Source organism: Lynx rufus, unplaced genomic scaffold, assembly GCF_022079265.1.
Source record: "Lynx rufus isolate CCGP_SWC_20201006 ecotype Redwood Valley unplaced genomic scaffold, mLynRuf1.p SCAF_5, whole genome shotgun sequence".
Lineage (NCBI taxonomy): Eukaryota > Metazoa > Chordata > Mammalia > Carnivora > Felidae > Lynx > Lynx rufus.
The window spans coordinates 102274948-102347036 of NW_025814867.1; positions in this window are offsets into that span (position 1 = coordinate 102274948).

Genomic DNA, 72089 nt, shown 5'->3' on the forward strand with positions numbered 1-72089 from the left:
TTGCCTATAACAGCAGTTACAACCTTCGCTAACTAAAAAGTATACTCAGATAGACCCTAGTGGAATTTAAAACTAAAATTCCAATCAATCTGTTTTCTCTATCTCTGTCCCCTTTCTCCTTCTAACCACCTCATTTCATAGGTACTGAATTTTCTTTTTACAAAGCATGGCAACTGATATTTTGCTGAAGGCTTTTGCATGATATTAAGAATTTAGAAGGTAAAATATCAGGATGTAATTATTTTTGTCCTTCTTGAAACACAGCATTGGGAAACGTGATCAAAAAGACGTAACCATCAATTGACCTGTGAGCTGGACCCCAGCACTTGGAGGCTCCTCACCCTGCATCCTGTCTTTGGAATGTTGATTCTGCTTGCCTTTCCCCCTCCCAGAGGCTGTTCCAAGGACACAACCGTGAGATGGTGAAGTGATGTTGAAAACACGTGCACAGTATACATGACTGCATCCATTTAGGGCCTCTTTATGAGCTTTTAAGATCTGAAGGGCTCGTGCAGGGATCCATTTGTCTTGTTGCCACCCAAGACAAACCTCATATATAAGCTCCTCTTGCTAGTATTAAAACTGCCACTAATATTTTGGGGCACCTGGGTGCCTCAGTCAGCTAAGCATCCAACGTCGGCTCAGGTCATGATCTCACGGCTTGTGAGTTTGAGCCCTATGTTCTCTGTGCTGATAGCTCAGAGCCTAGAGCCTGCTTTGGATTCTGTGTCTTCTTCTCTCTCTGCCCTTCCCCACCATGCTCTCTCTCTCTCTCAAAAATAAATAAACATTTAAAAAAATGAAAAAAAAAAACCATAAAACTGACATCTACCAGCCTGGCATGGCCTGCCTCTTACTTCCTGCTCTCCCTACACTCTGCGTACAGGGATGATTTGGATTTTGAATTACACAAGAGAGCTCCTGAAAGGGTTGTGAACCTATACATAGTAGGCATGACCAACCAATTATTTTTGTATTATATTAGGAATATATTATATATTATATTATATTATATTATATTATATTATATTATATTATATTTATTATAGACTTCACTCTTAATGAACAGAGCTTTTCATATTTTGTGAATAAATGAAAATGTTGAACATAACATTACTGTGTAAAATCTAAATAAAACTATATAGGGGTGCCTGGGTGGTTCAGTCGGTTAAGCATCTGACTTTTGATTTTGGCTCAGGTCATGATCTCATGGTTCATGAGAACAAGCCTCATGTTGGGCTCTGTGCTATAAGCATGAAGCTTGATTAGGATTCTCTCTATCCCTCTCTCTCTGCCCCACCTCAGCTCCCTCGCTCTCTCTATCTCTGTCAAAATAAATAAATAAACACTTAAAAAAAAAAAACTATGTGAAGTTACCATTTAAAATGGTGTCTTGCAAAAGACTTAAAGATACCTCTTGACTTGTCCCTTAAAAGAATTTAGTAAGTCAGAAAGATGACCAGAATTTGAAATAGCACTGAAAATTAAGCAGAAAAGTCACCACTGCCAACATTCACTGGAAATCCCCTTACTACAAAGTTTTACATACACTAAAATGAATCATTCATCTACTAGTGCTCTGCTCAGCACTAGGGAAGTAGGAACACCTTTACCATTTATCTCCTCCCTCTCAGCACACACAACAGCAATACCTGTACAAACCTGAACATTAGAAAAAGTGAACCATCTGTGACATTGTGTGAGTGCTGTTCTGACAGTCCTCTGGGGCCAGTCTGATACACCCAAACATACCAATAAATGCTTCAATTCTAGCCAGAAAGAGACAGTGGATCCCCTTAAAACTATCTGCCAGGAAGTAGTGGGGGTCTGGCAGTGCTGTACATGATCCCAGAGAAAAGTGGGAAAGGGAGAAAAGAAGAAGGGAAAGAAAAGAAGAAAACCCAGGGAAAATGTTGGAAATAGGGGTCTTAAGTGACTCTTCTATAAGGAGTTCAAACACTTCATAGTGTCTGAAGCTCCCACCACAGCCCAGCAGCATGGGCTCAGCAGGCAAGGGTGTGAAGAACTGCACAAACAAGCCTAATTGCATAGACTTTAGGAGAGATTTCAAACAGCATCCAAATGGAATGCAGCTAAACTAAACACAGAAGAACCAACACACGGGCCTCAGAATTTTCTGGAGATAAAAAGAAAGAGTACAATTAGTATCACACTAACGAGGCAAAGTTAGAGATCACCTGTGAAGCCAAGACCCAAAGGCATTTTTTAAATGCTTTGGAAATCTGCATAGGATGTATGGCAACACAACTTCCATGAAAATGGAACATCATACCTTGAAAAGAGGGCATGATGAGAAGGAAAGGAAGATTGTTGACACCACTACACTCTGAGGTATTAGCACTAAAACTCAGAAATGACACTACAGAAAATAATTTTTGGGCATTAACCCACAGGACAAATAACACAAAAGAAGAGATAATATAAAGATTTTAATAAATATTTAGAGGATGGAAAGCAGAAGAAGAAATAAGTGATTTCCTTGGGTAACATAACAATCCAGTTGCCAGCAGGTAAACTATGAAAACATGAGGCAATTTGCCCCAAAGCCTTTGATAATCTTAACGATTAGAAGCATTAGGTACCAAGAAAGTGAAGTAGATGAGGACTAGATAGATTGGTTGGAACACTGTATACAGGGCAGCTGGTACATCTCAGGTCTGCTTCTCCATGCCTTTGGTCAGAAGATTATTCCCTATCCTCTTGCACTGATGGGACAACAGCTGTCTATTCTCTGAAAGGCTCTAGAATATGTGAGAGGAGTACCATGCAGAGCAAGAGAGCATGCAGGAGTGAAAATGGGATGCACGGGAGACTAAAACTGCACACTTTTGGGATCCTTCTCCTTATTCTTGCCTAGAATTTGGATGTAGGGAATCTTCCTCTGCATCCTGGACAAGGTGCTAGAAAAGGGATTGTCTTGGGTGTAACTCTATAGCCCAAGAAAATAAGTCTTCATTGGGACATTTTGTGGCCCCTCATTTAAAAGACTGGCTCCCTTCCTGCTCAGTATAGATGTAACTAATTTGCCAACTAACAAGACCACTCTCCCACAAGGCACTCACCTTCAATGAGCTTTTTGGTGCCTCTGGAATATGAATGGACAGATCAAGATCAATTGTTATTTAAAGAATGTTTTCATTATAAAAAGGAGAAACCAAAGAAATTCAAAACAAAACTCTAACAAAAATGTTAAAAAAGAAGAAAAAAGTAAGTGCAGAGAAGAGATGAAAAAAATATATATATATTATATACATATATTATATATATAAATATATATATATTTATATAATATATATTGAGAATCAAGAGAAGACTCAGTGTCTAAAAGAGTAATAAGCAATAAATATTAAAAGACATAAACAAGCCTAACGGCCTATAGGAAAGAAAAATAATAAAAATTGGGCTTTTAAATTAAAATATAATTGAAATTAAAAATCAGAAGTTCTATTAGATAAAACCAAGTAAATCCCTTAGAAAAGAATGTGTTAAAGATAAGATAAACTATGATAGTCTTTGAGAATCAATCTTAAAGTTTCAAAATCCAACAATTACAAAATTTCACCCCTACACCACCTCCAAAATAATGAACTGAAAAATTAGAGACATAAATTATGCATATGAAAATTTCCAAGAATGACTAGGATAATGACTTTAAAATTACAGAACAAAAGACATAAAAGGGACTCTAAGGGCTTCCAGAAAATAATGCAAAAACATAACAAAACACAATCAAAGGAACGGAATCATAATAGCATTTGCAATTTTTATCAGCCAGATTGGACACTAAAAGAGCAAAGAATGGTGCCTTCAATCTTTCCAGGGAAAATTATTTTTGCCCTTGTAGTCTATTCTCACCCAAACTACTAGTTAAGTGAAGAATAAAATAAAGATATTTTCAGGCAGCTAATAATTCAAAAGTTTACTGCTCATTTCCTTTCCCCCTTCTTGGGAGGTTACTGGAGGCCATATTTGAGCAGAATAAATGAAAGAGAGAGGCAGACAGGGTATATATATATAGAAAACTGGGGGTTCAACATAGAAGATTTACCACGAAGTTCCAGGGCAGCAGCTGTGCAGCAGGTCTGGAGAGCAAGAGTCCATAAGAGAGCATGAGGTTAGAGAGTTGGGAGGGAACAGTTCCCAGAAAGAATAACAAATCAAACTACAGACTATATGATATCTTTGAATGTTTGGGAAAGATTATTACTAGGCATTTCCCAGCTGTGCTGGACCATTTAGTAAATGTTTATAGGCACATAGAAAACTGAGCAAAACAAAAAGCAATTAACAGCTCCAGGACAAACTAAAGGTAGTATGCTATTGATATAATAGTATATTATTTGGATTAGTAATGACTAATATTTATATAATTATAATAATGTAAACATTGCTGACTTAACCAAAACTTTTTGGAAGACAGAGAATGGGAAAAGATGGTGTAACAGCCAGAGAATTGCTCAAAACATATATAAACAATATATATGAATAAGAATTTAGAATAACAGTCATAAAACAAATAGTTGGGCTTGAAAAAAACATAGAAGACAAAAGAGAGTCTATTGCTGCAGAGATCAAAGACCTAAGAAGTAGTCACAATGAATTAAGAAAGGCTATAAAGGAGGTGCAAAATAAACTAGATACAGTGACAGCAAGGATGGAAGAAGCAGAGGAGAGAATAGGTGAAATAGAAGATAAAAAGAATAGAAGAAAAATGTTGAAGCTGACAAAAAAAAGGAAAGAAAATTACTAGACCATGAGGGGAGAATTAGAGAACTAAGTGATGCCATGAAATGAAATAATATCTGTATCATAAGAGTTCCAGAAGAAGAAGAGTGAGAGAAAGGGGCAGAAGGTTTATTTGAACAAATTATAGCTAAGAACTTCCCTAATCTGGGGAATGAAACAGGCATCCAAGTCCAAGAGGCACAGAGAACCCCCTTCAAAATCAACAAAAACAGGTCAACACAATGACACATCATAGTGAAACTGGCAAAATACAAAGATAAAGAAGGACGTCTGAAAGCATCCAGGGACAAAAGGGACTTAACCTATAAGGGTAGTAGCAGACCTGCCCACTGAAATGTGGCCAGAAGAGAGTGGCAGGAAATATTCAATGTGCTGAATAGGAAAAATATAAAGCCAAGAATCCTTTATCCAGCAAGGCTGTCATTCAGAATAGAAGGAGAGATAAAGGCTTTCCCAGACAAACAGAAACTAAAGGAGTTCATAACCACTAAACCAGCCCTGCAGGAGATCCAAAGGGGCACTCTGTGAGTGGAAAGCAGCAAAGACTACAAAGGACCAGAGACATCACCACAAGCACAAAGCTACAGATAACACAACGACACTAAATCCATATCTTTCAATAATCACTCTGAATGTAAATGGACTAAATGCCCCAATCAAAAGACGTAGTGTATCCGAATAGACCAAAAAAAAAAACCCTAATATCCATCTATATACTGCCTACAAGAGCCTCATTTTAGACCTGAGGACACCTGCAGATTGAAAGTGAGGGGATGCAGAACCATCTATCATGCTACTGGATGTCAAAAAAAAAAAAACTGGAGTAGCCATATTTATATCAGACAGACTAGATTTAAAAAAAAAAATAAAGACTGTAAAAAGAGATAAAGAAGGTCATTATATCATAATTAAGGGGTGTATCCATCAAGAAAAGCTAACAATTGTGAATGTTTATGTCCCCAACATGGAACACCCAAATATATAAATCGATTAATCACAAACATAAATAAATGTATAGACAATAATACCGTGATTGTAAGGGATTTTAATACTCCACTTATAGAAATGGACAGATCATCTAGGCAGAAAATCAATAATGAAACAGTGTCTCTGAATGAAATATTGGACCAGATGGACTTAACAGATATATTGAGAACTTTTCATCCAAAAGCAGCAGAATACACATTCTTTTCGAGTCCACACAGAACATTCTCCAAAATAGATCACATTCTGGGTCACGAAACAGCCCTCAACAAATATAAAAGAATTGAGATCATACCATGAATATTTTCAGATCACAATGCTATGAAACTTGAAATCAACCACAAGAAAAAACTTGGAAAGCCCCCAAATACATCGAGGTTAAAGAACACCCTAATAAAGAATGAATGGGTCAACCAGGAAACTAAGAAGAAATTAAAAAACATATGGAAGTATATGAAAATGAAAAGATGACAGTCCAAACCTTTAGGATGCAGCAAAGGTAGTCCTAAGAAGAAAATACATTACAATTCAGGCCTATCGAAGAAGCAAGAAAGGTCTCAAATACATAATCTAACCTCACACCTAAAGGAACTAGAAAGGCAGCAGTAAAGAAAGCCCAAAGTCAGCAGAAGAGAAATAATGAAGATTAGGGCAGAAATAAACAATATGGAATCCAAAAAAAAAAAAAGGAGAATATATCAATGAATCTAAGGGCTGGTTTTTTGAAAGAATAAACAAAACTGATAAACCGCTAGCCAGACTTCTCAAAAAGAAAAGAGAGAGGAACCTAATAGATAAAATCACAAATGAAAGAGGAGAGATCACAACCACAGCATAAAAACATAAACAATTATTAGAGAATACTATAAAGAATTATATGCCAACAAACTGGACAATCTGGAAGAAATGGACAAATTTCTATACAGTCACATGCTACCAAAACTCAAATGGGAAAAAATAGAAACTTTGAACAGACCCATAACCAGAGAAGAAATTGAATCGGTTATCAAAAATCTCCCAACAAATAAGAGTCCTGGCTAGATGGCTTCCCAGAGGAATGCTACCAGGCATTTAAAGCAGAGTTAATACTTATTCTTATGAAGCTGTTCCAAAAATATAGAAACCGAAGGAAAGCTTCCAGACTCATTCTATGAAGCCAGCATTACCTTGATTCCCAAACCAGACAAAGACTCCATTAAAAAGGAGAATTATAGGCCAATAACCTTGATGAAAATGGATGCAAAAATTCTCAACAAAACACTAGCAAATCAAATTCAACAGTATATTAAAAGAATTATTCACCATGACCAAGTGGGATTCATTCCTGGGCTGCAGGGCTGGCTCAATATTTGCAAATCAATCAGTGTGATACATCATATTAAAAGAAGAAAGGATAAGAACTATATGATTGTATCAATAGCTGCAGAAAAAGAATTTGACAAAATATAGCATCCTTTCTTATTAAAAACCCTCAAGAAAGTCGGGATAGAAGAAACATACCTTAACATCATAAAAGCCATATATGAAAGGGCCACAGCTAATATCCTCAATGGGGAAAAACTGAAAGCTTTCTCCATGAGATCAGGAACACAACAGAAATGTCCACTCTCACCACTGTTGTTTAACATAATGTTGGAAGTCCTAGCCTCAGCAATCAGACAACAAAACAAAATAAAAGGCATCCAAATTGGCAAAAAAGAAGTCAAACTTTCACTCTTTGCAGATGACATGATACTCCACATGGAAAACCTGAAAGACTCCACCAAAAAACAGCTAGAACTAATTCATGAATTCAGCAAAATGGTATGATACAAAATCAATGTACAGAAATTGTTTGCATTTCTATACACCAATAATGAAGCAACAGAAAGAGATATCAAGATATTGATCCCATTTACAATTGCACCAAAAACCATAAAATACTTAGGAATAAACCTAACCAAAGAGGGAAATGATCTGTATGCTGAAAACTATAGAAAGCTTATGAAAAAAATTGAAGACACAAAGAAATGGAAAACATTCCATGCTCACAGATTGGAAGAACAAATATTGTTAAAATGTTGATACTACCCAAAGCAATCTACATATTCAATGCAACCCCAATCAAAACAGCAGCAGCATTCTTCACAGAGCTAGAACAAACAATCCTAAAATTTGTATGGAACCACAAAAGACCCTGAATAGCCAAAGTAATGTTGAAAAAGAAAACCAAAACTGGAGGCATCACAATTCCAGACTTTAGCCTGTATTACAAAGCTGTAATCATCAAGACAGTATGGTACTGGCAACACACACACACACACACACACACACACACAAAGGCACACAGACCAATGGAATAGAACAGAGAGCCCAGAAATGGACCCACAAATAGATAGCCAACTAATTTTCAACAGAGCAGGAACGAGTATCCAATAGGAAAAAGACAGTCTCTTTAGCAAATGGTTCTGGGAGAACTGGACAACAACTTACAGAAGAATGAACCTGGACCACTTTCTTACATCATACACAAAAATAGAGTCAAAATGGATGAAAGACCTAACTGTGAAACAGGAAACCATCAAAATCCTATAGGCAAAAAGAGGCAGCAACTCTTTGACCTTGGCCACGGTAATTTCTTACTTGACATGTCTGTGAAGGCAAGGGAAATAAAAGCAAAAATGAACTACTGGACTTCATCAAGATAAAAAGCTTCTGCACAGCATAAGACACAATCAACAAAACTAGAAGACAACTGACGGAATGGGAAATGGTATTTGCAAATGACATATCAGATAAAGGGTTAGTATCAAAAATCTATAAAAAACTTATCAAATCCAACACATGAAAAACAAATAATCCCATGAAGAAATGGACAGAAGACATGTACAGACACTTTTCCAAAGAAGACATCCAGATGGCAAACAGACACATGAAAAGATGTTCAATATCGCTTATCAAGGAAATATAAATCAAAACCACAATGGGATACCTCCAAATAGCTGTCAGAATGGCTAAAATTAACAACTCAGGCAACAACAGATGTTGGCGAGGATGTGGAAAAAGGGAACCTCTGGCACTGTTGATGAGAATGCATACTGGTTTAACCACTCTGGAAAACAGTGTGGAGGTTCCTCAAAAAATTAAAAATTGGCTTACCCTACAGCCCAGCAATGGCACTAAGTATTTATGCAAAAAATACAGGAGTGTAATTCGAAGGGGCACATCCAATGTTTACAGCAGCACTATCAACAATAGCCAAATTATGGAAGAGCCCAAATGTCCATCAACTGATGAATGGATAAAGAAGATATGGTATATATACACAATGGAATGCTACTCAAAGATGAAAAAGAATGAAATCTTGCCATTTGCAACAATGTGGATAGAACTGGAGGGTATTATGCTAAGTGAAATAAGTCAGTCAGAGAAAGATATCATATGATTTCACTCATGTGGAATTTGAGAAACTTGACAGAAGACCATCGGGAAGGGAAGGGAAAATAAGATACAAAGAGGGACCATAGTTTACTAAGAGACCATAGTCTCTTAGTAAACCATAAGAGACTCTTAAATACACAGAACATACTGAGGGTTGCTTGGGGTAGGGGGTTGGGGGATAGTGAAAATGAGCGAAGGGCACTGAGGAGGACACTTTTTGGAATCAGCACTTGGTGTTGTACTTAAGTGATGAATCACGGAAATCTACTCCTAAAGCCAAGACTACGCTGTATGTTAGCTAATTGACAAAAAAAAAAAAAAAAAAAAGGATGGTGCTAAGAGCCTCAAACTCAACTCCTCAACAGGTCATATTTAAAACAGATACATCAATAAATATCAGTATAAAAATATTACTTTAACACATGAAGCTAAGTAATATAATTTATAGCAAAAAGTTAAATGAGAGTGGGACTGTGTATAGAAAGGGACAGAGAGTGGGGCGCCTGGGTGGCGCAGTCGGTTAAGCGTCCGACTTCAGCTCAGGTCACGATCTCACGGTCCGTGAGTTCGAGACCCGAGTCAGGCTCTGGGCTGATGGCTCAGAGCCTGGAGCCTGTTTCCGATTCTGTGTCTCCCTCTCTCTCTGCCCCTCCCTCGTTCATGCTCTGTCTCTCTCTGTCCCAAAAATAAATAAACGTTACAAAAAAAAAAAAAAAAAAGAAAAAAGAAAGGGACAGAGAGGGGTGAAGGGCAAGGAACTGCTTATTTTTAATGCCCTTTGGTTCTATTTGAGTATTTAATTGTCTACTTGTACCAATTTAATTTTTTAAGAATAAACATTACAAAAAGATACTTAGATGTTCTAAGAAAGAACTGAAAATAATAGAAGCAGATCAAAGAATACAATCAACATAATTTTTAAAAAGTTGTATGATTAAAAAAAGTTATAGAGAGCAAGGCAAAATTAAAGTAAGTTTATCCTTAAATACATCATGGAAATTTTTATAATTACCAAGTTTTTAAAAAATCCCAAGCCCCCAGGCATGCATATGCATGTGTGTGTGTGTATATATATATATATATATATATATATACACATAAGCGCCATTATGGAGCTTCAGTGTTAAAAGGCTATTATCCAATAATTTAGTACTAAGACAAATTCTTGCTCCATTTATAAAAACAACTGATGCATATTTTTACTCAAACTTTATGAAGTGTTCAGAGCTGAAATATTAGCTACTTATGTAGCCTTCTTAAAAGAAATAGCTTGAAGTTCTCAGATAATCCAAAGATGACTCAGAATTAACCTGAACAGAATAGAGGTGTTATAATATGTATTAATAAAAAATAGTCTTGCTTCATTGTGGGAAAATCAATAGAAAATAAAAGATTAATTTTAAGATTCCTTAGGGAAGTGGCTCCCTAAACAAATCTTACCAAAATGATAACAGAACAAAAAATATGGAGGGGTTTCTGACAATTTTCCCAGGGACATGTGGCTGAAATTTATAAGCAAATAATGTTATTATTAAGCTTTATCTCTTGTAATGGGGAGAGCCCTGTGGTTAGATCAAGAAATAACCAGGGAAACATATACACTTTCTGAAGTCTAACTAAAATTGATTTTCAATTCTTTAAAAAAGCAAAATAACAAACTATGAAATGGTTAATATTTTTTCTTTTGTCTTGTCTCTATTTTTTTTAAATCTTCCTTAGCAATGAGAATTTATTTTATTTAGAAAAGAAATAAAATGTAGAATATGAAGAAAAATTCCAGAAATAGAAATAAGAATAAACTGAAAAAAGTGGAATTTTATACCACTGCAAAAGTATTATTACACAATTAATAGCATTTATTTACATATTTATAGATAAGTACGACGTACCAAGCACTGGGGATATGGCATATGTGTTCTTTGCTTTCCTGAAACTTTCAGCTTAGCAGGCTGGGAATTATTTATGTTTAATACATAATTATGAAAACTGTTAATCAAAGTTTAAAATCCAATTAATACTTGTCATTAATGTCTGTGTGTTCAGTGATAAAGAACTATTTGTTAAGGTGGCAATCTTAATTCTATTTTTATTTAATTCATTTACCTTTGATGTATGAACTGTGGAAAAAATGGGCACAATGTTTACCCTACAACGTGACTGAGCAATGGATTTAAAATGCTGGAAAACATGAAGATTCCAAAGTTCACTTGCTCTGATAAGTAAGAGGTTATTTGGCTGTCCTGGTGATTATTTTTTACTTAACATAAAAATATGGAGAAACCATATCACCACTGAACTTCACATTCTTCTTCTATAAAATAGGGATAACATTTTTCTCCTACTGCTTATGTAAGGACCAAATAAAATAAAATACCCATATCTGGTAGCAAATACTATGCTAGAAACTTTAGGTAGGTTGTATAATTTATTCCTTAAAATAATTTATGAAACTGTTATTATCCCATTATTCAGATGAGGAAAATGAGGCTCACAATGATTTAAAAAAATATATTACAGGCTGTACACAGGGTCAGAGATAAACTTGGGACATGAAACTAAGCCCTCCTGATCCCAGATCCTATTCTCTTTCCACAAAACCTTTCCTTATCTCCTGTCTATTGAGGTTTCAAAACAATATCTTTACAGATAATACATAATCCAAGGGATGAGGCTCTATTGGTGGAATGGTTGATGTTATGACATGCAAGTGAAGGTCTACCAGGAGGGGGTGAAACTGCTTGGGAAGAGGGGAACTGACCAGATATTTATTTTAAGCCTTTCTCAGGCCTAAGAATCTATATGTCTGTGTGGTTATATATTGCAAAGTTCCTCTTAGAAAGCCAAAAGCAGTACCAGTTGCCAAAAAATATCTTGCATTTGTTTCTAATGCAGGTGGTTGAAACTTGAGTTGTGCTGAAATACAATACCAATTTATGTGTTGGAAAGCTCCCATGTCTGTCAAAACATGTTAGACACTGCATCAACAGCAGGCTGCTTAAACTGTCACAAAGAATTTCTTAGCTATTTGCAAACTGTTTGGAAGTATGAAAGGGAAAAGTGTAAACAATTCATAAAATTTACAAAACTGTTTCAGCATCTTGGAAATACAGCTATTTTTAAACTTATATGTCTTTTAAAATTAAAGCACAATAAAAATGCTTAATTTAAAATACCTACTCTGAGTCATCAGAAGACTAAAGCTGGGCTTATAGTCAGGGGTGACTATTTTCTGTTGTCTTCCTATTGCAACGAATTTGGGAAGAAAGCAAAGATCCTGGCTATCATTCTGCCATTTAGAAACGTTGCTTCCTCAGGACAATTTATTTTTGGTTCAACCCACAAAACAAAACAAAAAAGTAGTACGTACCAGGTTATATTCAAAATCATTTCCTCTTATTCCCAAACTTTCTTTCCTTTTTTAAAAATATTTATTTATTTAGGCTCCACACCCAATGTAGGGCTTGAACTCAAGACCTTGAGATCAAAAGTCAAATGCTCTACAGACTGAGCCAGCCAGGCACCCCTCTTAAACTTTCTTACAAAAGGAGCTCTGCCAAACAAAGAAGGAGAGGCACTTCCCCCCTTCCTTCCTTGCTCAGTACAATCACTCTGCTCTTATGATTTCTTGACTGTGTTAAAATCTGGCTGGAAAGCAAGTTAGCTGATAAAGAACAAAGAACAGTAGAAAAATTTCTTTTGGACAATCTACTTCTACCTCCAATGTAAAATCTGGTTCTAAAATTAGGAACTCTAATCCTGGTTTTCTGCCTTTTTAAAGTCATTACACAGTTCAATGTCTCAGTTTCTCTAAGATAAAGATGGTAATATTTGTTTAATCTATAATTTACATAGAAACAGAAAAGAACATATCTATATAATGCATTTTCTAAGTCTCTTTAGGAAAAAAGGATGATTTATGCAAATCATCATTATCAACAGTATTATTAGACAAAGAAATTAAACAGGTCAATTCATTTTCATCTTGATATTCACAGTTTATCTAATTTTAAACAAAAAAAGACCTTCTAAAACTGTTAATTATAAATGTCAGATGCCCATCAACTCATTTAGATATCTTTTGTGCATGTATGTCTGGTTGCAGGCAGAAGCAGTGTGTGTGTGTGTGTGTGTGTGTGTGTGTGTGTGTGTGTCTGCGTGCATGCGCGCATGCGTGCACACACATTTGTTTTAACCTTAAGTGGCACAAAGAAATAAAGTCACCTGGCAGGATCCACACGAGAGCCTCTTCACTATAGTTCTTTGGAATCCAGGTGTTGTTCAGGACCCTATCTATCTACCTTATGCTGTAACATGACCCTGTATCACCTGACTTACTGTATTTAGTATCTGAACTTAGTTATACCTCCAGGTGTATTTTGTGTGGCTAGTTTCTCATCTAGATTACTAAACAAACAAATCATTCTATGAGACACAATTGAGTTTTCAAGGTGATGAAAACAAGGGCGGAGGCCAGGTTTTATATTCATCTCCTATCTTTCTTCAACACCTAATACAATGCCTGGCATTCAATAAGTGTTTGTTGAAAGGAAATTAAATACTAAACAGAGATTGAGATTGTGAGTATAGAGAGGAGACACGATGGTTGTTGCAACTGAGGATGAGGCCTAGAATCCCAACTAGGAAAATTGCTTTTGTGTTCATTCAATTTCTATTTGTGAGACTGCAGATCAATTGACAGAGAACTTAGTAGCAGAGTGCAAAGATCTTTTCTGCTTATTCCATTAGGCAGAAATTAAAAACCGCTGATACTTCCCTGACAGATCCTGATCATGGAGATTCCCGAACAAAGGATGTGGGATGCAGTGTCTTCCTGTGAGTCCCAAATCCCTGATATTTATCAAAGCTTCACCTTCAAAATTCCCTCCACTCCCACCACCATTACCTCCTGTTACTGCTAATCACACTATCATCAGTTAAAAAAAGAAAAAAAGAAAAGAAAAGAAAACGAGAGAAAGAGTCCGGGGTTGCTAATCTATATAAAGGTCCTAAACAAACCAAATACAGTTAATACCATGTCTTATTAAATTGAACCCTCCCTTACTGGAATGATAAAAAATGATAGGATCTATAAGACTGACTCCATTTTACACACCACTATTCAAACTAATCCTCCCTGTGGTTCAGGGAACAAAGAGTTCTGCAATAGGGAAAACAGGGGTCCTGCTTTTTATTTCCTAACTCTCCTGTTCTTGCTGGTCAAAGCAAAAGTTGTTAATCTAATACTCTGCACTGTATTCAGAGCTACAGTATCATAAAGCAATTGGTGGTCTGGCCAAATAGCTATTAAAAAACAACACTCTTCCTAGCTTTAGAATCTTCTGGCTTAGACAGAGTAACCACAGAGAAAGCATCAGCAAAAGGTAATAACTGGGCTGAGAGGGCTTCTATTTTGGACTTCTGGCTTAGTCTTGAATTTAACTTAAGTTCTCTGAGGAGTTTTAATACTTTAAAATGTGAATTTTCTCTCCCCTGTCAAGCTGTCCCAAGTAGTTCTATTTTATTTTTTTTTTATTTTATTTTTTTTTAAATTTTTTTTTTTCAACGTTTATTTATTTTTGGGACAGAGAGAGACAGAGCATGAACGGGGGAGGGGCAGAGAAAGAGGGAGACACAGAATCAGAAACAGGCTCCAGGCTCCGAGCCATCAGCCCAGAGCCTGACGCGGGGCTCGAACTCACGGACCGCGAGATCGTGACCTGGCTGAAGTCGGACTCTTAACCGACTGCGCCACCCAGGCGCCCCAGCCAAGTAGTTCTATTTTAACTTGTTGGGCATTAAACCGTTTCTGAAAGATTTGCAATAAATCCTTCTACTAAAGCAAGGTCAAAACTTTTCCCCTGATATTCAATGTTAATTGATATGTACAAAAGAGTACAATGGGAATAGTTATGTTTTTTTATACAGAAAAATACCAGGGCTATTCTGAATAAATTTTTCAGACACTATTATCTAAGGCTTTCTAAAAGCGTTTTTCAAATTCTTTAATAGCAGTCCTCTAATATTCACCACTCAGCTACCTGACTCTATAGGCTAAATGTAATAAACACAAATTAACCTGTGGTAAATGAGCAAGTACTGTGATGTGCTAAGATACAGAAGCGGAGGCAGAAGACATGAATGAATGTGATGCATCAGAGATGCAACGGTACTGACCCCAAGAGAGAACCACCAACGTGGCACCTTCTTTTCCATCAATTAATTAATGATTATTTATCATCAAGTTGCTTTTACAGAAGCTATGTAGAAGTTGGAGTTGTTGACAGGTGAAGCACAAATAAAAGAGAAGGGGGAGGGGAGAGAAAAATGAATTATATAATATTCATTATTTAGTGAAAGAAAGTTTAGAAAACCCAGTTTTAGACAGCTTAGTGAAAGACCATCCTAAGGGGAAAAAAAGAGTTTAATTATTGGATAAATTTTTTTTTTAAATTTAAGAAAATCAGATTGGAGCCAGATCAGATAGGAAGGATATCTAGTGGTGTACTACCATTTAGGAACAAGGCTATAAGGATTTAAAATGGAATGAGGGCAGATAAATTTTAAAGGAAGGAATAATTTCAGAACAATAAATACTACAAGAAAAGAATATATCAGATTGTTAACTGATTAGACTGCAGGAAAGGACAGATGATAATATGGACATATTACTCAGAGTAATATGTCAAGACAGAAGAATGATAATGCCATTCCAGGGAAGATAAAAGTCCGAATTCCAAGTGGGACATGTCCAGTACCCAAGTAGATGTTAGAGAAAGATTACAGCCATATCTGCAACTGGAGACCACCTGCCTACAAGTGAGAAGTGAGAATCCACATTCATTAAGGTGGTAAATGTAAAGAGTATAGCAGAGTAAGGGGTGGAGTCCATAATTGACTAGTTTTGTTCCTTTCTTGATCACTTCCACTTACCCCCTTTGTTGTTCATTGTTCAAACAGTGATCAGTTAAATTCAGTTAGAAAATCACTGGTGAAATGGGAGTGGTCTTAGTCTTCAAGGAATTTGCAGTAGAGTGAGGAAGACCCATATAAGCAGGTCATCGCTATGGAACCCCTGAGGCATGACACGAAGTCTAGCAGAAAAGGTTCCCGGGAAGAGCTTTCTGGAGGAAGTGAATGCAAATTGTGCCTTAAGGGAGGAATAAGAATCTCGAGGAAGAAGAATAAGGTTCTGAAACGGACCGGAGCAGGGCTGCCCAGGAAAAGGAAACAATACAATGAAGCACCAAAGCAGAAAATATCGAGTTTATGTAGGGGGGGATGAGTACGTAGAGCAGGGAGACTTACAAGCAGTGTAATATTACTGAACTTTGAGTCAAGAAGTGGAAGCATATAATCATGGAGAGTTTCATATGCTTGGTTAAGAAACTTAAGCTGTGGGGCGCCTGGGTGGCGCAGTCGGTTAAGCGTCCGACTTCGGCCGGGTCACGATCTCGCGGTCCGTGAGTTCGAGCCCCGCGTCGGGCTCTGGGCTGATGGCTCGGAGCCTGGAGCCTGTTTCCGATTCTGTGTCTCCCTCTCTCTCTGCCCCTCCCCCGTTCATGCTTTGTCTCTCTCTGTCCCAAGAAAAATAAATAAAAAACGTTGAAAAAAAAATTTAAAAAAAAAGTACTTCAAAGGCTGTAGGCTCCTGATAGTAATAAACACAAAATTTGAATATTAGAGAAGAAAAATAGCATGCCAATAACCGTAAGCGCCAGGAAAATTTCCCCCCAACTCCGCAAGTTTACAAGTTTACAGAACCGTGGGAAACGGGGCACAGCTTTAAAAAAAAAGAAACTTAAGCTGTATCCTCTGGGATAAATATATCACTCTGGCCAAGGTACAGGACGAATTAGAGAGGGCAAAACAAGAGCAAGGAAATTAGCTAAAAGATGAGAACCAAACTAAAGTGGTAGTAATGGCAAAGAAGATTGAGAACAAGAATGTATCCAGAAAATATTTGACAGGTAAAATCCATGAATCTTATTAAAAGTAGGACATGGGAAGTTGAAGAAGTTAAGGATTGCTACAGGTTTCCAAGTTAAATGTCCACGTAATTAAGATAAAAAATCCAGGAGAAGAAGCAGGCTATATTAGTATTTTGTTAGCATGATGTGGGCAAACCATGCCAGGTTTAGTCTTGAATATCTTGCCTCTCATGTAACCTGTCAAAAAACTGGTTCCACATTTTAATGCATGGATAAATTCTGCTAGAGTCAGTACTGAGTATATAAATCACAGTAAACAAATGATGGATAAACACAGAATTCAAGGGATTGGATTTCAGAAAGAATTTAATTTTCTACTTTACATGTGGCATCTGCATTATTTCTTTTTATTCATTATCCTGGTTGCTTTTGGCCTTGGGAGAGAAAAATATCATATTTATTTTCATTTTGGGGGAATAGCAGAAGCATAAACGAAATTCTACCAAGTATGTCATATGAGAAGTGTTAAAACAAAAACATAGAACACCAAAATTTATGGGGCATCTAGAAAAAGAACAGACTAGAAAGAGCCAAAAGAGCAACTGTTTGAGAACAGGAAGTGGTTTTTAACTTTATTTTTATATTCACAGGATGATCAATGATACTCTTCTTGCCTTGCTTATTCTTCACCCTCCACATTGGTACATTTTTAAATTCAAGTCCATATGCTATGTGCTGTAATGCTTAGATATAAGGAACCCTAAGAAACTCAGGTGGAATGATAGTAGAAGTTTATCTGTGCTAAGCTGATTCCCATGGCATTTCTCCATGATGAATCCAGTAGCAATTCTCTAATAGCACAGATTCTTTGATTTTTGCTGCTTTCTCTCCAATGAACTCATCATCTTTCTCAGGCATTACAGTCATCATGCAAAATGTGTAGATGGCTTTTTCACTGCTAAGTGTAAGTTATTAAATATTTACTAAGTGCTGATCCAGTCTAACCATGGCACAGTCTGCTTCTACAGAAAATTAGTAAAAGGAAGATACATATGCCATCTCCTAGGTGAGCTCTGGAAACTTATTACAAGGTCACAGAGCTTTTTTTACTGGCAACAATTTGCAGACAAAACATTCATATTTTCATAAATATTTTCATCAATATTTATTTGGACATTTTGAACATAAATGTTAGGAGGCAAGGGAATTCGTTTGTTAAAATTTATGATGACTTCCAGTATGTGGACTCCTAACTTTGCTCAGTTAGAAAATCTTTTCCTAAATTCCAAGTTCATATCTCATTCATCTTTGTCTCCCCCACTTAGTGTCTGACACAGTGTTTTGTAAATGATAGACACTCAACCAAATGTACTATGCAGAAGTTACTGTATTATTTTCAGGCACAGTATTTCTATTTTATGGCTTAGAAGATCCAGGTTGCAAATTTTACAATTTTTTCACTGTTTTTACAGTATTTCTGTCCTTCAAATCAGGTGTTATACTAATTCAAATATAGATTACCCCTGGTTTACTTAAGTACGGCTTCATAACCTGGGGAAACACTTACTGAAAAAGACTTGACTGAGGATCTCTTGCTGTACTCCAGGATTTTGTCACTTATGCTGTTGAGCAGCTGTCTTCCCTGGTCTCAGAAATATTTAATCTACCAATAATCTGAACAGATTTTATTAGGAAAAGGGAAATATTCCTTTTATTTTCTCCCAATCTCTGTGAAAACTTTTTCTTCTTTCTGTATTGTTTTCCTTGTTCATCAATATCCTTCCTCATCCAAAGGTCAGTCTTTGTACCCTATCAAATTTTCTAATCCTGACTTTTTGACATCGTATTCTTTATAAAGACTTCATAAATATTTTTAAGTGACAGTAATTCTTAAGATAATTTGCATTCAGGGGACATTTTAGGGTGAGGGTAATGCAGTACTATTGCTTTTCTGTTCTGGTATTTCCTGATAGAATGAAAAAGAGTACAAAGGACAGTAAAGAGAGAGTGTTAACTCATGTGAGCGGAGTGGAGATGTGAGAATGGAGAGTGACAGGTGAGATTTTCAGAGGGGACTAAGAAGAGAACCCAAATGCTACTGAAAATGAGCCCACATGCCATCTTTCCTATATGTGCCTTAGGTGTGCTTGCTACTTTATCTTTAAACAATGTTTTGTAACTTTCAAGGCTTCTCAATGTACACTTCCTCTTTCTGGCTTATAAAACTCCTATGTTGCATAAACTAAAACAATGCAGACCTGGGGTGTCTGTGTGGCTCAGTTGGCTAGGTGACTGATTCTTAATTTCATCTCAGGTCATGATCTAAAAGACATGAGATGGAGCTCCATGTCGGGCTCTGTGCTGAGTGTGCAGCCTGCCTGGGATTCTCTCTCTCTCTCTCTCTCTCTCTCTCTCTGGCCCTCAGTTGTGCTCTCTCTTTCTCTCAAAATAAACTTAAAAAAAAAAAAAGAATAATGTAGTCATGATCTAATTAACTGCTAATATATTATTTTTTCCCTAATGAAGTTTCTTTAAATATAAAAATCATTTTGCTTGGTTTGAGGAATTAAAAGTCTTTTCTGGGCTTATATTCCAGCTCTAAAATAGAAAGATGTACCTAGATCCAACCTGGTACACAACTGGCAGTCATTGACTATGTTGTAAATAAATGACTTTTTTGTTAAAGACATAAAACCAGTATAAATTTTGAGACATTTTCAGAATGGCACTTAGGGAAATGTTAACATTCCTTTTCTTTTAGTGTACAGATAGATCTTTGTTTGCATCAGAAACCGAACAGTGGAAACAGTGAGAGCACAAAGCAAAAACCTTATTTGGAATCACTTCTGCATTGCAATCAAAGTCTTATTTTTCAAATTGACATAGACTTATTTTAAGCTAAGAAACCTCTATTGATGTTTATTGAAACAGAACAGCTAAAACTAATATGTTTCTTATGAGATAATGCAACAAACACTTGGGAGTAAGTGGAGGAAGTTTTCTGAATTGGGAAAGGAGTGTTAGCTGTTATGAACTGAAACAAATCTAAAACCGTAAATTGATTCCTGTTTCAGAATCTTCCACTGTAGGTCATATCACAAACCTGGTACAATGTTTCTTTTTAAAAGCTGGCCAAAAATAAATGTAAAAATTTAACTGAAACATATAGTCCTTTATAGATGTTATTTTTCCAAGTAATGTTTAGGAGTACCTGAGTTAATTACGGCCAAGAACTAAAACACAACTTGGAAAAAATTTGCATTTTTATGTTTTATAAGTAGTAAACCCAAAAATGATGAGTTAAATTACAGTGACAGCCACATAACCAGTCATTCCTACAACCAGAAAACTTTCATTCTTTTTTCCTCTAGGGGAGTTTAGTAGAAATACACTTCTTCACAAGAAAAAGACACTGTTAAAAGAAATACCCTTAGAATTATGGTCATGTCTTTTCCAAATAGAGATATCTCTGAAAAGCATGTTTGGTGTGGAGGAGTAAGAGGGTGACAGCTCGTGGACAATTTTTTATGCTACTTTGGAATCTAAATGGCATAGTGACAAACTCCTCCAGACAAGTTGCTGTTGGTTATAGGTATGCATCACAGCAATAGTATTAATAATGCCTACATGAACAATGATACCCACTGTGCTTCCTTCTTTTTTTTTTTAATTTTAGTTTGTTTTTTTTTTGAGAGAGAGAGAAAGAGAGCAAGCAGGGGAAGGGCAGAGAGAGAAGGAGACACAGAATATGAAGCAGGCTCCAGGCTCTGAGCTGTCACCACAGACCCTGACGTCGGACTCGAACTCATGAACCGCGAGATCATGACTGGAGCCGAAGTTAGACACTTAACCGACTGAGTCACCCAGGCACCCCTGTGCTTCCTTCTTATATGAAAATAATGATATGGGGGGCGCCTGGGTGGCGCAGTCGGTTAAGCGTCCGACTTCAGCCAGGTCACGATCTCGCGGTCCGTGAGTTCGAGCCCCGCGTCGGGCTCTGGGCTGATGGCTCAGAGCCTGGAGCCTGTTTCCGACTCTGTGTCTCCCTCTCTCTCTGCCCCTCCCCCGTTCATGCTCTGTCTCTCTCTGTCCCAAAAATAAATAAACGTTGAAAAAAAAATTAAAAAAAAAAAAAAGAAAATAATGATATGGAACACACTGTAAAAATGCAAATATGTTAATTGTCCACTTACTGGCTATTTCCTACAGATTGTTTCAGGTTGTGTTTTCTAAATGAATGGCTATTCCAAAAGAAAAGAGGAGAGAGAGAGAGAGAGAGAGAGAGAGAGAGAGAGGGGAAGAGAGAGAGGGAGATGGAGGAAGGGAGGGAGGGAGGGAGGGAATAAGGGCAAGCCAACCTTGTAAAATTCCATCAATACTTTGAACTGGTATCATAAAAAAATAGGCAGAACTGGCTTATTGTGAAGAAATCAGATAGCATTTAGATAGCATTTCTCTTTATAGCTAGTATGGGCAAAACAAACATTCAGACATACAGACAGTTGGGCTGTGATGTAAACTGTTGTAAATTGTTGGTGACATGTAAATTGGTAACATGTAAATTGTTACCAGTTCATAGAGCCCCAGAAATGAAAAATAAATAAATAAAAACAGGCCTGGGGTAGAGAGGAAGCACTGTAATCCCTGAAAGAGGAAAATGAGCCCTATGAGAACTGCCAAGATATAAAATTGTCATCGCAGGGAGTGAAGCAGTCATTCATCCTTTTAATAAATATGTATTAAACACTTCCTGCATGCCAAAGACTATCCTAATGTTAGGAATACAGAAGTGAACTATACAACATCATTGTTCTCAGAAACTTAATCTAATGGGGTAAGCCCAAAATAAACCGGATCAATAAATAAATATACAATATATTGTTAGTCATTTTAAGAGTTATGAAGAAAAATAGATCAAGGAGTTGGAGAGTAAGGCATATTCTAAGTGAAATGATTAAAAAGGTATTTTTAAGGAAATGATATTGGAGGGGCACCTGGGTGGCTCAGCTGGTTAAGCATCTGATTCTTGATCTTGGCACAGGTCATGATTTCACAGTTTGTAAGATGGAGCTCTGTGTCAGGCTCCATGCTAATCTTGGAGCCTGCTTAGGATTCCCTCTCTGCCTCTCTAGGTAGATAGATAGATAGATAGATAGATAGATAGATAGATAGACACAAAAAAAGGAAATGATACTGGAGACAGACCTGAATGAAATGAAGAAGGCATCTACATAAAGGTGCAAGGGAAGAGCCTTTCAAAAAGAGGGAAAAGCAAATCTATATTCCTAAGATGACAAGGAGTGTGTAGGAGACAATGTCAAAGATGTAGACAGGGTTAGATAATGGAGACATCTGTCATTTATTCTAAGTGTATTGAAAATCCACTGGAGAGTTCTGAGCAGAGGGAGACACAATTTTATCATGAGACTGATGTGTTTTTCGACTGAGAATGCATTTTTAGAATGGCAGCAGTGGAGAAGAGAAACCAGTTAGATAGCTACTGCAGAAATCAGACAGAGAAATAATGGATGGACCTGGAAGGGTGTTTGTGGAGCTGTGGCGAGACATGATGGGATTCTGAATGTATCTTGCAGGTCAAGTTCATTTTTGAATATGTTAAATTAGAATGAAATTAATAATGATGATTACAACATGTGAGATATCACTATACAATCATTTTCCTTCTTTTCCTTCCTGGGCAAACAGCTAGACTACATTTCCAAAGGGAATTGCAGTTGGGTGAGATCATGTGACTGGATAATGGCCAATGGAATAAGGGTAGAACTGATATGCAGCACTCTTGCCTAAGCTCCTAAAGCAGCCCCGATGTAGTCTTCCATGTGTTGGCACACTTTCCTCATCCACCTGAGGTTGCAGAGGACTCCCAAGAGAAGGAAATGGACCCTCTCTAATTATGGTAGTAATGATAATATAGTAAATATTTTATAAAAGCTTCCAGGCATTGTTTTATGTTCACATACATTAAGTCATTTGATACTTCTGCGGGCCCTATGAGGAAAGTGCTTCATTATCCCCATTTCTATAGACACAGTTATCTCCAAGTGAAAATATCTGGTAGCTGAAGTGTTAGACATGGAGTTTAAGCAGTGGAGCACAGTGGCTAGGAGTGTGAACCACAGAATCACACAGACATGAGTTCCAATCCTGGCTCTGCAGAATACCAGTAGTATGATCTTCTGCAAGCTATTTAACTTTTCTGGTTCTTGGCTTTCTTTCAATGATATCTATTTGGGTAACTGTGAGAACAAAATAATTATAAGCATATTGCACAATACTTGCCAAATTTCCTTTATATATAATAACTGGTATTATTGTTACTGTTTTATATGATGAAGATGCCTCTAAGAACAAAGTAGAAGCTCAGTGATAAGATTTGAGACAAAATGGTAGGGCTAGGAGGCTTGCCCTTCTTTCCTTCCTTCCTTCCTTCCTCCCTCCCTCCCTCTCTTCCTTCCTTCCTCCCTCACTCTCTTCCTTCCTTCCTTCCTACCTTCCTTCCTTGTTTCTTTGGGAACAGCCATTCATTCAGAGAACACAACCTGAAATAATCTGTAAGAAATAGCCAGTAAGTGGATAATTAACATATTTGAATTTTTACAGGCCATACAGACTGTATCACCTTAATTTTGTAATGTTTTTTTAATTTTTTAAATTTATTTTTTAGGGAGTGCAAGTAGGGAAGGGGCAGAGAGAGAGGGAGATACAAAATCTGAAGTAGGCTCCAGGCTCTGAGCTGTCAGCACAGAGCCCGACAATGGGCTCAAACCCAAGAAGCGTGAGATCATGACCTGAGCCAAAGTAGGACATCCAAGATTGTATCACCTTAAAATAACCCTGACCCACAAATAAGAATCAGCTCAAAACATAACATGGGACAACATGTAGGAATCAGGGAACCCATGGAATATATGTGCTCCCTGCTGTCAACTTAACCCTTTCCTATTTTTGCTACTTAAAAAAGAAAAAAAAAGAGAATCTTAATTTGGTTTCCCCTAAAAGAAGACCCTAAAATGAGGACTCAACTTATCTGGGGGATAATCTCAGGCAGCAGAAGTGAAAGCAGAAAGGAATGGGAAGAAGCCCAATAAAGTGTAGGTTATTGAACTAGTTACCAGTGTGGGCAAAAAAAAAAACTCACCCCACTGAGGACCCTCTTAGGAAACGTGTAGACTGCACCTTAGAATAGTCCAACTGAAGAAAGAATCTAGGGCATTCATCTGTCCCCTTACTGACAAGGAGTTGACACTCAGATTAATGGCCCTCCCAGACGCTCTACCTCAGCACAGGATGACTTTACAGAGAGGTGCCTGGGTGGCTCAGTCTATTAGGCATCCAATTCTTCGTTTCAGTTCAGATCATGATCTCATGGTTCCTGAGTTTGAGCCCTGCATCAGGCTCTGCGCTGACAGTGCAGAGCCTGCTTGGGATTCTCTCTCTCTCCCACTCTCTCTCTCTCTGCTTCTCCCCCACTCCTCTCTCTCTCTCCTCTCTCTTTCAAAAATAAAGAAACTTAAAAAAAAACAAAAAGACTTTACAGAAAGTCTTAAAGTAGAGAAACGTAGAAAGCAGGTAGGAACTTGGAATGTGAAGTTGTCAGTGTGCAAAAGTGTCCACCAGAGCCACAGCTAATGTCAGAGCTGGGTCAAGGGACAAAGTATCAGGGTATCAAAATAAATAGATGCAGAAAATCAGGTTCTCCTTAGGATCATCTGTCTGTAAGTACTTAACCTTCTATACTTTATCTATAACAGGTGAAAGGTTACGAGACTCAATGAGTTAGATCCAGAAGGAAACTAGTGATTCATTTGAACCCTATTTTCTGAATGCTTTTGAACAAGAAGATGGTAGCTGTACCACATCAGAAGTGTTCCTTCATCAAATACATTTTGGAAATCTTGACTTAAAAAGAGTTGAACAGATATTATTAATCTGAAATCTTTCATAGGAATATCTACAGTGAATATTCAAAGGGATTCAGCTTTTGGTATTTTCTAAATTTATTTAAATACTTGTTACCTTTTCATTATAAACCAGAAAAGTGTTTTGGAGAATCCACTTAAGGGAATATTTGATAGGACCATATTGTCTGATAGAATAACAAAATAGATCAACTTCCTTGTGATGTAAATGAGAATCTGAGAGATTCCCAGTCAAATTATCAAGCTTGTTAAAAATACTTTCTGGAAATATGGGCTTGAGATATATGGGTCCCTTAAGACATGATGCTTTCCAGCTTTCATGTTTAGGTTTCGCTTATGTGTGTTGAAGGGGTACATAGATGCTACTGCTTTATTCTTAACCTTTTTTTTTCTCTCTGACTTAGACTTTAACCCAGCATCCTAGCTGATGGCCCCCAAACGTTGACCTTGCCAAAAATCTCGAAGTGTGTGGGAATCAGAATGGCCTTTACTCCAAGAATTCAATTCTCTTTACATCAGTTCTGAAATAAATATAATAAGCCTTGAAATGATACAAAATGGAAAAGTGAGACAAAATTGTAAAAGACAGGAAGCTTCTAAGAAAGTCTAAAGAGGACTTTAAAATGTGATTCAGCTTGGAAAATTGAAAATTAATACAATGAAGAGAAATTGAGCAAGATGTGAAGTTTCAAATGTCAGGAGAACCTTAGAGATTAGTAAAATTAAAGAGAAATGTGCATACAGCAAAGGAATAGCAGAAACAATTTACAGCATGGTATGAAAATTCTATGTCAAGGTTATTTTGACCATTGTACGAGGAATAATAGAATGAGGAACACTGGTATAACTGTGTACTTCATTTTAATGATCAAGCTAAAGCAAAAGTTGAGATGTAGGACTATGGGGAATAGTCAGATAGCATAAGCCTATGTGTCCATAGACTATATTTGCCAATAACATCAGTTCCGGAAGAGAGAATCACTTACAATTTGATGCAACCGAAATAAGCAACAAAAGTCATTAACAACCTAGAGCCTAATAACAAGGAGAAAAAAACATAACAAAGCATGTTATCTGAAATCTGATCAAGGAACAGGTCGAGAGGAAACATTGGAAGTCTAAAAATAAAAGATAACTTCTGGAAAACCTTTCAATAAGGAACAAGCTTTTTTATAATGTTCTGCCTAAAGGAAAACCTATTTAGGAGGACAACTGAAGGCAAATCTCATCATCATTACTTCCACTGCCTGGAATACTGTTTCTTCTTAGGCACCCAGTGGGCCAGGATCTCTGGGCTTAGGTGCTGCCTTCTCAACAGAGGTGAGCTTGGCTCCTCATAGCTCTCTGAGAAGTTTCTTCCCCTTTGCCACAGCACTTATTTTGTCATTAAACTGTTAACTACCTGAAAGCAAAGTCTTTCACTTTTCACATTTTGCATACCAGACAACCAACACAGAGTAAAAGTTCTTAGTTGGTACTTAATAAATGAGTAGTAACAGAATGAAAAAAATAATGAATGATCAAAACAATTATACCAGAATCAAAGTTAGACTGTGGGAAACATGCAAGCTGTGCTAGCTTTTAAAATAGAATACAATCTGGCGCACGTGGGTGGCTTAGCCGGTTAAACGTCCAAAGTGGGCTCAGGTCAGAAACTCACGATTTGTGAGTTCGAGCTCTGTTGGGCTCTGTGCTGACAGCTCAAAGCCTAGAGCCTACTTCAGAGTGTATCTCCCTCTCTCTCTGCCCTTCCCCTACTCACGCTCTCTCTCTCAAAAATAAATAAACATTAATAAAAATAAAATAGAATGCAATCAAACCAAAGTCCAAAACTCTAATTTTTACCTAGGCAGCTAGAATGATTTTTTCTTTTCCTTATTTCACTTGAAATACCACAAAAGATATAACGACTAAGTGCAATTTGAAATAATGTGTCATTTCCATATCTTCTCAACATTCACTTTATTTAACTATGTTACAGCTTAAGTTAAAAAAAAACTTTCTATATTTCAATTAGTTTTATAAAATCAGCTGTTTCTTTTAATGCCTTTAGGTACAGTAATAAAAAATTAATCTCTGATAAAGGATCTCACAGGGGAGGGAGTAATGCATACTGGTTAAGTATATGTCCTCTAAAGATACTTAGTTTAGACCTAGATCTACCAACGAATGATTGATTTTTGAATAATTATTTAGCCTATTTATGCCCATTTTTTTCATGTGGAAAAATAATAATGAATGATACCTGACACAATTTATGTGAGGATTAAATGAGATAATACATGGAAAACAATAAATATTAGTACCACTTGGCTACTGATATAATTAGGGAATGCAGATGTTATATTTATTACCTGGAAAACCCAAAAACTAAAATATAAAATATGAAAATTCTTGCTGAGCTGACCTCCTTCCTCAGGGTTCATACAGCTGTTCCTGTTCTCACCTTCAACCATCATCTATATCTATTTCTTGGCCATGCTCTGTAAATTACAATACGAAAGTCTGAAGAAATACCTTCCTCTAATCTGAGTTAATGACTGTTGTTAGGGCACAAAACAGTGGTTTCCTATTTGCACATGTTTGCTGTGCCTCCAGTGATACTGCTTTTTTATTCAACATATTCTTTCATATATATTTGCCCCTCTTGACCTTCTATCATCTCTGAGAGGAGGTAATAAATACATAAAGAAAACTTTGGCCAAAGCATAATTGAGAATGGTGACCCTGCCATCAAATATTAGTTTTCCTCTCATTCCCAAATTGGGTTCCCCACACCTAACTTATTTTCTTGAACTCTTCTTCAATCCTGCCTGAGAAAAATGGGATGCCACTGTCTTGAAGTATTAGATGGTCTCAGCCCAAAGTCCATCTTACAGCCAGAGGCCGTCTTATCAGGGTCTATCCTATTCAGCAACTGGAACCCTCTGGTAAATGACACGGGAGTCAACATTGCCCAGACAATCCCAGATATGCACAAATTCTGAATGGGTATACATTTTAGATTCTAAATTCTCTCTATATAGAAGCATTTTTGTCTTCTACCCTAGTTGAATTAGAAGCATAATATGATAGAAAATACTCATCTCTGTAAGTTAGATTAAAAAAAATCATCTTCCTCACAAATTAGAAATAATTTGGGAAAAACAGGATAAATCTGTTTTTCTATTATAATCTTCACTTCCTTATCTCCAAATTAAGAATATACATTTCATTGGGATGAATTGTACAGAGTTCTCATGATAATCAAATGAAGCAACAAAAAATAATAAGGCTTGGAAACTTACAATGCTGGCATAGTTAAGTGGAAGGACCATCAGACTTCAAGTCCAAAAGACTAAGGTTTACAGTGACACACTGCTGCACTTTAGGGGGATGGAACTGAAACTGGGACAAGCTTCCAAGGCATGTGAGCCTCATCTATTAGAAGAATGGCTTAGGGTTTTATGATGATTAAATGAGAAGTACTGGAAGCATCAGGTAAGGTTCCTGGAACACAAAATGCATCCACTAGCAGCTGACTCTTTATCTCTTCCTCCAAAACAAGTTAAACTATTATACAATGTTAAATATATTTTTATTATGTAAGTTTAACAAGTATAAATGCATGATCTTTAGTGCATATAATGTGTTTTATTCTGATATATCATTTGAAATTATCCTTTCAGATCATTCCTGTCATTTAAGTCCATGATTTACTTTGTCATATTCTCTGGGCAAAGTAGAAAACCTCATTTCTTTTTTAGATTTTGTTTTTCTATAACACGTTATAAAAAATTCCTCCTATTATTTCTTTTCAGTTTCTACACTGCCTTCAATTTTAGTGTTTTTCTTTGAACAAAGTCTACCTATGTGATTCTTTAGAGACCGTATCTACAAATTCCCTAGAATCTCCTGTCACAGCAATTCCTAAAATTCCTCTCAGGTGCAAAGCACATAGTGTTGTTGTTTTTTTTTTCTTTTTCTTTTCACTCCCTTCATGAGATCCTAATTTTTCTTATTTTATCTATGGATTCTTGATGTGCTAACAGTTAAAAGGAAAGCAAATTTTAGTGTTTTATTGAACAAGACTTCCTAAACTTGAAATGTAAAATTATTTTTAAGAAATGCATTGTTTTTTCTTATAAAGATATTCAAGGTAAGGGTTGTGTTCTACCCCTCTATGCAATATGCAACTGGAAAATTTTTCTTTTTTTTTTTAAGGTTTCAAAAATAATAGCATAGACACATGCTGAGTTCTGTTAAAAAGAGTCATGGTATCCATTTAATTTATTGTGTGGGTTTTGAAAATACATTTAAAAACGTTTATCACAATGTATGTGATTGTGTATTCAACATATACAATATGCTTTTCAAAACCATCTTCTTTGTTTCACAGCCAACCTTGTTGCTAGCCGTGCTTATCACACCAGGAAAACTCTTTTCTTATCACCTTCAGTAGTTATTCACATCAAGGAGGTAAAACACCTTGAAAATAAGGTAATCAGCAGAAGGCTGTATGCTTTGCAATTCTGCTCTCTGAGTCTCTTTGAAAAGTTTCATTTAAATGTCTATATTAATGATATTTATGTGTGGGTGTCTTTTTCAATTTCAGGGCAGCTGAATGAACTTCCTTAAAGGCACTAAAATTCAAGTTCAACTGAGTTAAGGACACTAGTAAGTACAGTGTGAATAGAATTTATGAAAAGGTTTTCAGTTAGCTACAGCTTGAAAACTATAGTTTTGATGCAAGATGTTTTGTCATGAATATGTCCCTATTAATACAAGGAGAGCCAAAGGTCTCTAAATTCCTATGCTGAAATGAACCAATTTCATGTTGTAATGTTATACATATATATTATACACACATATATACATGTTTCATAAACACTTGGCTCAAAATGCATGCAGGGGCCATTTCTAACTATTATTACTACATAAGAAATGCTTTTATATTTGTTGGTTGGACCTTCCAATTATGTTTATAGTCATTAGTATTGAGCAGAAACTTTAAGAATCCAAGACTAGGCCTGAGTAGAATCTTGACTGGACTTGTACAGATAACCTTCAGACACAAGCCATAGTTGTGTGCCATACCTTCATGGAAGTTTGCAGTAATCATGCAAAAAGGACCCATGTTTCCGAAGTTCTTGTGGAGTTAATGATCTATTGAATTTCATATGTGAAGTTAAACCTAAAATCATGATATGCATTGAATATGCCAGTGCAGTAACAAAGTGGTGGATTTCAAAGACAGGGGAAGCAATTTACATAAGACAAATAAAACATAATTCCAGAGTCATTAATAATTATTGTACTTTTACACAAAATTAGCTTCAGAGGCTTCACCTGACATCAGAAGGAAGCTTTAGGTAGGTCTACACATAGATTTTTAGGCCAAGAAAAAGGCCAGGGATCCACAGTCTCTCTGTGTTTGTGTATTGCACACATAATAAACTATTGTTAGTGCATGAGATATATTCCCAATATACAGGACCACTCAGAATAACAGGTTTACTGAATTTTTAGAAAATGACTCAAAACTCTTATGATTGGCAACAAAAAGATCAGCTTTACATAGAATCATAAAATAATAACAATTTGTGAATGTTATCCTCGGGGTCATTTCAGTTACTAATATTGTATTTTGAGCAATCATCTTTCTTAGGCTCAATCTAACTGCAAATGACATCAGCCAAGTAAATACCATGAAATTTCCTTCATTTTTTCCTCTCAATAGCATTTTCTATATTGTTTTTCTTATAGATATATAAAAGTGTGTGTGTATATGTGCATGTGTTTGTGTGTGTATTTAGCACAGCCCAACAAAAACAAACATTGTCTCATGTTTTTCATTCTGTGGCAATTCACTCAGTTAATCAGCACAGTGGTAATAGGGCTTCTCGAAGAACAAAGCCCTCCATTGACTAAGTTTTGGATTCTTGCATGCCAGCATGAATCTTACATGATAAAGTATCAGTGACAAAGTTGACCACCCTAGCAAATGTTGGCAGATCTCTCCCCAAAACATTTCATATAAACACACACACACACACACACACACACACACACACACACACACTAAGTCAGTAGTTTTCTTTATTTTTTTCTGACTCCATGTCTGTAAAAAATCATTGACCTTAAACCAATGAAAATCTATTTATTTGGGCAATAGGAGCTACAGAACATCAAAACAACATATTGGGCCTTTGAAGAAAAAGTGAATTAAATCTAGCTCAGTTGTCTTGACATCTTTACTTTAGGCTGTACCTTCTATTTGTTAATAAAAACATGAGCTCTTAGATATGTCAACTAGTTTTTTTCTAATAGTGAAATAATTTCAATTTAGTAAATAAATCAACTATTGCTTTTGTAGTCAAGCACAATTATAAAAATGGGAAAACAATACAATCATAATAAAATAATATTTGAGTTAATTTAAAAGCTAGAAAATACTGTTCATATTAATCCCATCCCATATATTAGAGCTTGGGTTTTGTTTTTTCAACATGAAAATTAACTTTTCTAAGCATAAATTAATGTAAGCTTGGAATGTACATGATTTGTTTTTTAAAGAAGAATAAAATGAAAATAAATGGAAGTCCCCTTCTACTCAAGCAAGCACTGAAATTCTGGCATTTAATTGAACAGAGTATTTAAGGCAGAAAGATTAGCCTACAAATTAGTGCACTAGACTGCCAAGAGGTATATTTCCAGAGTTCACCCGGATTTCTCTTCAGACTTTCCTTGTGAAAGAAAAACATCACCTTCTCTCATTTATTTGTTTAGTACTCATTCCTTACAAGAGATCTAGAAAGAATAAAACCAAGTGTTGAGGATTTTTAAACATGCTTTTCAACTTGCCATTAAGAATTTCTATCCATCAAGGAAGGATTATTCTACCTCATTTATATTTAATATGCTTATAAACTTCCTTTAGTTTTCTCAAATGCTTTTCAACAAGCTCTGAAACATTTCACTGTGAGATAATGCTCCTCTTCTGGGATGTGTCATTTCCCTACCATTTCTGTTTTATTCTTGGTCCTCTTCTTTCCCATGGTGACTATTGGAAATATCATTAGAAACTTCATGTAGCATATAAAATAAATTTCTATTAACAACAAGACGTTTATCGAAAAAGCAGCAAAACAAACAGCCTTATTGATAAAGGTTAAGAGTTTCATTCAAAATGCACATGGTAAAAAAAAAAATTTGGAGATGAGACTCATGGACTTAAGAGTTTAGCAACGGTCACTAGAAAATGATATGTTGAAGAACCTGCATAGGTCAAATTTCACTTACCATGAGGTCCCAACGAGATCACTAATGAATAATTACTGTAGGTCATTTTTATCCTAAATTACACAACATTCAGAAGAATGAAACTAGATCACTTTCTTACACCATTCACAAGAATAAACTCAAAATGGAGGAAGGACCTGAATGTGAGACAGGAAACCATCAAAACCCTAGAGGAGAAAGCAGGAAAAAAACCTCTCTGACCTCAACCACAGCAATTTCTTACTTGACACATCCCCAAAGGCAAGGGAATTAAAAGCAAAAATGAACTATTGGGACCTCATGAAGATAAAAAGCTTCTGCACAGCAAAGGAAACAACCAACAAAACTAAAAGGCAACCAATGGAATGGGAAAAGATATTTACAAATGACATATCAGACAAAGGGCTAGTATCCAAAATCTATAAAGAGCTCACCAAACTCCACACCCAAAAAACAAATAATCCAGTGAAGAAATGGGCAGAAGACATGAATAGACACTTCTCTAAAGAGGACATCCAGATGGCCAACAGGCACATGAAAAGATGCTCATCATCACTCCTCATCAGAAATACAAATCAAAACCACACTCAGATATCACCTCACACCAGTCAGAGTTGCTAAAATGAACAAATCAGGAGACTACAAATGCTGGAGAGGATGTGGAGAAACGGGAACCCTCTTGCACTGTTGGTGGGAATGCAAACTGGTGCAGCCACTCTGAAAAACAGTGTGGAAGTTCCTCAAAATTTAAAAAAATAAATAAATAAATAAATCTACCCTATGACCCATCAATAGCACTGCTAGGAATTTACTTAAGGGATACAGGAGTACTGATGCATAGGGGCACCTGTACCCCAATGTTTACAGCAGCACTTTCAACAATAGCCAAACTATGGAAACAGCCTAAACGTCTATCAACTGATGAATGGATAAAGAAGTTGTGATTTATATATACAATGGAATACTACTTGGCAATGAAGAAGAATGAAATATGGCCTTTTGTAGCAATGTGGATGGAACTGGAGAGTGTTACTCTAAATGAAATAAATCAGACAGAGAAAGACAGATACCATGTTTTTACTCTTACGAGGATCCTGAGAAACTTAACAGAAGACCATGGGGGAGGGTAAGGGGAAAAAAAGTTACAGAGAGGGAAGGAGGCAAACCATAAAAGACTCTTAAAAATTGAGAACAAACTGAGGGTTGATGGGGGTGGGGGGGAGGGGAAAGTGGGTGATGGGCATTGAGGAGGGCACCTGTTGAGATGAGCACTGGGTGTTGTATGGAAACCAATTTACCAATAAATTTCATATTTTAAAAAAAGCAATAAATAAATAAATAATAAAAAGAATGCACATGGTAAAAAAAAAAGTTTGGAGATGAGACTCATGGACTTAAGAGTTTAGCAATAGTCACTAGAAAATGATTATGTTGAAGAACCTGCAGAGGTCAAATTTCACTTACCATGAGGTCCCAATGAGGTTGCCAATGAATAATTATCATAGGTCATTTTTCTCCTAAATTACAATGATCTGTAATGTCACCAAATAAATTTCCTTCATATATCCAGTAGGGAAGATGGCTTGCCTATGTGCTCCCCTGACTTGCACAGGTTGCCTTTCTCCAACTCTTATTTAAAAGAAAAATCTGTTGGAGCACCTGGGTGGCTCAGTTTGGTAAGTGTCTGACTCTTGATTTTGGCTCAGGTCATGATCTCATAATTCATGAGATTGAGCCCTGCCTCAGGCTCTGTGCTGACAGCTCCAGAGTCTGCTTGGGATTCTCTCTCTCTCTCTCTCTCTGTCTCTTCTCCTCCCCTGCTCATGCTTGCACTCTCTCTCAAAATAAATAAATAAATTTTAAAAAGTATTATAAAAAACTAAAAATTAAAAAAAGAAAAGAAAAATCTGTTGAGAAAAGACTTACATGAAGTCAGAGAAAACATCTACTTACTCCATCATGTTTTTTTCAGTTATGAATACATATAAATATATACACAAATAATAAAAATTAATAAGATATTTAAGGGTATCAGTAGGCCAGAGGACATATAAAATAATGGCTCCCGGTAGAAAAATTTTAACCACTTTGAATAATAAATTATTATCACAAGTGACAAAGAAAAAGAATAGTCAGGAAATCATTATGCAATCCTTATGAAATTTTATAAATACAGAGTATATGGTAATTAGGGAACATGGCTAAAAATCGTGCAAGTGGTTTTAAAGATAAATGATAAAATGATAAATTAGAAACAGACACAGAGAAACTGAGGAAAAAAATTATGAAGGATCCAGAAAGTCTGACAGTCACCTAAAAATATTTTCAAAGAAGAAAGTAGAAACAATGAAGGGACCAATCAGAACACAACAAAACATTCCCCTAATTTGAAGAAGTTTCAGATTGAAAATATCTGGTGGATTTGTGAGAAAAAGACCAACTTCTAGATACAACATTGCAAATTCTAAGGGTAAAGAGAACATTCTGAAAACTTCTACAAAGAAATTAAAGTTACCTACATGAGAGGAAGTGTTCACTAAATAAGTCCAAACCACTTGAGTGACAGAGATTTTCTCAACAAAAAAAGCATGAAAGATCATCTTCAAATTCTTAGGGGAAAATGTTTAGAATATTCTCCACCAAACTGTCAAGAAAATTTGAGAATAATATAGAATTAGTTTGAGACTCTAGTTCTATGCCACAATTCAGAAAATTATCATCCATGCACCATATATGACCCAGAAGGCTTGCAGGAAAACTGGACAGGAAATAAGAGAGGTCATTTGACATCAACATTTGCAAGGGTCATGAGTCCATTCACAATTTTGACATAGCACAAAATATTTAGAAAACTATATTGTAAATGCTGCCTCTTAGTATTTGATATTTTGGAATCAGTCTAGACACAGGTTGAAAGACTTAATGTGAAAAACAGAATAAAATGCTATAAAGTTTGACAACATAAAAATGGTAATATAACTAACAAAAATTGAGGAAGAATTAAGAGTTGAAAGAAAAACTGCACAATTTCTTATTTTTTATGATGGAGATTCATTAGGCACTATATTAATTTGACAAATCTGTACATCATATATCAAATGAATATATTACTTGAAATTTGAGGAGGATTTAAAGAAAATCAGTTAACAGTGGTTTCCTTTGGAGAGTGAGTTGGCTAGGAATGGATATTGGGGAGCAAAGAAGTCAACTACATTTTATGTTTTATTTAATCCACTATATACTGTGAAAGTTTTAACCAAGAAAATGAATCAATTCCATAATTAAAAGTTTAATAAGAAACATATTAGCATAGTCTCTGAAATCTCTTAAGATTACAAGTAGTTAAAAAATAAAGTGTAATTTTGCTTAAGCATTACAAAGCCATAACCTTTAAAATGCCTGGGGGTGCCTGGGTGGCTCAGTCAGTTAAGCGGCCAACTTCGGCTCAGGTCATGATCTCGTGGTCCGTGAGTTCGAGTTCCGCGTCGGGCTCTGTGCTGACAGCTCAGAGCCCAGAGCCTGTTTCGGATTCTGTGTGTCCCTCTCTCTGACCCTCCCCCGTTCATGCCCTGTCTCTCTCTGTCTCAAGAATAAATAAACGTTAAAAAAAATTTTTTTAAAATGCCATGAAGATCATTAATGTGTTGGCTGCTAGCTTTGAGTGAACAAAACCATCTAAAATTCAAGGATCAAAAACACTAGTAACGTTACTGAAAGTATAAATCTTGTCATTCTTTCTTTTCATTGTTATTATTATCGCCTGGGCCAGGTTCAGAGGAGGGGCATTTAGTAAAACCAGAAACTTTCATCTTTTACCAAACACAGAGCCAGAATCAGCCCAGAAATGCCCACCCCACTAGTTTACTTTGAGGTGCCACCAGCAATCTCTCCTAGCCACAGTGACTAAGTAGAATGCAAGAAATACTACATTTCCTCACTTACCTACTGAATGTCATGCAAAGGGAAGAAACCAAGGAGTAAACTTCATAGTAGTCTCAACTGTAAAAAAAAAAAAACAAAACCTTCATGCTAGCTGGCATTAAATATGTCAATGTTCCTGTCTTCATAGGAGGTGATATTTTTTAGGGGAAAGAGGTATTTGAAGTCATACAATCTTGGGTTTGAATTACGACTTTACTTATTGACCTAAGAATATTTTGACTAAGAAAATTGTTCAAGATAACACAGCTCTTGACTTCAGTTTCTTCATGTGTAAATGCAGATAACAAAAGCAACTGCTCAAGATGTGTTATGAGTTGTAAATAAATATGTTCTTATCTAGGATCTCCTATAATCCTTTATATAGTTTAGAATGAGCAAATAAAAAGAATAATTAATGTGAATATTTTCACTGACATTACTAAACCTAAATACAATCCAAGGCATAGACAAATAGTAGCAATTCCTTTCTTGAAATAGCATTAGAAATTGTTAAATTCAGATTTTAGACTATAGTACCACTCATATGAGTTAGAGGTTTATGAACAGTTACTCAGCATAGATCAGGTTTTTAAGAATCATATATAAAGGACAAAAAAGCACCTAAACTTGTTTGTCATCTGAGCCCATCCTAAATCAGTGAAGAATTGCCTACTGGGCGACAACAGACTTTATGTTTTTGTTTGTTGTTGTTGTTGTTGTTGTTGTTGTTGTTTTAATATGATTTTCTTTTAAAACTTTGTACTAGGGAATCTGTTAGATTGTTCCTTCCACCAGAGTGACATAAAGGACCAATGACTATTAACTTTCACACTTGATTTTTCAGATGCTAAAGGTCTTACAATTAGGAGGTAATTTTGTTATAAGAGATTATTACTCAGGCACAAAAAAGAATGGGATCTTGCCATTTGCAACAACATGATTGGACCTACAGGATGTTATGCTAAGTGAAATAAGACAGGCAGAGAAGTACAAATACCATATGATTTCAGTTATATGTGATATAAAACAAAAGAATAAACAAAAAGCAGAATCAGACCTATAAATACAAAGAACAATCTGATGGTAGCCAGAGGGGAGGGAGAATGGACAACTGGGTGAAGGGGCATAGAAGAGATACAGGATTCAGTTATGGCATGAATAAATCAGGAGAATAAAAGGTACAACATAGAGAATATAGTCAACGGTATTGTAATAGGGTTGTATGGTGACAGATGGTAGTTACACTTGTGGTAAGCAAAGCATAACATATGGAGATGTTGAATCACTATTCTGTGTACCTGAAACTGATGTAACATTGTATGTCAACTTCAATTAAAATTTCAGATGAAAAAAAAGAGGTAGTTTCCTATAGAAAGAGTCTGAGTTTACCAATGGCCTCAGTGCATTAAAAAAATGTGCTATCCAAATCTATATTGAGTTTTTTCTTATCTCTTACATTCCTTTATTATTGTAACTCAATTCCTTTTTTGACCAGATGCATCAACCAGTACACAAATCTGTTCCACTAGTGATTTGGCTCTAGGAAAAAGACTAAACTCAAGGAAAAGACATGATTCAGCATTTCCCCCAATAAAAAACTGGGCTATTTATAAACTTTAACTTGTTTTTACATTTTCAGTGAATTGAATAATATACATGTTGACATCTAGTTTTATAAACTGTTTTTCCCAATTATTGCTTGAGGGATGTGGTTAGGGATGTGCACAATTAAACACATCCTAGCCTTCTTTTATTCTGTGTTGTTTATAGTTTCTGTGCTTATAGAAGGTCACTTTTACTTGAGGCACATCTGCAACTACATTCTTGCTCCCCTCCACCTCTTTGTTGTAATTCAGTATCCGTTCAGTTCCACCCTGTTCAATTCATTGAGTGTCTGTGGAAGAATATGTCCTCATTCATTTTTTTGAAAGCATACGTTAGAGAGATTGGGACATTGTTTTTCCAAGAGCAATAATACCAGAATGATTTCTCTACTTCTCCATCCTCAGATTATTTCATAGAGACCATTATTTTATTTGGCTTCACTTCCTGGAACTTCCTTTAGCACAGACTGTCTCCCCAAATCAAAGTTTTTAATTATTTACAGTAATAAGTGTTTCTAAGTAGGATTAATGTACCAGCACTCAGTCAATTCCCTAGCTCCCCAAGGAAACTCTCCTCCTTACACATTGTACTTAGCTTTTACAGACTATAAAAGTATCTGTAGTTAACTATACTTGGCTCCAACTTTTTGCTGTTACGTTTTTTTTTCTTCATGTTTATGTTGGGTAATGAGGATATGAGCTTTTCTTAATGTTGCTGAAATGCACTCTTCTCTACTATTTGATTGACTTGTTGCAAGAGATTCTGAGGAGCCTTTAACTAAGACAGCCAATCTATTGGAAAAAACAGACCTTCTGAACAATGAGATCATCATCTTTCAATATTGTGTACCTTTTTTTATTCTGCATACTCTTTCCAAAATGGACACAATGATTGCCTATTCAGTATGGCATGTGGAAGAGTTGTCTTAATTGCATTTCACACTTTCTTCATACATTTTTTTAGAAATGCTAAAATATAAAGAATTTACTAAGTGTCAAAAAAAAATAAGCTTCCCTTCCGATTCCCAATGTTCTACTTTCTTCAGCTTTCAATCAAGACCTGAAAGTTCTGTTGTATCCCTCCCCTCAAGCTAGAACAAAAGCCCAGAAAGTCACTCTGTTTCTGCTCCTTCACTCACATTGCTCTCTTCCCATATTGCACTCTTGTCTTCCACCAACCAACTCTAGATCTGATTCCACCAAATAAGTTTTTCTATACTGACACCATATTATCCCTATCATTCTTCTGCTTCCCAAGACACTTCTCTGCATCTTCCTTATATAATTTGTACTCCACTGTCCACTGCCTGGGGAGTGTCTTGACCTTATGTTAAACTATGTGTCAATGAGACAAAACTGTGTTTGTTTTTATTCACTCATCTCAATATGTAAAAGAGCTGGCACATCATGAAAAATATATTGAATTTGGTTCAGAACACTTGGGTTTAACTTTTTAAGAATTTTTTTAATGTTTATTTATTTTTGAGAGAGAGAGATATAGAGTGGGAGTGGGAGAGGAGCAGAGAGAGAGAGAGAGAGAGACACAGAATCTGAAACAGGCTGCAGGCTCTGAGCTGTCAGCAGAGAGCCAGACGTGCGACTCAAACTTGGGACTGGCAAGATCGTGACCTAGGCTGAAGTTGGACGCTTAACTGACTGAGCCACCCAGGCACCCCTGGGTTTAACTCTTAACTCTGCCACTTGCTAATGATAAAAAAAATTGCAAAATTATTTAATTTTTAAGTCTCTGTTTTCTCACCTCCAAATTAGAGATAATATTTATTTCACATGACTGAAATCCAGTGAGAATATATGAAAAATCCTTGCAATTTGCCCATAATAAAGTAAATACCCAGTGAATACTTATTCATTCTCAATCAACACTGTGCCTCTTTTCATACTGAGTATCTCAGTCTCTTTCAGTCCAAGTTGTAATAATTCCATTAAAAAAATGTGAGCCTAAGTTATAATTCATTTCATTAGGAGATCATTACAATTGCAAATTTCTTTAAGCTTACATCCTCTCTCCCTTGGACTAAGGGCCAGTGTGTTCTGGAACAGCAGAATTAAGGTTCCTAAAAACTCTTCTTTTCTAAAAGTCTAAGAAGCACGTCTTTAAAATTTGTTGAGGGAATGATATTCTCTGTATACAGATTATCTGTACAGAACTTTTCTGTGTACTCTTAGAATAGAAAGAATTAATTTGTACACTCATCCCATCTTTCAGAGACGTCTTTGGCACTGAATCTGACTATGGTCCCATGATGAACATTCAAAATGGAGCAGACTGTGGTCCCTAAGCTCAAGGAATTTATGCTCGAGAACAGGGGTCAGTAAAATGTTTCTAAAAAGGTGAGATAGTAAATAGTTTAGGTTTGTGGACCATACAGTCACTGTGGAAACTCCACAGCTCTGCTACGGCAGTGTGACAGCAGCCATTAATAATACATAAATCAATGGGCATGCCTGTGTTTCAGTACAACTTCACTTTGGCAAAAACAAGTGGCAGGCAGTTGGCTCGTTTCTCTAGTTTACCAACCTCTATTCTAATTTTTCTTTAATGTTTATTACCTTTGAGAGAGAGAGAGCAAGCAGGGGAGGGGCAGAGAGAGAGGGAGACACAGAATCGGAAGCAGGCTCCAGGGTCTAAGCTGTCAGCACAGAGCCCAACGCAAGGCTTGAACTCACAGACTGTGAGATCATGACCTCAGCTAAAGTCTGCCACTTAACTGACTGAGCCACCCAGGTTCTCCTACCCACCTCTATTCTAAAATATACAACCAAACAATGACCATTGCTTTCATTATTTAAATACATTTTGATTTTTGAAGAATGTGGAGATGAACTTACTTTGAAGTATCATTCTCAAGAAATATCCACAAGAAGTTAAGGCAGTTATGGTTAAGTATAAGGGCAGAGTAGAAAATAAAATTGAGAGAAAAGGGAACAACATCCCAATGCATAAAAGTATATTCTAAATTTTGGGAAGTACTTAACTTCAAAGATTTCTTTCTCAAAGATGTGTTAAACACATACACACACACACACACACACACACACACACACACACAGGCACAATGGGATATCATTCAGCCATAAAAAAGAATAAAATCTTGCTATCTGTGACAACATGGAGGGACCTAGAGGATATTATGCTATGGGAAATAAGAGAGATAAAGACAAATACCATCTGATTTCACTTCTACATGGAATCTAAAAGGCAATGCAAATAAATAAACAAAAAAAATAGAAACAGACTCATAGATACAGAAAAAAAAAACTGTTTGTTACTAGACAGGGAAGGAGTTAGATGGGTGAGTGAAATAGGTGAATGGGATTAAGAAGTACAAACTTCCAGTTATAAAATAAATAAGTCACAGGAAAGTAATGTACAGCATAGGGAATATAATCAATAATATAAGAACTTTGTATTGTGACAGATGGTAACTAGATTTATGGGAATCGTTTCATAATGTATAAAAATATTGAATCACTATGATCTATATCTGAAACTAGTAAGATATTTACTATATATCAATGGAATTTCAATAAAGAGAAGGATTTTTCTCTTCCCCCTCCCCACCCCACTCTCTATCTCTATTTTTCTGTCTCAATAGCTCTCTAGTGTTTGAAGTGAATGTCTGGTATATCCCATCCTTGACTCAGGAATAAAACTTGTGAATGAATTCTTCACATTTTATTTGGATATATCCTAAATGAAAAGATGGCTATAGTGTCATGATTCTTAGAATCTTCTTTGCCTGGCTGAGAGTCTATACAGAACTGCCTCAAATATTTTTGAGATCTTAACAAAGGATCTTTTAGCAGCACCCTTGAGATCTTGACCCTTAAATCATGTTTTACTGGCAAAATCCTGGATTTGACATTTTCCCTGAGGCTAGTTCATTCTTTGTAAATCTTTTTCCATGAGAGACTAGTGATAAGATACAGTGTCATTTTTGAACCCTGCAAAACTTGGCTCACAAATGTTTGTCAATTCAAATCCTATTTGAAAATTAAACAATTTCTTCTTTAGTTTCCCTCTCTCTATATATATAGATATAGATATAGATGGATAGATAACTTATCACTTGCAGCTTAAATAACATTGATAGTACTTTCAATGTCCTTTCTGAAAATTCTCTCTGAAAATTTCACTGCTCAAATTCACGTGTATTTTTTCTATTTTCCACATTACCACAAATTATGGTCCAACGTTATTGCCAAACTTTTTTCCACTACATAACTCAGTTCATCTTTTCTCTAGCCTCGATAAAAGTTTCTTTCCTGTCCTTCCAACTTTCACTAGCAACCTCCTTGAGACCACTATAGATTCAGCCTTACCAGATTCAGAGGCAACATCACATATTTCAGGTTTTCCTTAAAGCATCACCCTACTTCTAGTAACAAATTCTGTTCCTATTAGCTAATGAGGCATAAAAAGCACCCCAAATCCAGTAGTTTAAAACATCATTTATGCCAATTTTATCTCAATAAAAGTGGAAAAGGCAACAATCATTTTGTCATCTCTCTTGGTTTATAGACTGATCTGACTCAACCAGACAAGTCTGCTCCACTGACTTTAGGTAAGTTGAGTCATCCAAGAGTTCTTCTGGACTGGAATACCACGATAATTTAAACGCGGTTACAAAGTCTGCACATATTTAATGGATTGGGAAATAAATTCCCTCACTTGACACATAGTGAGAAAAAAACAGGCCATCTTAATTTAGCCATATGTCAGGTCCTGCTCTCAGGTACTAGAGATGCAAAAGTAAATAAAGAAAATCCTTGCCTTTTGTGAGTTTACAGTTTAATTAGGGATACAGAAAAACATATAAATAAAATATATAAGTTAGATAGTGGTAAGTATTATGGTAAATATAATAGTGTGTGAGAGCTTTAATAATTTTTATTTAGCTTTTTTATTTTCATTCCAGTATAGTTAATATACAGTGTTACATTAGTTTCAGGTGTACAATATAGTGATTGATTCAACAATTCTATACATGACCTGGTGCTCATCATGGTAAGGGTACTCTTAATCGTCTTCATTTATTTCACCCATCCTCCCACCCACCTCCCCTCTGGTAACCATCTGTTTGTTCTCAATAGTTAAGAATCTGCTTCTTGGTTTGTCTCTCTTGTTTTTCCTTTGTTCATTTGTTTTGCTTTTTAATTCCACATATGAGTGAAATCATGTGGTATCTGTCTTTCTCTGGTTGACTTATTTCATTTAGCATTATACTCTCTAGCTTTACCCATGTTGTTGCAAATGGCAAGATTTTATTCTTTTTTATGACTGAATAATATTCCAGTGTGTGTGTGTGTGTGTGTGTGTGTGTGTGTGTGTACACATGACATCTTTTATCCATTCATCTATCAGTGGATACTGGGGCTGCTTCCATAATCTGACTACTGTAAATAGTGTTCCAATAAACACAGGGGTGCATGTATCTTTTCAATTTAGTGTTTTTATATTTTGGGGGTATATAGCCAGTAGTGCAATTACTGGATTATAGGGTAGTTCTATTTTTAATTTTTTGAGGAATAAGGGCTCTAATATTTAATACAGTTCCAGGGAAGACAACAAGGAGGTATTTTATTTGACTAAAGACTTAAAGAGATCAGTAATATCACCAAGATGGTGACACAGTCCATTCTGGCTTCACTCTTCCTCACAAAAAAAGCTAACGTGTATATAAGTACAAGATACCACTGAAAGAATCCTAGAACATGGGGGTGAGGCTAAAGCAAACTCCTGCACCCCAGAGATCAAGGCAGACTGCATTAGAAGGTAGGAGAAGCAGCTACACATTGACCCCATTGACCCTCTCCCAGAACAGCACACCTCCATGCATAGGGGTCTCCCCTGAGGTTCTGGAACCTCCAGTGGGAAAAGAAAACCTAGAGGGAACAACCAGCTCCCCACCACAGCACTGAGGGTCACATGGCAAGAGCCTTTACTCTGATCACACACCACAGGTATTCAGGGAAATCTTCAGAGCATAGTCACTGGGAATCTCACTGTGACGGAAAAGTGGGGAAGGGTTTGCAAGAACCAGCACACAGATCTTGGGAGACCAAATTCATACCTGCAGTGCCAAGTAATAATCCCAACTAGCACGTTTGCTCATCTGCAAAACCAAGTTAGAGGCTACACACTAACTAGAGAACCTGGTGGAGTGCAGATCTGCCTGATTTGGAACCTTAAATGCTCAGTTTTGCCAGCCCTAGAGCCTGGATTGCCCACACTCAGGCAAGGTGTTGAGTCTCAGCCCCCTGATGTGGAGAGTGCCTTCTAGCCCCACCTGTGCAGAAAGGTGGGTGACAACTCCCAGATGCTGCACAGCTCAGTGGTGCTGAAGCCAAGAGATAGGCAGACAGAGCAGAATGCCCCACAGCAAAGCCAGTACCAGTTGGGGAAGTTTCCCATGATATAAAAAGGCAAAGATACGAATTCACTGTCCAGGCTGAGTGTAGCTCCCAGCTTTCCATCAGAAGCAAAGGAGGAATGAGGACTTAACGAAACAAACAAAAGCTGAGAGAGTTCATTACCTGCACACCTGCCTTATAAAAAATGCTAAAGGGAGCTCTTCCAATGGAAGTAAAAGAACGATAATTAACATAAAAACACAAAAAGGTAGCACAAATCTCACTGGTAATGGTAAACATATAGTCATAGTTAGATTCTGTGATATGGCAATAGTGCTGCATAACTCACATCTCCAGTTTAAAAGTTATATAAAAAATAACATAGCAAAAATAAAAACCTAATAATACAATAATTTGTTACTAGTTGCACAATATAAAAAAAAATGTGAATTGTAAAGTAATAACCTGAACTGTGAGGGGGAGAAAAAGCAAGTGTAAAATATACAAATTCTATTGAAGTTAAATTGTAATCAGCTTAAAATAGAGTGTTATCAAACATTTTATGTAATAAGCCTCATGAAAACCACAAAGGAAAATTTGGTAGTAATTACACAAAAGAACATGACAAAAAAGTCGAAGCATATGGATACAAAAAGACATCAACACACACACACACACACACACACACACACACACACACACATACACAGCAGGATGAAAAATAGGGAATAATAAATCTATGAAACAGAAAACAATTAACAAAATGGGAATAGTAAATCCTTAACCTATCAATAATTACTTTAAACACAAACAGATTAAATTATCCAATCAAAAAGCAAAGAATGGTGGAATGGATAATAAACAAGATCCAACAATATACTTCCCTCAAGAGACTCACTTTAGCCTTCAAGACACACATAGACTGAGAGTGAAGAAATGGAAAAAGACATTTCAAACAAATTGTAATAAAAGATAAAAATTAAGTTAAATTAAAAAAAAGGGGTATCTATACCTATAGCAGACAAAATAACCTTTCAACTAAAAATGATAAAAAGAGGCAAAGAAGATCATTATATACTGATGGAGTCAATTCATCAAGAAGATACAACAAATGTAAATATTTATAGGTCCAGTATTGGCACACATTAATATATAATGCAAAATGAAGCAAAAAAGAGAAATATGTATAGTACAATAACAGCTGTGGACATTAGTATCACACTCTCAACAATGAATATGTCATTCAAACAGAGAATCAATAAGGAAATAGAATATTTGAACAACACTATAGACCAAATGTACCTAACATACATATACAGAACATTCTATCCAAAACAGCAGATTACACATTCTTCTCAGGTGCATATGGAATATTTTCTAGGATAGACATATGTTATTTCACAAAACAAGTCTTAACAAATTGAAGAAGACTGAAATCATAGTATCTTCAACCACCATGGCATGAAACTAGAAATCAGTAACAAGAAGAAAACTGGAAAATTCACAAACACATGAAAATTAAACAACACTTTCCTAAACAAGCAGTGGATCAAAGAAATTAAAGAGAAAATGGGTGAGGGGTATTAAGGAGGACACTTGTTGGGATGAGCACTGGGTGTTATATGTAAGTGATGAATCACTAATTTCTATTCCTGAAATCATTACTACACTATATGCTAAGTTAGATTTAAATTCTATATATATAAAGAATTTTTTAAAAGACATTAAAGAGAAAATTAAAAAAATGTTTCTCGAGACAAAATGAAAACAAAACATACCAGCACTTATGGGGTGCAGCAAAAGAAGTCCTAATAGTAAAGTTCATAGCAATAAATTCCTACAGTAAGAGGCAATGAAGACTCCAAATAAAAAAAAAATCTAACTCTATGCCTTAAGAAACTAGAAAAACTACAAACTGAGCCCAAATTTAGCAGAAGAAAGTAAATAATAAAGATTAAAGCAGAAACAAAGGAAATAGATTTTAAAAAAGAGAGAAAGGAATAACCAAACTAAGAATTGGTTCTTAGAAAAGAAACAAAATTGGCAAACACTTAACTACACTGACCATGGGGAGAAAAAAAAAAAAAGAGAGAGAGAGAGAGAAAGGACCCAAATCAACAAAATTATCAATGAAAAATGAGATCTTACAACTGACATGACAAATATTCAATACCAGATCAACTGAAAAACCTAGAAGAAATGGAAAATGCTTAAAACATGCAACATACTAAGACTGAATCAGGAAGAAATAAAAAAATATTAATAGACCAATTAAGTGTAAGGAGATTGGATCAGTAATCAAAAATCTTCCAACAGCAACAACAAAAAGCCCTGGACCAAATGGCTTCACTGGGAAATTTTACCAAACATTTAAAGAAGAATTAACACCAAACCTTCTCAAACTCTTCTAAAAAAAATCAAAGAAAAAGGAACACTCCCAAAATCATTTCACAAAGCCAGCATTATCCTGATGCCAAAACCAGAAAGACAACTAGAAAACTACAGGCCAATAACCCTAATGAATACAGATGCAAAAATTCTCAACAAAATATTCAGCAAACCAAATTTACTAGTACCTTAAAAGAATCATTCATCAGGATTAAATGGAATTTATCCCTAAGATGCAAGGATAGTTCAACATATACAAATCAATGAAGGTGATACATCACATTAATAGAATAAACAGAAAGAAGCATATGATCATCTCAATAAATACAGAAAATGCATATGGCAGAATTCAACATTCATTCATGATAAAACTCAACAAATTAGGCATAGAAGAAACATAAACATAATAAAACTCATATATGACAAGCTTACAGCCAACATCATACTCAACAGTGAAAAGTTGAAAGCTATTTCACTAAAATCATAAATAAGACAATGGTACCTGCTCTCACCACAATAATTCAACAGTACTGAAGTCCTAGCCAAAGCAATTAGGCAAGAACTAAAAATAAAAGGTACCAGAATTGGAAAGAAAGAAGTGAAATTGTCTTTATTTTCAGAAAACAGGATTCTATGCATAGAAAATCCTAAAGATTCAAACAAAAAATTGTTATATCTAATCAATGGATTCAATAAAGTTGCAGGATACAAATTAATATACAAAAATCATTACTGTTTGCATACATTAACAAAAAATTAAAAATGGAAAAAAATCAATCCTTATTGACAATAGTATCAAAAACAATGAAATATATTTTAAAAATTAACTAAGGAGGTAAAAGTGTCTTGTGCAGAAAACAAACAAAAAAACATTGATGAGGGGGTGCCTGGGTGACTCAGTCACTTAAGCATCCAACTCCTGATTTCAGCTTAAGTCATGATCTCATGGTCCGTGAAATCATGCCCCATGTCGGGCTCCACACTGACAGCATGAAGCCTGCTTGGGATTCTCTCTCCCTTCTCTCTCTCTCTCTGTCTTTCTCTCTCTCTGCCCCTCCCCTGCTCATGCTTGCCAAAATAATTAATAAATAAATAAATAAATAAATAAATAAATAAATAAATAAAAACTTTGATGAAAGAAATTGAAAAAGACACAAATAAATGGAAAAGTATCCCATGTTCATGACCTGGAAGAATATTATGGAATGTTAATACAACCAAAGCCACTAAGTTTCGATGCAATCTCAACAACTATACCAATGTCATTTTTTACAGAAATAGAAAAAACACTCTTAAAATTTATATGAAACCACAAAAGACCCAGAAGCCAAACAACCAAAGAAATCCTGAAAAAGAAGAACAAAGCAGGAGGTATCATACTTCTTGATTTCAAGCTATACTATAAAGCTACAGGCATCAAAATAGTATAGTACTGGCATAAAAACAGATAGACTAACAGAACAGAATCAACAGCATAATAGTCAACCAGAAATAAACACAAGCAGGTATAGTCAACTAATGAGCCAAAAATACTCAGTGAAAAGAAGACAATGTCTTTACTTGTTCTGGGATATTTGAATATTCACATGTAAAAGAATGAAACTGAACTCATATCTTACACAACTAACAAAAATTAATTCAAAATGAAATAAAGACTTAAATGTAAGACCTGAAACCATGAAACTCCTAGAAAAAAAAAAGAGAGAAACAAAGCTCTTTGATATGGGACTTGGTAATGAATTTTTGGATATAACACCTAAAGCACAGGCAACAAAATAATAAACAAACAAACACAGGGACTACATCAAACTATAAAGCTTCTAGAAAAGAAGCAAAAGAAAAGGAGCAAAAGAAACAATCAACAAAGTGAAAACCTATGGAATGGGAAAAAAAAATCTGCAAACTCTACATCTCATAAGGAATTAATACCCAAGACATAGAAGGAACTCATACAACTCAATTGCAAAAACAACCAAATAATCCAATTTAAAAATGGGCAAAGGGGTGCCCGGATGTTCAGTCAGTTGAGCATCTGACTCTTGATTTTGGCTCAGATCATGATCCCAGGGTCGTAAGATTGAGCTCCGCATTGGGCTCCCACTGAGCATCCAATCTTGAGATTCTCTCTCTCTCTCCCTCTCTCTCTCTCTCTCTCTCTCTCTCTCTCACACACACGCACACACACACACACACACACACAAACACACACACTCATGTTCTCTCTCTCTCTCACTCTAAAATAAAATAAAAATAAAAATGGGCAAAGGACCTGAATAAACATTTCTCCAAAGAAGATATGTAAAAGGCCAACCAGTACATAAAAAGATGTTCAAAAGCACTAGTCATTAGGCAAATGCAAATTAAAACCATGTGAGATACCACCTCATACCTGTTAGAATGAACATCATCAAAAAAGACAAGATAATAAATGCTTGTGTAGATGTGGAGAAAAAGGAACCTTTGTACACTGTTGATGAGATTATAAATTGGTACAGCACTACAGAAAACAGTACGAAGGATTCTTAAATTAAAAATAGGAGTGCCTGGGTAGCTCGGTCAGTTGAGCCTCTGACTCTTGATTTTGGCTCAGGTCATGATCCCAGGGTTGTGGGACTGAGCTCCACATGAGGCTCTGTGCTAAGCATGGAGCCTGCTTAAAATTCTCTCTCTCTCTCTCTCTCTCTCTCTCTCTCCACCCCTTTCCCCCAATTTCACTCTCTCTCTCTTTCTAAAATTAAAAAAAAAATTAAAAATGAAATTATAATATGATACAATTCCACTTCTGAGAGTATATCCAAAGGAAAGAAAAACACTAACTTAAAATGATTCTTCACCCCCATATTCATAGCAACATTATTTACAATAGAGACACAGAAACAACCTAAGTGCCCATCAACGAATGAATGGATAAAGTGGTGGTATATATACATATATACATCCATACATATGTATACATATGTATCCATACATATGGACATATGTATCCATACATAATGGAATATTATTCAGCCATTAAAAATGATGAAATCCTACCATTTGTGACAATATAGATGGACTTTCAAGGTGTTATGCTAAATGAAGTAAGTCAGGCAGAGAAAGACAAATACTGTGTGATATCACTTATATGTGGAATCTTAACAAAACAAAACAACATCACAACCAAAAAAATAAACTCATAGAAAAAGAGATCAGATTTGTGGTTACTACAGGCAGGGATTTGAGGGTTTGAGGAAGGAGGAATTGGAGGAAGGTGGTCAAAAGGTACAAACTTCCAGTTATAAGAAAAAAAAGTAAGGTAGAACTTATTTATACCATAGCTCACACTGTCTTATGGTACACAGTAAAGTTATTAAGAAAGTAAAATCCTAAGTAAAATTCTCATCACAAGGAGAAATCTTTTTTTTTTCCTTTATCCTTCTCTTCTTTCTTTTCTTTTCATTGTATTTATATGAGAAGATGGATGCTAGTTCAACCTATTGTGGTGATCATTTCACATGTAAATCAACCCATCAAAAATAAAGAAATAAGGGATCAAGACAAGATCAATGGTGTCAAATACTACTGATGGGTCAAGAATGATGAGAATTAAGACAGATTTAGCAAATGTGAAGGTCACTAGTTACCTTGATCAGAGCAGTCTGGGGTGAATCTGACTTAGGTCAGCTTTAGAAAGTTTGGGAGAAGAGAAATTGGAATCAGTGAGTACAGATCACTCTTTGAAGTAGTTTTTCTCTAAAGAAAAAGAGAGAGCAATGAGGCAGTTACATGAATACATTCAGACCTCCCTCAAAAGATACCAAGAATAAACGTGCATTACTCCCGCCACCCAAAGAAATACACAAGTTCAAAACATACTGAAAAAAGAAAACATTGCCAAATGTATATGTACTCCATATGTGAAAAGCTAGGCCAGAAGTGACAAAAAGCAAACATATCAAAAATAGCAGAACACCCATATGACTTCCTAAATGATGTACCTGATAGTCCCACCTGCCACTGATTCACATCATCACATACTCTCCATGATAAATAAAGATAAAACCAAAGAATGTCAGTAATCATATGATGAATGTGCTATCTTATTGTGTCAGACAACTGTTATATTGCTTGTCCTTATCCTTGCAAAATTAAATGGTTAGTAAAGAAAATGATACTTGGATCTCAGGGAAAAAAAAATATTCTGCAGCTTCAATGTCTCCTGAAATCATTATATAAATGATAGACTATTGCCAAACATTTTAAATGCTTAGAAAGAAGAACAAATTTGTTTGTCTGACTATTATTACTAAAATTGTGAGATGAAAAAAGTGGAGATTTGAGAATTTAGAATATAAATAGCTGGGTAGCATACTTCACCATATATGAGAAGAAAGATTAATGAATCTATGCCATGAGGCACTGTAATTTAGTAGTGGGCATAACACAGATACGTGCTCAAATCCTGACTTGGCATTTACTAGCTCTATCAACTCAGGCAAATTATTTTAAGACCCCTAGCCTCATTTACATACCTATAAAATAAGGACAATCATAGCTGCCTTGAAGATTAATGATGAACAAAAAGAAATGTAAAATGAGGGGCACCTAAGTGGCTCAGTTGTTTGAGCACCAGACTCTTGATTTCAGCTCAGGTCAAGACCCCAGAGTTGTGGGATCAAGCCCTGCATTGGGCTCTGCATTGAGCATGGAGCCTGCTTAAGATTCTCTCTCTCTCTCTCTCTCTCTCTCTCTCTCTCTCTCTCTCTCTCTCTTCTCTGTCTCTCTCCCTCCTCCCTCCCTCAAACCCTCTCCCCCACTAGCACTCTCTTTCTCTCTCAAATTAAAAAAAGAAAAGAAAAGAAAAAAAAAAGAAAAGAAAAGAAAAGAAAAGAAAAGAAAAGAAAAGAAAAGAAAAGAAAGAACAAGATGTAAAAGGAAAGTACGATGGACTGGGTATATTAGTCAGCTGGGGCTGCCATAACAAAGCGCTGTAGACTGGAGGAATTAAAGAACAGAAATTTATTGCCTCACAGTCCTGGAAGGTAGAAGTCTGAGATCAGGGTGCCAGCATGGTCAGAATCTGGCCAAAGCTCTCTTCCTGGCTTGCAAGCTGCCTGTTTGTTATGTGCTCACACGGCCTTTACCCTGTATGTACACTTAGAAAGAATGAGAAAGTGAGAAATTCAGAAGGGGAAGAGAGGTTATGTCTCTGATGTCTGTTCTTATAAAAACATCTCATGACACACCCTCATGACTTCATTTGACCCTAATTATCTCCCAAAGTCCCTATATCCAAATTTATCACATTGGAGGTTAGGGCTTCAACATATGAATGTTGAGGAGGGCATTCAATCCATAATAATGGGTAAACAAAAAAAAAAAAAAAAGAAAAAAAATGAAATTGTAAAAATTGTTTTTACAGAGACTCTATTATAATTAAACCCAATACTAATGAATCCTAGAACTGTACTTATAGTTTTTCTTGCTAATCATAGTGCTATAAGAGTTTTTCTTTCCTTCATAAAAGTTTTATTTTTGTATTTACTATCAAAATACTTTACCCTCAAGGTAGGCAGGACTGTCAGCTTTTTGAGGGCAACAGCTGTGCCACATCCTGTTTTAGCCATGGCAGCTAAAACAATGCTGGAAATAATAAATGTTTCATAGATGTTTGATTAATGAATAATTGAAATTATGCTCTTCACATCCACTTTCTTTCATTTTCATGCCTGCAGTAGACAAACAGAATCTGAAAGGGTAGACAATAATGTAACTTACTACAAAGAAAGGCACATGAAGAAAAAATTTTCAGAAGAATGATATGTAAAGGCTATTCTGTTATAGAAACTCTATTGAGGATATTTGGTGATGAAGGCTACAATCTTACATTTCTTATGCTATCTCTTTGCACTCTGACAAGAAAAATGATTCTTTTTCCACGGTAAACTGGCCATTGTAAAAACCTAACTCTTATTGGCAGGGAAATTAGCAGACAGATAGGGCTCTGGACTTTAATGGAAATGTAATCAGCAGTCTGTCTTTATGAGGGTGTGCTGCCATCACTGAATATCCACTTAGGGGGCAAGGCCAAGGCTGCAGGCAGCAGTCCAAAAGCATTAACATCCCCCAGGTGACAATAAGAGGATGAAAAATGCTCAGGGGGAGAGGATCCATTTCAGATTCCCTATTATTTTAAAAGTGAAACAGAAAGTTGGTCATTTTATATCAATTTAGTCTGCTGAGGCTCTCTAATTTGCCAATAAAAGACTTTACCATCATCCACCCATTGAGAACTCATAGTGCATTTGTTAGTTGAAGAGCATGTTCCCCTTGTAGTAATGCAAAGTTAGCTAACTGACTCCCAATAAAAGCCTTTGGAATAGTTCTAGACCCTTCCTATGACACAAAACACACTTCATAATCAAGCACTCTCTTTCCCTGCTATTGTCTTTCTCAAAATATATCTTCCAAGATCACAGAACTACTTGAACTTTCTAATTATGCAAATGAGTATGTTTCTGTATCTTTGTATAGTCTTCTGCTTCATCCTGGCATTCCTTTTCTCCCTGGTTCATCTGGAAAAGTCCTTAATATCTTCTCAGACCAAAGTTAGATATCACTTCTACAGTGGATAAGGATTATCCAAGAGGATATCCAAGAAAATATACTCTTTGGAGTTGCGATCTATTTTGTTATAGTATGTTACAAAATCTATAACATACTAGATTTTAATTACTTACTTGGAAACCCTGTCTCCTCCACAAGATTCTGAGCTTTGTGAAAGCAGGGTCTATTCCTATGTTATTTTGTATCCCAAAAGCCTAGGACACCGTCAGACATACATTTAGAATTCATATGTCCAGGTAAGCTTGGCACCTGAATGGTCTAATTCCAAAGAAGTTTTCAAAAGGTAGGAAAATCATTATTTCTAATTCAGCTATATATTATCATTATTTCCAGTCAAGCCATATATCACCAGTATTTCCAGTCCAGCTATATATTACAAGAGAATAGTCATCCCTAGAACAATAGTACTTATGGGTTAGATTATATAAATGATAAAAAAACACATTAACTGAGATATTCTGATAGTTTATGATTATAACCATTCAAGTGCTAGGATTTCAGTGCCAAATATACCCTTAATTTCCAGGATCTTCCATCTAATAGAAGGGATAGATATGTATATAAACATATGCAAAACAATTTGCTGTTTTAATAGAAATATGAACAACTAGTTTTGCAAGTAAAGGAAGAGAGATGAAATAAAGCTTCACAAAGGACGTGACATTTGAAGAGAATCTTGGTGGGTGAGATATATTTTTTACCTAAAAAGGGAGGAGGACAAGCAGGGAGTATTGCAAATAGAAAAGAAAAGTTGTATTTATAGAAGTTAGTTTCCCATGCAACAGCTATTTCCCAATTTCTTACTTATCAAGACCCCAGTTTCATTTGACCTTCTCCATGAGTCCTTTCAAGGAGGTAAGTTTTCCCTACAACCACTGTGGGTGAATTACAACTAGGTTAAGACCATTTTCCTCTCACCAAGTGACTGGCAAGGGCAAGAGATACAATTCTGGCCAATGGGACAAGAGTTGATGCCTGAAAACTTCAGGAACCCCCTCTCACTCTAAAAAGTGACATAAGACAGAAAAACTCCTCTTTATTGCCTGCAGACCCTCTTGTTTGAAAATGGTATTTGTGGAGTTGGTTCAGCCAACTTATGACCATGAAGAAGACAGAAGCAACATGCAGAACATGTCACAAAGGAAAAGGGAATGAACCTAGATTTCTGATGCCTTCATTATGTCACTGAATCAATGAACATGTAGAATCAATCACTTTCTCAGTATATAGCCTTTTTTTAATGGGAAATAATAAATATTCTTTTATCCAAGCCACTTATATGTTTTCTGAAAACATCCTAATTGATGCAGCATAAAGTGCATGATGTATTTGGAAAACAGTCAGAATGTCATGTTTTAAGGACATATCTTGGAGGGGGAGAAGTTGGAAGGGTGTGCAGTGAGAGAAAAGAAATACAGGTTAAAATTAAACTCTGAAGGGCCTTCACAATGTTAAGAAATTCTCTGTCTTACTGTCTTTGGAATCCTGAACTATATATGCATAAAAAGAAGCCTCTGAGACACAGGTCTTAGGCTGATTTAAGAAATAACAGAATTGACAGAATGTGAAAATGGAAATGAAGACAAGAAAAAGGAAATCTTTTAAAAATAAGAATAGAGGGAAATTGTGAATCAGATAAATGATTTTTTAGAGTCTTGAATGAAGAGAGAACCCACCAAAAACAGCACCATTTTTTTTCTATTTTTCTCTTACAAAGGGAGCAAAACTGTTAGAGTATTTGAAAAGAGATAAAATTGACAAGTGGCAAGAAATTATGAGAATTAAATGAAAGGGGTGCCTAGTATGTTGTCATAGTGGTCATTATATTTAATCACTCTTATAAAATGTCGCTCAATTATAGCTCTCTCAAGACAGATGTAACTGCATTCTGTGAAGATACAGTCATCTAAATGAATGGTCGGTCATCTTTACCTGAGTGCTAGCCTGCTCTATCAGGGCTATCAGAAAGAAATGGATAATTACCTAATTTAATTACCTAATTGTGTTTACCCAAGAAATTAATATATATACATATACATTTGAGATATATATATATATGTATATATCTCAAGACCCTGTGTATCCAGTCAATGTCAAAGAGAAGTTGACTAAGTTTTACTTTAACTCATTTTCATTTTTAAAACTACACTTCTCATTTCAAGTCTTTGCTAGCTTCTGTCTACATAGTGTTTTTTATTAATTTTTTTTTATTTTTTTAAATTTACATACAACTTAGTTAGCATTTGGTACAATAATGATATCAGGAATAGAATCCAGTGATTCATCCCCTGCATATAACACCCAGTGCTCATCCCAACAAGTATCCTCTTTAATGCTCCTTGCCCATTTATCCCATCCCCCCACCCCAAACCCCTCCAGCAACCCTCAGTTTGTTCTTAGTATTTTAGATTTTCTTATTTTTTGTCCCCCTCCCTGTTTTTGTATTATTTTTTACTTCCTTTCCCTTATGTTCATCTGTTTTTTATCTTAAATTCCACAAATGAGTGAAATCATATAATATTTGTCTTTCTCTGACTAATTTCACTTAGTATAATACCCTCTAGTTCCATCCTTGTTGTTGCAAATAGCAAAATTTCATTCTTTTTGTTTGCTGAGTAATATTCCGTAGTGTGTGTGTGTGTGTGTGTGTGTGTGTGTGTGTATTTTCTTTATCCATTTCTTTATGCACTTTATTTATCCATTCATCAGTTGATGGACATTTGGGGCCTTTCCATAATTTGGCTATTGTTGATAGTGTTGCTATAAACATGGGGGTGGATGTGCCCTTCCAATCAGCATTTTTGTATCCTTTCAATAAATACCTAGCAGTGAAATTGCTGAGTCATAGGGTAGTTCTATTTTTCACTTTTTGAGGAACTGCCATACTATTTTCCAGAGTGGCTGTACCAGTTTGCATTCCCATCAATAGTGCAAGAGGGTTCTTCTTTCTCCACATCCTCACCAACATCTGTTGTTGCCTGAGTTGTTACTTTTAGCCATTCTGACAGGTGTGATGTGGTATCTCATTATGGTTCTGATTTGTATTTCCCTGATGATGAGTGATGTTGAGCATTTTTTCATGTGTCTGTTAGCCATCTGGATGTCTTCTTTGGAGAAGTGTCTATTCATGTCTTTTGCCCATTTCCTCACTGAATTATTTGCTTTTTGGGTGTTGAGTTTGATAAGTTCTTTATAGATTTTGAATACTAACCCTTTATCTGATATGTCATTTCCAAATATCTTCTTCCATTCCATTGGTTGCTTTTAGTTTTGCTGACTGCTTCCTCTGCCATGTGAAATTTATCTTGATGAGGTCCTAATAGTTCATTTTTGCTTTTGTTTCCCTTGCCTCCGGAGATGTAAGAAATTGCTGTGGCCGAGGTCAAAAAGGTTTTTGACTGCTTTCTCCTTTAAGATTTTGATGGCTTCCTATCTTATGTTTAGGTCTTTCATCCATTTTGAGTTTATTTTTGTGTATGGTGTAAGAAAGTGGTCCAGTATCATTGTTCTGCATGTCACTGTCCAGTTTTCCCAACACCATTTGCTGAAGAGACTGTCTTTATTCCATTGGATATTCTTTCCTGCTTTGTCAAAGATTAGTTGGCCATACATTTGTGGGTCCATTTCTGGGTTCTCCATTATGCATAGTGCTTTACATTTTACAGATTTTTTTTCAAATATATTCATTCCATCAACATTCATGTATTCAGCAAATATTTACTGAGTGACTACTCAGTAAATTAAGGATTATACCAGACTCTGCAGGTAGAATGGTGCAAAAAACATGACATGATCCCTGCTTCACTTACAGCAATAGTTCCACTATTAAGGTTCTACCTTAGACTTGCCTGAAGGAGGTTTTAAAATTTACTGATGCCCAAGTCCATGATCTAATTTTCAATGGCAAGGATGAGTTAAATCAAATCATTCTGCTACTATTTTCTTATAACTAACATATACAACTAGTATTCTTGAACAACTAGAAGATCCTGAGATTTTAGGAGAAGGCCCTCTCTCTGTTCCTGTATGGTTTTGCAACAGAAATGGGTAAAGAAATTACTCAGCATGATGCAACTGGTCTCTCTCAACCTCAGTGACTGTCTTTTTTTTCAGTAAACATTTCTCTGACACCAACTTCCTCCCTATTCTTTCCCTGCCACTGCCAAAATCCATATATCGAGAAATGGTTTGTTTTTATTATCATAATTACAATTCCTCCCAGTTTAAAAAGCTTGACTACAATTACAGACTTCTATGTTTGAAAATACCATAATTGTTTCCCAGTTTAATAACACCATTTAAAATACTTTAAGGCCAAAACAGTTTTGAAACAATGGATGGATGACAAGTTTCTGAGACACAGGTGTAAACACAATTCTCCAAAGGAAAAATTCATAGATTTTCCCAAATTCTATTTATAATGGTAAAATCCTTCTTTATATTTGTCTGGTAACTATGTCTTTTTATTCCAAGGTCCCCAGTAGGTTGTTTGTTTGTTTGTTTTGTTTTGTTGTTGTTGTTTTTTTTTAATATTGGTCTCTGTTAACTTTTGTGGTCAAGCACTTCTGTGGTTGAGTTCATTCATAACTAGTTCTCTTGTCCTGCTAGGTAAATGGGAGAGTGATTTTACTTCCTTGCTTCCCTGAAAGGGAAGGCCACGTGGCTAATTCTGGCCATTAGTTTGTGGTATGCATCTATTCTGGACTAAAGCATTTTAGTGAAATGCTTTAAGAAATTTTAGTGAAAACTCTTCAGCATTATTTTTCTCTTGCTGTGCTGAGAAACTAAGGTAGAGCTCTCAACAATCTAAGTCCGAGTGACTATGGGGAACAGAAGTCCCTGTCTGTACAGGCTAGTAGTATGAATAAGAAATAGAGATTGGTGAATTGTTTACTACAACATAAGCCTAACCTAACCTGACCAATATAGCCTTGTTGTCTTGGGATCAGAGGTACCACTTGGGATTAGTGGTAAATTAGATTGTTCCTGGCTTTACTCTTCTTTCCTTAGTAAAAAGTCTTCATCTGCCTCCATGAAAAGGCCTGAAAAACCCAAGAGGTAAAACTATAAGGTTGAACCGGTAGACATAACAGCCAAGTGCTTCTTTTTGTCTTCCTCCCAAAACAGTATAAATGGATACCATCAGGGGGTGCTAGGAAGGTATATAATTACCTTTAAAAGCACCTATAACAGCAAATCTTTTGTCCATATGTGTTTTCCAGTCCTGAATTTTTCTTTTTTGTCTAAAGTCTTTGGTAACTTTTCTTGTTTAGAACTAATCCATAACTCTTTGGAATTTTCTTTCTGGAATAATGCCCTAGCCTCAAAGAAACTATGTTGTAAGCATAATTCAAAGTCACAGATGAGCCAGCCATAATTGTAGACTTTGTGGTTGTTCATAGTATTTGTACTTCCAAAGAAAGTAAATTAACCTTAAAACTTAAAAAAAGAAAGAAAGTAAATTAGATATACTTTCACTGAGCCACTCCATTGCCGGCTGTCATTCAATATACTGAAAATGTTTTCCCTTTGCGTTCAATGGTCATGAAGAATGCCAGTCTGACTTCTCAAAATGTGATGGAACAACCATTGAAAATAAAACAAATAGGACATCTCAATTCATCCTAAGCATCATTATGAGTTCCACTGCATTTAAAATATTTTGATTTTAAAACGAGGGCTTCATTTTTCCTCAGGAAAAGGAAAAGCAAAAGGCTTTTCCATTACTAAGACCATACTGTGCCAAGCAAACTATTACATCTATTCATAATTAACCTTTTGGCTATGGTAAAAAAAAATGTATCATTTCTGATTCTATTAGACAAATGATTTTTGTTAACAGAACACAGTGATATTTTAGGCAAATTTTAAGAGTCAATTCAAATTGACACAGACATTGCCCACTGAAAGACTGTTTTACCAAGAGCAATATATCCAAATGTAACCAGATAAAAGTACCTTTGCTGAAGGAAGGATTTCATAACCAGTTTTTACTAGTTTACACTGTAATAATAGACAATCCCAAAATCTCAATGACTTTAAAACAAAAAGGTTTAAACCTTGTTCGTGTTTATTTATAGTACTAGTCAGCTTTGGCTTTGCTCCATTTGGAGTCCCATTCTATAGGAGCCACCTCTATCAAGGACATGCTATTCTCTTGGAAAAGAAAAAAGAAACAGCAGTGAAACTATGTGAGGGCTTTTAAATCTTCTGCTCTACCGTGACATAACATCACTTAACTCACGTTTCATTGACCAAAGCAAGACAAATAGTCAGGGTTCATGTCAATAGACAGGGATAAAAATAATATCACAAGGAGGGGCAGCAACAAATTGGAAACAATAATAAAATCTACCCAAAGGTACTTTTCACCTGATCATTTCTCAGTTGTTGAGGTCTGAGCTAGACTGGCATGGCTGATATGAAGTCTCCAATTCTGTAAGACTCCATACTTACCTCTGTTATGCCTAAATTCCCTTGGGATGTGTCAAGCTAATTTCCATCCACATGAATCCCTATTCTTTTTTTTTTTTTAATATGAAGTTTATTGACAAATTGGTTTCCATACAACACCCAGTGCTCATCCCAAAAGGTGCCCTCCTCAATACCCATCACCCACCCGCCCCTCCCTCCCACCCCCCATCAACCCTCAGTTTGTTCTCAGTTTTTAACTATTCTTAATGGTGAAGTTCTGCTAAAACTTTCTCTGGTCTCTGGTACCCTAGAAGGCTAGGCAGATAGAAGTAGAAACCTCAATAAATGGTGTCTTTCTTTACTTGTTTAGAGTTATTTACTGAACCTAGCAGAAACTGTTCCAAATTTTTGTTTTTTGGGGTTTTTGTTTTGTTTTGTTTTTCTTTTCAAGTCAAGGCAATCTTCTGGATCCAGAGCCCCAACTTTGAACCACTATGCAGTCTAAGGATTGAATCCAAACTTTTGGACTCTTGACCATCTCATAACTATAACTTTTGTCATTTTAACTTTATGCTAAATGAACTATGTTAAATAACTTAAACTGAATTAAGGTTAATATTGTTTCAATACAATTATAACATTTTTTTTCTGCACTGCATTTGAGTTCTAACTGTACCACTCACAAACAAAGTAGGCTCGGGCAAGTCATGTACTTCCGCAGAAATCTAAATATCAAAACTCAAACACTTTTTAAACTCATCTACAACACTCTAATCTTAAAGATGAAGAAACTAAATTCTTTTAGTAAAGAATTTCATTTGATTAGAATTGGATGCAGGCTACCTAGTGACCTCAGTCCTTCTACTCTGTCCCATAGTTAGCCACTTACCCTCTAATCACAACTAAAACATCACTGAGTCTAGAATAGGCTGACAAAATGTAATCTAGGACATCCAAATTTCAGTATGGTTAGCCCTCTAATTTATCTCTGCTATTCCTGAATCTTTAACTGCATTCGGCTCTGTACTCTATTGCCTTAAAAAATAGGGCATCCATGGACCAATTTCTGCCTTGGCTGACTTCAAATTTCAACTTGTTCTTGCTTATCCTAAAGCAGTAGCAGGAGCAGTAATGGCAAAGAGTGTAGTGGTAATAGTAGTAATAGTAAGACTAGTAAACTCATTTTATTTTGCAATAGAGCTGTGGGTTCCTCTAGGGTACAGATAACAAAACTGAGGCACAGAGAAGGTAAGTTTCTTGCCCAAAGTTCCACAGTTAGGAAGTAGCAGAGCTGGGATTTGAATCTAGGCAGTGGGACTCCAGAACCTATGTCTTAACTACAATGTGTTATTGCTTCCTTTCTTCTATTAAGTATGCTAATTTAAGCTCTTGGCTCTCTGCCCACATTGTGAAAAGAATTTTATAAAGCTTCTCTTAAGGAAAATTTGCATTACTAGAACAAATATGTAAAGCCAATCATTTATTTTTCCTTATCTTCTTTTTATAACATTAAAGAAATAAAATACAATTCAAGGGCAAAAATAATCTGTAAAATTTTGGTTTGAAATGATTAATATCTTTAACAACATGCTGTTTCCTTTAATATAAATTACTATGGGACACACTTTCATATGGACACATAAATCTAATTTTATTTTACTGCAAATATAGTCTATTTTTAAAGTATAATTTATGATCATCTATTTATTAAGCGTTATACAAATACATTCTCCTTCAAAGTGCTTAAACATATTACTGTGATGGATATTAAATACAAACTTCTCCTTTTTTACCCTTACTCCTAATGTACACTAGTAGGCATAATTATCATTTATTAACTTTTCCTAGATTGTATTCAAATTTCTAAGCAAGCAAGATTTGTGATAGAATATTTTTTTAGGCAATGCTGATAACATGATTGAGTAAATTACTAAAATTCCTATGTGATCATATAACAGGGTTACTCAAATCATTTAAAGACAATTTTGGAATCATAAGACTAAAGAATTAATGATTTTTATAATCACAAGATAGAATGTGAGATGCTAACTTTATCAATGACTCATCACTTATTAGCAAGGAATCACCAGTTGGAATAAGCATTTTTTAATCTTTTTTAAATTTTTTTCTCACTTTATTTTTATTTATTAACTTATTTATATCCAAGTTAGTTAGCATATAGTGCAACAATGATTTCAGGAGTAGATTCCTTAATGCCCCTTACCCATTTAGCCCATCTCCCTTCCCACAACTTTCCAGCAATCCTCTGTTTGTTCTCAATTTTTAAGAATCTCTTATGTTTTGTCCCCCTTCCTGCCTTTATATTATTTTTGTTTCCCTTAAAGTCCCCATATGACTGTTTTGTATCTTAAAGTCCTCATATGACTGAAGTCATATGATATTTGTCTTTCTCTGACTGACTAATTTTGCTTAGCATATTAAGCTCCAGTTCCATCTACATTGTTGCAAATGGCAAGATTTCATTCTTTTTGATTGCCAAGTAATACTCCATTGTGTATATATATATATATATATATATATATATATATATGCACATCTTCTTTATCCATTCATCTATGGATGGACATTTGGGCTCTTTTCATACTTTGTCTATCGTTGATTGTGCTGCTATAAACATTGGGGTGCATGTGCCCCTTCGAAACAGCACACTTGTATCCCATGGATAAATACCTAGTAGTGCAATTGCTGGGTCATATGGTAGTTCTACTTTTAATTATTTGAGGAACCTCCATACTGTTTTCCAGAGTGGCTGCACCAGTTTGCATTCCCACCAACAGTGCAAAAGAGATCCTCTTTCTCCACATCCTCGCCAACATCTGTTGTTGCCTGAGTTGTTAATGTTAGCCATTCTGACAGGTGTGAGGTTATATCTCATTGTAGTTTTGATTTGTACTTCCCTGATGATGAGTGATGTTGAGCATTTTTTCATGGGTCGGTTGGCCATCTGGATGTCTTCTTTGGAGAAATGTCTATTCATGTCTTTTGCCCATTTCTTCCCTGGATTATTTGTTTTTTGGGTGTTGAGTTTGGTAAGTTCTTTATGGATTGTGGATACTAACCCTTTATCTGATATGTCATTTGCAAATATCTTCTCCCATTCTGTCGGTTGCCTTTTAGTTTTGCCTATTGTTTCCTTTGCTGTGCAGAAGCTTTTTATTTTGATGAGGTCCCAGTAGTTCATTTTTGCTTTTGTTTCCCTTGCCTCCAGAGACATGTTAAGAAGTTGCTATGGCCAAGGTCAAAGAGGTTTTTGCCTGCTTTCTCCTCAAGGATTTAGATGGCTTCCTGTCTTACATTTAGGTCTTTCATCCATTTTGAGTTTATTTTGTGTATGGTGTAAGAAAATGGTCCAGGTTCATTCTTCTGCCTGTCACTCTCCAGTTTTCCCAGCACCACTTGCTGATGAGACTGTCTTTATTCCATTGGATATTCTTTCCTGCTTTGTCAAAGATTAGTTAGCCATACATTTGTGAAACAAGCATTTTTATTTTATTTTATTTTATTTTATTTTATTTTATTTTATTTTACATTTATTTAGTTTTGAGAGACAGAGAGAGACAGAGAACAAGTGGGGTAGAGGCAGAGAGAGAAGGAGACAGAGAATCCAAAGCAGGATCCAGGCTCTGAGCTGTCAGCACAGAGCCCAACATGGGGCTCTAACTCACAAACCATGAGATCGTGACCTGAGCCAAAGTCGGACGCCTAACCAACTGAGCCACCCAGGCACCACTGAAACAAGCATTTTTAAACCATAGTTTGGAGATATCTTTAACAATCTTTCCCACTCCAATGTTCCTGACAACCTTGACACAGAGTATCACTTCTCTAGTAGTAATAATCGGTGAAAATATTTTCAAATGTTTGGAATGCTGGCTAATGAAGTCAACCTATATGCATTCAAGATTCTATCTATTTAAATAACTATTTTAGCCAACAAGACAAAAAAGCAGTTAATTCAGGATACTGGTTTAAAAGTAAACATTTTAAGAAATATTTTACAGATTAAAACCTAAATAAAACCCTGATTAGGTCAATTAGTTATTATTTGTTTCAACTGTACACCCTAACTCACAGATTTCAAGTGATTTAATCCTGTATGTCCTTGGGGGTTAGATACTATATCTTCTAATCTTGGAATTCCCAATACCTAGAGTAATATAGGTGCTCAACAAATATCTGTTAAATTAATGAACAAATGAAGAAAGAAAGAAATAAAAAGTAGGCAAGTTTTGGAAACTTTAAAATTTGAAAAAAAAGTTTAAGACTTTAAAGATTCATTAAATTTGTATGCCGCAAAGAAAATAGTAAAGTCATTTAAGCCATCTTCCACAATCAAATAGATTTGTATGTAGAAATACAGAATTTTCTGAGTACAAAGGAGTATCAGCAATTAGCTGAAGTACAGCTCAACCAGCAGGAAACCCACTCTAATTTGTGGAACTACTCCAAGCGCTACAGATTTTGCGATTTTTTTAAACCCTAATTTTATACTCAGACAAAAAGGAAAAAGTTATATGTTACTGGGTTAAATGATATTTGTGTCGACCCATGGCTTTCTATTAATGCAGAGCTCCTATGCGTTTTTTCCTTGTTGAAAGGTTTCGAGCATATTATACCAGGCAATCACCCTGTTCTAGTCGGGGTTGGGAAATCCTTCGTGCTTTCAAGGAAGTGACTAAAATCAGTGCTTCAGATAAACAGTGAGCAAAATTAAAGGTAGAGCAGTGCCAGATTTACTGCAGCATTCTTTGGCTATTGTTACTCTATGAAACTGATCTTGCAGATGGAAGCTCTCTAACTCCCACCTGCAGACACAGTGCCACCTCAGACTCTGAATGACTTTCCCCTAATCAACAAAACTGCAAGACCAGAAATGAGTGGATCAGCAGCAAGTCCCTTCCAGAATTCCTCCTTAAGGCTCATTCCAATCCTTCTCTCCTTCTCATCTGACTTTTCTCTTTAGTCTGTCTAGTTTTCAAGACTGACCAACTCAGTTCTAGCCTCTACAGTCATTATCAATGGACCTCATACCCAGCCCTTTAATTGTGCCCAGGGCACACAGACACACACACACACACAAGTACACAAGTCCTGCCAGATTAAAAACCATCCATTGACAAACCTCCCCTACATAAGCTCAAGGCTATCTCTCCGAACCCAAGACAGAGCACATGTGTTGGACAACTCCATTCTAACCTGTTTATTCCCCTTTCAGGTCAACACATGGGGGGGCTGATACTTGCTTTATATCACCTCATGTTTATTTTCGAATGAAGTATATGTAACAATAATCTGCTGCTTAAGCCCCATGTCTAGCAATTATTAGTCTAGAAAGAACTATCATTTTCTTTACCCTCCATATGTTAATGTACAGCATATATGGAAGCTAAAAATAAAAGAGGGTAAAAATCTAAGTATAGAAGGAGATTAAATGATTTTGATAACTCAATTTTAGAAGTTTTTATGAATTTCATAATTTAAACCAGATCTCAAACTTGTTTTGCTTTGCTTTTTAATGTTTTACTCTGATGTAACTCTGAAGTAGGGCTACAATTGAATATCATTTTGTTAATTATTTATGGGCACCTCATTGACATCATTTAGTTTTTATGAAAAAAAAAACAATTAAAATGTAATTGATTCAGGGCAAATGGGTGGCTCATTCAGTTAAGTGTCCTCACTGTTGATTTCGGCTCAGGTCATGATCTCATCATTCATGAGACTGAGCCCCATGTTGGGCTCTGCCCCATGTAGAGTCTGCTTGGGATTCTCTCTCCCCCTGTCTCTCTGCTGCACACTTGATCTCTCTCCCTCTCTCAAAATAAATCAATAAACATAAAAAGATTTAACTGATTTAACAACAAACATTTTCATCCAAATCTATTTTTTTAAATATACACAAACTATATCTACAGCGTTAATTTCAGTTTATTTTTCTATGACATTTATCACTAAACATGACATTGTTGTCTACATTAATCAGAATACATCATAAGTATTTCATGAATATTAGTATGTATTAGTTATTATGTTGCTTAATGCTACAACAAATACACATATTTTACTGGCTTATCACAGTAGAAGTATGTTACTGGTCTGCAAGAAGCCTTCCACATGGTACTTCAGGTACCTGACTCCCACCATCTAATTAACATTCCTTACCTCTTCCAGGGTCTCCTTTGCAGTCAGTCACTCAGTGGTGGAAAAAAAGAAAGCTCTTTGGGACATATATCACTTCATTCATATGCCATTAAGAGAACTAGTCACAATGCCCCACAAGATGGGAGAGGAATGAAGGAATAGTCCTGGGTCAGCAGCTGCTTTCCAGCACTCACTATATTCTCTTTAGTGTGGAGGAAGTTCAAATCTTTGTGGTATGGCTAGCTGTCTTTTTCATTGCTAGCATTTATAGCAAAGTGCACAGACTCGAATGCAAATGAATAAAGTAATGAATGAAGTGGTTTAGATATAAAACTATAGAAACTTGGGAACTATAGGAACTTAGGAAACTATAAGGAATCTGAAAGAATATTCTCTGACTAAAGAGGGAAGATGGCTCCTCTGCAGAAAAGCATGCACATTATTGGCAGAGCTTTGCTCATAAGAAAAAAATCTGTATTTTTAAGGTGTGTAATCTCTTGAGTTTTAAAAGTAACCAAATGAGGGATGGGGGTGAGGTAATAGGCAAAACAGGTGAAGGGGAGTGGGAGTGACAGGAATGTAGTTATGGAATGAATAAGACAGGGAATTAAAGGCACAGCATGGGGAAGATAGTCAATCATACTGTAATAGAGTTTTTGGTGACAAATGGTAGTTACACTTGTGGCAAGCATAGAATACTGGATAGACTTATTCACTATGCTGTACACCTGAAACTAATGTAACGTTGTGTGTCAAATATACTCAAAAAAAGTTAATTAAAATAATGTTAAATAACTAAAATATTTTTTTAATTTAAAATAAAAGTAAGAAATAAGAAAATAAAACTGTGAATGCAGCATAAAGCATCTCTGCAAATGAGAACTGGCTCAAAGAAACCATGTTTGCAATCTCTAGTGTGTACGGTACCTTCCCTCCGATAAATTTACCCTTCAATAAAGAGACAGAGTGGATATTGTATTTACAAGTTCAGTGTTCTCTAAACTTTATTGTTCAGGGAAAAAAAAATGTGAACAAGTACTCTTAGTCCATGTGTATATGAATGCTATATACCAAATACACACCATATATATTGCTAATATCTCAAGGCAGTGTGTCTAGAAGATTTGTCACTAATGATATAGATATGAATCCACACTTCAAATAATCTTCACCATAATTTCATTTTTTTAAAGAGCTTCATGACAGATATAATTAGGTAATCATTGTTCTACCTCTTAAAGTGGCTGATGAAGAGGACATTGGAAGAGAAGAAGCATCTTTTTCTCCATTTTATCTTTGCATGTGCTTACATTCAATGCAAATCTGCACAATCTTTTTTAGGTATTTTTTTAATTTTATTAACATAATGAATGTTAACAAAGCCTTATACCTTCCAATTTTTAGACTGAAAAATGCTATCAGAAGTTCTTAACCTTTTTCTCTGCCCTGATTGCTTTATATACCGCTTATTTCATACATAAATTATTTTATTCAAGATTATACCGTTTCTTTGACTAAGTAACATCTGCAGTGTAATAGTTCACATTTGTATATGTGGAGTTCTGTGTAGGCCCATATTGCACCTCTTAACTGTTATCTCACCTTGAAAGGCCACATTTTCATTTCATTTATGGTTCTTCAATAAGTTCCTACTTCCTTAAAACATAGAGATACACCATTAGCGCTTGGAAGACTGGGAGAAATTTTATTAATCACTTTACCAAGAGCATTTCCTTGGTAATTACCATAGCAAAACACTAGTTTCTATAAAATGAGATTTAGAACCTTTCAGTTAGGCTGAAACAGAATGAAAGAAAGGAAATAAAGACTGGAGCTAAGTTTTCAAGCAATTTTGGTTTAAAACGTGTAAAAAGATGCAGAAAATAATTCTTCTCTTGGCTCCAGGAGAGCTATGATTGTGACTCCTCATACATAAAAATGAGCGTATGCCCTGAAGTTATGTTGCTACACTCAATAACTACTTATATTTAAAGTTTGTAATTAGTTGGCAGTCAATCCAATTAGGCAAAAATAGACTTTTCTTTTTTATACTACAGAGAAAAGAGATAGTTTATGTTATTGTCTTTATGAGGTGAATGAAAAAATGCAAATTATGGAATTACTTAGACATTTCTTATACTGTCTGTTCTGCAATCGATTTCTTACATACTGGTAATTTTCTTTGATATTAGAAATCACTTGATGTATCTGAGGTGAATACTGATTGTAGGAATTTTTGGCTTATTACATTCTGAGACTTAATTTCACATATGCCCTAGGAAGAGAAGTCCATCAAATAAATTATAAGCCAAATTCTTAATTAACAGTTTGGGAAGATATTACAAGGACTCTTATTTTTACTTCACATATTTCTGTATTATTTGAATACTACTACATTTGTTATGAATAAATATATATACACATATACAATATATATATGTACACATATATTTTATATAAAGTATAAATATATACATATAAATAGTAAATAACACATAATATCTAATCTATTTATCTAACTACCTCTCTAATCTATCATCTATCTATCTATCTATCTATCTACATTGTGCTTCCTTTATGACAGGTACTTCTCTGATCTCTTTATATTTGTTCTTTTAATACTGTATGATCTGAGCAAGTTACTTAATAATCCTGTGAGTAAAGTCATAAAAATATCAATTTTCTATGTCCCATAAAGTGGTTGTCAACACCAAATAAATATATATGTTGTATTTAGATTAGTGCCTGAAACTCTGTAAGGGTTTGAATAAGTGCTAGCTACTATCCAGGAAAGGTAAGCTCCATGACAAAATGGATTTTTGTTCATTTTTTTCATTTCTATATTCCTAGTACCCAGTATTGAATAGTTCATAATATGTGCTCAATAAATACCTAGTGAATGAATGACATTATGAGTAAGATGTACAGTGATCGCCAATTTGCAGGTAAGATAACTGAGACACAGATAAATCAACCAACATGGTCAAGATCACATGGTTATTAAATAATAAAACTGATTTTTAACCCAGCCAATTTGACTCCCAGGGCTTGCACACTCATCCCCTCTTCTGTACTGTCATTCTTTATAGAACTAACAGGCTATACAGGATATACAAGGAGAATTAGCCCTAGAAGAGTAAAATCTCATTAAGGCCCTCCAGTCCTTTAATATCTACTAGAGCTATCATGAAATCACAGCTTCCAGAAAGACATTCCTGGAGCTGAATGTTGAAAAAGGTACTCTTAGGCAGGCATACTCTGCCTAAGAAGCTGGAGAAATGTACACCACAACTGTAGAACAATTTCACCAAGAAAACAGTTAAATTTTAAATTCATTAATAAAAGAGTTAGGTCCAACAATCCCCTCATGTCCAGAAAAAACAGGCTTTAACCCCCTTTCAAAGCTGTATTCTGGCATAAAACATTTTAATTTTTTCCCCCAGAGATTTTAGAAGATTCCCAACAACTCTTTCCTTTGCCAGTTATGAAGCTGTTCCCAAATGAATTCATGTACTAAAATCACTTTGCACATAAAAATCAGAGGTCAAAAGTAATATATGAAAAAATTCATGAAAGAATCTATGTCTCCAGGTTTTTCCTGGACAGCACTTTGGAACCCTAGTTAAAATACATTCATCTCAAACCAAAATCATCATTCTGATCCACTGTTTAATCAGAATATTATATGTACCTGAGAGACATTTCCAATTATATGTCTTTTATTTTAAAAGTCTAGATTTTTATTTACTAAAAATAAGCTATCTGGGAAGAAAATGTATTACCAAGAAAGAATAATGCTATTCAAATGGGTGGGAGAAGACCTAAGAAAAAGATAGGAAAAGAGAGGAAGGATATGCATATCAAATAATAAATATCAAATTGAGTTTTAGAAAAAAATCTTTGTGGAGTTTTATTTTTATTTTTATTTTTATTTTGGAGTTTTAAACTTAAAAAAATAAATGATGTTGATGTGCTTATTCTATTCATTCATATAGTTGCCTTTGGGTGGCTTTTGGCTCTGACTCTTAGAGATGAACTCAGTAATGCTAATACAGTCTCTGAATTCAGTTATTTTCTTCCTGTCATTTATCATTACTGACAAATTTTAGATAAAGCGATATGACTTTTGCTTAAAGAAATGGTCCCTTGATTTTTCAGGTTTTATCTCTTCTTTTTTTCCATTTGCCCATTGTCTTTTGCTTTGAACACAGAAGTAAAGAAGTCCCCATGTCATAACATTAGACTGACTCTGGCTAGCCTACACACAAAGAGACCGTACTGAAAGGCTAGGATCTCAATGTATCAAAGGGAGGCTAGGAAACTTGTCTCAGATGGTAGTCAGTAATCAAGGGGTCCCTGGAGGCTAGAGCAGCAAAAGCAAACCAGCAGGAGCAGTCAGATCTGAACCCCACTGTAGGCAATGTGCCCCAAACTATTGCTAATATCACTCTCCCAAGATTCAGTCCTTACCAGAAGCATTCAACTTGCTAAGCCTAAGGAGGTATCTAATATGGCCTCTTCTTCCATCCATGCAAGGACAAGGAATTAAAGGAATTGATTCTCTCTCTCTAAGATTATATACAAATAAAAGTATACCCCAAAATGAGATCAGTATGCTATTAAGAATATGTGAGTGAATATTTACTATGCAACCAAAAACCTCCAATGCCTAGTACATATAAGGACAAAAGTCAAAAACCTACAAATGCCCAGTACATATAAGTAAGGCTAATAGTTGGTTGAGCCTGAAGCAGACCTGATCAAAAGGTACTAAGTATTATAGTAAAAAGAGAACTCATAGGTTTAGAGCAATTTGGCTGGGGCCAAATCTTTATTTCCCTATATCCTAAATATGAGACTTTATACAAAAAGCTTAAATTCTCTGAGCCTATTTCTTCATCTACAACACTTTCAACATGAGGGTTGTTTTAAAGATTAGCAATAACCCACCTAGCACACAACAGACTCAGAAAATGACAGCACTCCACACAGATAGCAAGAACCTCTCTGCCATCATCTGCTCTCAGAGCTACATCTACATCCCCTGACATTAACCACTGTTAACTAATATCCTGATGACATTGTATTCTCTAGCTACAAAAACCTGGCATGCTTCTTCAAATTTTTGAAAATAGCAGACTGGACTTTATTCAGCCAGTTTTCTCCTCTTAACCAATTCTGAGAAATTCATCATTATTCATCTCTTTACTATTTATTTAGTATAATACATTATGATCATCCCAGATTTTCCCTTTACTGAGAAACCATATGAATTCATTGTTTCAACAATAATTGTCTTGAAAGAAGACACATTGTAAATAGTTAGTTAGTTAGTTAGTTAGTTAATCTTGGCCAGTGCATGGTTAGATTCTTGAGGAAAACAAGCTTTTAAAAAATAAGACCCCAGCTGCTGAAGAAATGACTTAAAAATGGATTCCTTCAGATGGACAACATTGCAGACATGGGCTACTTGAGTACTGAAGGAAAAGTAAATGCCTAAAATCAAACCGTGGGTCACAAAAGAAACATAGACCCTGATGAGCTCGCCCATCATTACGTTTATTAGCTCCCTAGCTTGTTAACGCATCCACAGACTTTTACTGAAGAGTAACTGGCCATCTTATCTCTTTGACTCGACAGATGGACCTCCCCAAGTGCTGGGATGCTGGGATTTCCAGCTCTGCTTCTTGTTTGCCTGGCTCCAGAAGCAGCGTCCGATTAAAAAAAAAAAAAAAAATCTGTTCTTGCTGTGGTTCGTACACAAACTAGACAATGAGCTTATACTATGAAATTAAATTGTATGCATTAAGGAGTTCTATGGGACTTAAGGAAAAAATCCATTTATCCTGTGGATTATGATCTCAAGTATAAGTAATTAGCAAAGAAATATACTTGCATAAACTCATGTTACCATTAATGGAAGGTGATAATTACAGTTTACAAGTGTCAGTGTAATCTTTTGTAATCCTTATGATCCCTTAAATAGATGTCAATTATCTCCAGTTTGCATAAACATAAGGTAGATTAATGCAAATGATTGTATTTTTTTTATTTATAACATTAAAGGTAACATTTGTTTTACAACCACTTAGCAGATTAAACTGGGCAGCAAATCTTTCATTTGGAGAACTGTTTTGTGTGCTAATATGCTAATTTGTGTTAAATGTAAATATCACTCGATTTAGAAAGCAAGCAATAGACTCTACCCTGATTAGTTTATAGTGCAGCCATATTATCTTACTTGTTTATGAAAGTTTGGTTAAATATAAATGACATTTTGCTCCATATGACGTTACATATTACCCAGCAATTTTGCTATT